Below are 72,089 nucleotides of genomic sequence, written 5' to 3'. Positions count from 1 at the left end.
ATGATGCAGGTTACCACTGTCCCACTGTCTGCCTGGAAGATTATCTATGCTCAATACACCAAACAACACAATACCCAAGTCCCAGCTGAAGGCTTATTTGCTGAGGCTATATTTCTGGTACCAAACTCCAGATCAGTAAGAACTTAGACTGTGAATAGAAGGCAGACTCTGAAAAGATTCTGAAGATAACTATGCAAAGGGATACCATATAACGTAGCTAATTGAATCATAAAGGAACGTTGAGATATCTACAGGGGAACAAGGTTGGAAAAAAGTTATCATCCCCAGGGCAGCAGGGACTGGAGGAAAGTAACATTATCAAATCTTGGCAAGAACTCAAGGCATAAAAAGTGGGCTTCTTTCCTTACTCAGGCTGTGTTGAAACCTCATCCTAGTTAACGGGCTAGAGATGATGAGGAAAGGCAAGTTAGTTTTTGAGGGTAAATATTATCCTGCAAAGGATCTGTGAGATACATGCATGGATTAGACATTTGTAGCTTCCTCTAGTGATATGGAGAGGGCTTGGAAGAAAAAAATGTTCAAGGTTCTCAAGTTTGTCTACTCAAATTCTCTGTACCACTTCTCGTGGTTCTATTGTTTCCACCTTTGGACCTTGCTTTTAACACAGCAGAGCTGTCTGTGTGCATTTGGTCACTTTTGCAGCTACATTGTACTTTCTAGTGAATTCTGAATCTACTTTTGGCTCATTTTCCCTATGGCAACAAGGGATGAAGAACTATGTATATCATGATACACACAGCAAAAAACAGTAAACTCCACAATCCTTCCTACAATTGCCTACATGCCATTCAAGTGATGGGTTTGCAGTTGCTTACAATTCTAACTCTACATCATACTTATTCACTACAGATGAAAATCTAAGTATTGGAATGCTACAGATTACCAAGGATTATGATGAACATGTTTCCTTAGGCAATGGGGCCCTTATTACTCTCTGACCATCAAATGATCAAATGTCCGTACCAGTCCTGAAGGTCTACTTTCTAGAACCACTTCTGGTACCAATTGCTTCAGTATGGATAACTCTCAAGAATGTGGCCTGAAACAGGAACTTGAGTGCAATTATTTTATTTGAGGATGTTGTAAATATAGAAAATTGAGGGAGTAGACAGTATTAAGAAAAAGCCAGTGTAAGAATGTGATCTTGAATGTGATAAATATGAGCAATGAAGGGCTTAATCCCAGCAGGATCATCTGAGAATCATACAAGATATCTTCCAGTATACACATGTTAACAATTGGAGGCTGGAGCATTTGTCCATGACTCCTGTCTCTAATTGGTCAAAAGTTTTCACCAAGGGTGTTAATCGTGCACCTCTCTGCTATGCTTATATGGCTATGCAGCAGGATTACTTGGCATGAAAAGGCCTAGGGAGGACACAGAGTGGATACTTGAGGTAATGTGCTCTCAGCAAGATATGACAGTTTGATAAAATGACCATCACAGCTGAATCAAGTGGGCAGAAGGAGCATGGCAAGTGGTATCAGGCTTATCTGTACAGATGGATGACTGATCAGACAAGACAACCATGAGTGTGGAAGTAATGAAGGAGGGTCTCTTGTCTGTTAAGGGCCTATGAATACCTTGTAAGTTTCCATAAAGACAATTTTTTTCTGAGACTTCTTAGGAGCAACTTTGCCCTTAAATCTGTGGGTAAATCTTTTAATGCTGATGTGGTTTAAGCTTAGCGATAAGGCCCATCATACATGATAAAGAGCGTCAAAACTATCAAGATGAATAAGTCCAATGAGTTAAACAGGTTTTAATTTGTTAAATGTAAGCATATAATTAAAATACTATCTATATGGTGCATAAGGTAGTTGTAGTATTTATAAAAATCAATTCACAATGATCCATTGTCAATGAAAACCAGAAATGGTAGTCAAGTTTGTTTCCTAGTGACCTTTGTCTTTCATATGTCAATAGTCCTGACTACATAATCTCACCTAGTGATAACAGCTCAAATATGTGTTTAGGCCCCTCCTGAATAGCGGTGAGGGCCAAAAGCCCCCAGGATGATAGGTCCTAGCTGAAGATTAGAGTAGATTGCTTCATAAATAAGATTGCCTTTGATAGTCAATAGGAAGATTTTTGGTTACTGCTATGGTTGGGCTTAAGTCATAACCCTGCCCCCCCCCCAAAAAAAAAACACTTATGGTTCTTTCTTGGCTGGGGTACTTTAAGCAGGAGGTGACTTGTCATTATTTCCTATATTTCGTAACAGAAACATTTGGAGAAGTAATCTTTGCCTTGTCATTTTTTTCTTTTCTACCTTAAAGTGATTAAATTTTTCAATGTGCTCATATTAATGGGAGTCTGATGGGAAAATCTTCAACCCAAGTATATTATCTTGGTTCTGCTACTATCCCAGATCTTGGGCCACTTGTCTAATCACCTTGAGCTACTTTCACTACAGCCTATCTTCACTCCACCAATATTGAAGGTGCTAACTTTTGAGAATTCATAATAAGGGTGTAGAGTGTATGCCACTTCTGTGTTAGAAAAGTCGTGTAATTTTAGGTAATTCAGTATTTCTACAGAAAGCTTTCTTTCTTTTCCGTTAAACCTGTGCCAGAGGTGGGAAGTTGCTTGTGTCAAGCTGGGGAGAACTATTCTGCTACTGATTAATAGACTGTAGGAAGCTCTTGACTTTCTCCCCTGGCAGAGGGGATAAAACAGTCCTGAATTTTGTCATCCAAGAAGGGTATAACTAGCAGTGCTGTCTGAGATTCTTAGTGGAATGAGGGCCCTTCTCATGAAGTTTCAGGGAGGTGGGCAAGAAAGCTCATTCACACACATATATGAGCCAACTAAAGCTAGCTGAATATAGTAAGTAGGACCAACCCCAGGACTGAAGAAGACATGTCCCTAAGTTTGGAAAATAGCCTTGGTCTTCCTACCCCAGTGGAGCCTCTTGTGCTTCCATTTTTTGGTGGTCTATTTCTCAGCCATTGTTTGATCAGAGAAGCAGAGTTAGTATAAGTGATATAAAAGAAACTGTTTATTTTAGGGATTAGAATTCGTACAATTACAGCAGTTGTGAGAAAATTCTACTCTGGGCTGTTGCCCCTGAAACCGATGTGCCTGAAGATGCTCCAGGTCAGCTGGTCTGGCAGTTGTGACTGAAAAGTAAATGCACATTGGGAGAATTGTGAGGATAAACTAATCACATCATTTTGTTGCCACTTCCAACCATGATGAAATGGGTGACCTACAGGAGAAGCTGTCATCTTTTTCTATAGAGCTATACGTGAGCCTGGCCCAGAACTTGGAAGTTGAAGAAAGAGATATCATGGACCTGGGAAAGCCACAGGTCTTGATGTGACCCCACACCAAGAGAACCTAGCTGATCATGATGATGGGCATGAACTACCACAAGGCCTTGAACACATTAAAATAGGTTGTTGCTTTATTTCTACCTCCTATAACTCATGCAAAATTCTTTTGTGATCTTCTGTAACCTAGAACTGTAATATATGGGCATCATGCTCAGAAAGTTCATCCTAGTGTTCATAGGGCTGTGACCCTATTTCTTTTTGTGCACTTGTCTCCTGTCAAAGATCTTCCCTTTTGTTTTTTCTGGTTGGTGGCTCCAAAGAAACTGAGGAAGATTTGAGTAGAGAGGATGAAATCTGTAGATAAACTGAGAGTGGATTGAAGAGGTATGAAACACAGATTGAAGGAGGATAGAGGATGTAGCTCAACATTGCCTTACTGCTGAGGATGCCATCATGTAAATTATCCCTTTTGTTTGGGAGAGATGTGAGATAGAAAGATGAATCAGTTACTAGAATGCTTTAAGTGACAAATGTGGCACAAATGCCTGGAATCTGTCCTGTGATACAACACGGAAATGCTTCCTGGTGGCCCTTTCACAGCTGTCTCCTTGTCCTTGCAGGATACTAAAAGCAGCTGCTTCAGAATTGACCTGGGAGGCTGCCCCAAAGGATCATGGGAAAGTGAGAGGGCATAACCTGGGAGGCCATATTGGCAGCCACATTGGGCAGGTTGGTGGCCTTTTTGTGTGTGAGCGTGTGAAGACCAGATGGTAGATTCCCAGAACTCAGGGGACCTTGAGGCAATTTTTTTCCCTCTAGCTTTATTGAAACATAATTCATATACAAGAAACTGCACATAATTACTGTAAACAATTTGCTTAGTTTGGACATATGTATGCACTAATGTCACCATCACCACCACCCAGGTAATAAACATATATATCCATCACCTCCAAAAGTTTCCTTGCATATTTATTTATTTATTTTGGTAAGAACATTTAACATGAAATCTACCCTCTTAACAAATTTTTAAGTACACATACGTTATTTCTAATTATAGGCATTATGTTGTACAGATCTCTGGAACTTACTCATCTTGTATACTATAACTTTATACCCATGGAAACACACCTCCCATCATTCCCCCATTCCCCTCCCCTCATTCCCTGGTAACCACCATTCTATTGTCCCCAGTGACTGACTTATTTCACTTACAATAATGACTTCCAGGTCCATCCATGTGGCAAATGGTAGGAAATCCTTTTTTAAGGTTCACTGATATTACATTGCATGTAAATATAATGATTTCTTCTTCCATTCATCTGTTAAGAGACGTTTGAGTTGTTTCCATATCGTGGCTATTGTGAATAATGCAGCAATAAACATGTGGGTGCATATATCTCTTCAAGATCTTGACATCAAATATTTTAGATATATACCCAGAGTGCAATTGCTGTATCATATGGTAGTTCTATTTTTAATTTGTTGAGGAATCTTCTTACTATTTTCCATAGTGGCTACACTATTTTACATTCCCACCAATAGCGTTTCAGGGTTCCAATTTCTCCACAAACTTGCCAACACTTGTTTTTTAAATTTATTTTTTAATCATAGTCATCCTAACAGGTGTGAGGTGATATTTCATTACGGTTTTGATTTGCATTTCCCTGAAAATTAGTGATATTGAACGTCTTCATGTACTTGGCCATTTTTATATTGTGTTCGAAAAATATCTATTCAAGGTCTTTGCCCATTTTTAATAGGGGTTGTTTGTTTTTGCTATTAAGTTTTATATACATTGGAAATTAATCCCTTATTGGATATGTAGTTTGCAAATATTTTATCCCATTCTATCAGTTGTCTCTTTGGTTGATTGTTTCATTTCTTGTGCAGAAACTTTTTAGTTTGATGTATTCTCGCCTTACCTATTTTGCTTTTGTTGCCTGTACTTTTGGTGTCATATCCAAGTCATTTCTGAAACTAATGTCAAGAAGCTTTCCTCTTATGTTTCTTCTTGGAGTTATATGGTTACATATTTATGTTCAAATCTTCAATCTGTTTTGATTTAATTTTTGTGTATGGTTAAAGATAAAAGTCCAATTTCATTCTTTTGGATGTGGATATCCAGTTTTCCAACACTATTTATTGAAAAGACTATCCCAACCCATTGTGTATTCGTGGAGCCTTTGTTGAAGATCAGTTGACCATACATGTGCAGATTTATTTCTGGGCTCTCTCTTCTGTTTCATTTGGTCTGTATGTCTATTTTTATGCTGGTATCATACTATTTTGATTACTGTAGCTTTGTAACATGTTTTGAAATTAGGAAGTGTAGCCACCATGGAAAATAGTAAGAAGATTCTTCAATAAATTAAAAATAGAACTACTATATGATACAGCAATTGCACTCTGGGTATATATCTAAAATATTTGATGTCAAGATCTTGAAGAGATATATGCACCCACATGCACTCCAGCTTTGTTTTCTTGCTCAAGATTACTTTTGCTATTTGGGGTCTTTTGTGTTTCCACATGAATTTTAGGATTGCTTTTCCTACTTCTGTAAAAAATGTCTTTGAAATTTTGATAGGGATTTCATTGAATGTGTAGATTACTTTGGGTAGTATGGACATTTTAACAATATTAATTCTTCTAACCTATGAACACAGGATTTTCATTTTTTTGTGTCTGCTTTAATTTCTTTCATCAGTGTTTTATAGTTTTCAGTATATAAGTTTTTCACTTCCTTGGTTAGGTTTATTTCTAAGTATTTTATTATTTTTGGTGCTACTGTTAATGAGATTGTTTTCTTAATTTCCTTTTTGGATAGTTCATTGTTGTATAAAAATGCAACTAAATTTTATATGTTGATTTTATGTCCTGTAACTTTACTGAATATGCTTATTAGTGCTAATAGTTTTTGTTGAGTCTTTAGGGTTTTCTACATATAAAATCATATTGTCTGCAAACAGAAATAATTTTACTTCCCTAGAGGGAGTCTAAGCCAGTTTCTGCAGAGCTGCAAGCCCTTACTGGCTTTCCTTAGCTTGTACACTCCCACCCACAAGGTGTTCACTACCTTACATCCTTTCCATGGACAGCTCAACGCCAATGCAGATTTTCTCCTGGTGGACTCTCTGCAGTCTTGGCTTCATCACATCTTGTGCAATGCAGTTTGTCCTTCTCTTCCTCTACACCCTCAGCTTCACAGTCCAAGGTCCTATAACCACTATGTCAGCAAATGCTTCCCTCAAGTATTCCCTTGATTGGCTTCATTTTATTTATTAGTACTATTTTTTTTTTTTTTTGAGACAGGGTCTTGCTCTGTTGTCCAGAGCTGGAGTGCAGTGGCATGATCACAGCTCACTGCAGCCTAATACTCCTGGGCTTAAGTGATCCTCCTGCCTCAGTCTCCCAAGTAGCTAGGACTACAGGTGCATGCCCCCATGTCTGGCTAATTTTTGTATTTTTTTGTAGAGACAGGATTCGCTATGCTTCCCAGACTGGTCTAAAACTCCTGGCCTCAAGCAATTCTCCTGTTTTGGCCTCCCAAAGTGTTGGAAATATGGGCAAAAGCCACCATGTCTGGCCAAATCTTATTTATGATTTTTATTTTATCTGGTTCATGTTGACAGATGCCAATATTTTATTTTAAGGCCACTCAGTTTTGTCCCTTGCTTATAAAGATTTTTCTCACTCTACAGTTATTTTTAATTCACTCCTTCCTTCTACTTATGTTTGGATTCACTTGCAAATATTCTTTTACATTTTAATATTGGTGAGTCATTGAACATTTATTTGGGTACAGTGGGGACTGAACTCTGGTTTTATTTGACTAACATGGTTAACCAGTAGTCAAGGCTTTCCATCAGTTCAAGACTCTATGATCTCTCAGCAGCATGTAAAAGCTTTCTTCATAGAGTTCACTTGGAGGGATTTATCTTTTCTGTTGTCATTGTACATGGGAGCAGAGACTCCCAGAAAGCACTTGCCTAAGTCCTTCTCTGCAGAGTTCTGTTGAACTCCCAGCCCAATGTAGGCAGGATGATCCAGCCCTGAGGAAGGTTCTCACTCTCCTTGTCACCAACCAGGGCACAACAAGAGAGTGAGGAGGGGCATGAGGTGGCACCTGGGAGATCTCAGCCCTGTGCACAGTCAGTCCCCAGCCCTGCCAGAATAGGCAGGACTGGGCTGCTCTGTGGACCCTCAGATAAGAACTAAGGTTATGTCCAAGAGGGCAATAGCTTGTGCAGCCTCAGAGGTGAGAGGGAGTGGAGGTAGGGAGAGACTTGGGCCTGGTCCCGGGATGACTCAGTCTCTAAAATCATCTTTCCCACCTTATCTAGCTGGCGCTAGGTGGGGAGAGGTGTGTGAAGGGTGCAGAGTACATTTGAGAAAAACATCAAACTGGACTTTTGGCTGTCTGGTGCTCAGGTTTGTGGTGGAAGGTCTTACAGGATCTTGGGTTAGTTTTCTCTTCTCATCTCTGTAACGATCATGCCTTTTTATTTTATGATACAGTATTTTCACATCTGAGCCTTTCTGATCCTGAAAAAGACTGTCCCTTTCAGGGCAAGCCAATTCTTGGAGATCTCAAACAACTCATTCAGGAGCTATGCCTTTCATAGGCAAAATAACAAATCCTAAGCCCACACCCCCAAACACCTCCATTATTGGGCTCTCTCAGGCCACTATTCCGCCCACTCCAATCACTGGAGGACAGCTGGAGACAGCTCCTACACCTGGAGCCTGCTGAAATTATTCAGTGTAGCCAATCCTAAATCTGCTAACCCCACTTTGCCTTTCCTTCCTATAGAAACCATAAAAGGCTCTTGCCCAGGTTTTCCCCTTGCTCCCTCTGCCACAAGATGATGGGGTTGCAAACACGGGCTCCACCTGCCCCTGCTTGGAGTTCGCCTCCTTGTTAAAGGTGTTGAACTCCGAGGATTACAGTCACAACTTTGTTCCATATTTATAAGTCTCCTCCATGCTGAGTGACAGGGCATGTTCTGAACTGGGTTTGGAAGTGGCGGCAGACTGGAAACTGCCAGCTGCTTCTTCTGCTTGTCAGGAAGGCGATGAATGGACCCAGTCTGGCTGCACTGCTCCTGCATGGTGGCCTCAGCCAGGGCCTGCATCTCTGCCCCCGCCGCCGCCCCAACTTTCCAGGCTGCTCTCTGACCTCTCGCCACTACTGCTCCTGCCACCGCCGCTGCCCTTATGCTTGTATCACTCCTGTTCCGGGTTACGCTGGGGCTGCGCCTTCCTCCCCGCCACCACCGCCTTAGTGTCGCCATGGAGCTTTGAGGACCTGAAGGAGGCACAAAGGGCCGGAGCCCAGCCCGCAAAGCAGAATGTAAACGTGTTCGAGTTGCCCTGTAGACACGGTGGTGCGGCGGGAAACCAGGAAAGGCTGTGTCCTTTGTTGTGTGGGAGGCTGCCCCAAAAGGCTCTTGGAAAGGCCAGAAAAACGACTGGCTGCACATTCGCAGCGGCCTGCGTTGGGGTCATTCCACTGGGGCCCAATTAGCCATGGACAGCTCCAGAGCCGTGAGCACCTGGCTAGGCAACACCAGGTGGATGACTTGCTCCCCTTACATCTGCAAAGTAGATAAGATTTTCTCTTTTATGGTTTAATTTAATTTGTCATTTATAGAGTTGTTCATTAGTTGCATTAAAGTTAAATTTTGTTAAATTTAGTTCAAATTAAATTGATTCATTTAATTCATTTTAATTCTTTTCATTCATTTCACTTCATTTTGCTTAATTTTGCATAGTTCTTAGGTTATCATATAAGTTCATTGTACGATTTATTATTTATTTTGTTCTTTAACTTCAATTTAACTTAATTCTTTTTATGTTCTTTAATACCTATTTTTTATTTTAAGTCACCTTAAGTTTTTCATTTGATTAATAGAGTCTTGATCAAAGTCCATATTGCAGTGAATTCAATGAACTATAGGAGTGGTTATACTTAGATTTGACAGAATCTACACATTGGTTTGCTGACCCGGGAGTGAGGGCTGTTATGGTAGGAGGGATCTAGTTGCCTAATTTATTTTATGAAGTCAGTGATGTCCTCATATTAAAGTCAGTTAAGAACATTGTAAAAGGAGATAGTTATCGAATGTTAGGAACATAGTAAATCTTAATACTGTATACAGAAAAATCTTAATACATATAATTCAATTATATATTTTATATAAGTTGGCATTATATAATTTGATTAGGTATATATGATTATATAATTTAATTATATAATCAATTATTTCAATTCTGATCAGATTGTATATATACTTGGAATAATCGAATTGTATAATTAAAGTATATAATCTCATTATATGCCTAATCAAATTATATATGAAATCTGATCAGATTATGTGAATATAATCTAATTGGATTGTGTGTATATAATCTGATCATGGTGTGTGTGTGTGTGTGTGTGTGTGTGTGTATTTTCAAATAAAATTCAACTTAGTCATAGAAACATAACTTTTTACTTCCATAGTACTTGGATCTTTGGAACATGGATACCTATTTAATTATACAGAATATCTGTACTCTCAGAATGCGGCATTTGGGAAAATTGTTATTTAAGACATAAATCTGTCTTCTACCAATTGAAAAAGGTGGGAACAGAGCTTTTGATAAAAGGCCTCATCCTGACAGCCCTGGTTCTGGAAAAGATATTTTTTTCCCTCTCTGGGCAAGAAATCAAGAATTAATGGGGGCTCAAACAAGGCTTGAGTGTGAGCATCTGCTTCCCAATCCTATTTCAGAAAGAAGTTGCCATGGTTTTTCCACATCTGTGATCTTAAGACAATGATCAACTAATAAATGTTCTTTCCTAATTTTATCACTTCTCTAGTTTGAGGGCACAGGGAAGACATAGGTCTCATATATCAGGGACCCTGGAAACTTTTGGTTATATAAGAATAGAATTGCTGAGAAATCAATGAGTCTCGCCTTAGCTTCTGAAGTGCTACTACCAGCATGTCCAAAACCATCTAAAACTCTAGAAGGGCCTCAGATCTGCTCAGTAGAAAATGCAAAAGGAATACCCACCAATTTAAGGGATTCTTTCATCTAAGGTAAATCCTGGACATGTCTTTTTGTGAATAAATGTTCCAGGTTGAATGAAGCTGAGTATCAGCAAAATAGACCATTTGAATTTCAATATTCTTCTTTTGAAATTCAGTGCTTCATAAGTATTTGGCTCATAATAGAATTGGATTCTGGTCCTGGTACATCATCTAGCATCTGGAGGACTGTACAAGTACAATTGCAATTTTTATTGTGTTTTATTTGTTAATCATGCTTAGATCCCTGAACTAGCTGAAGGTGGTTTGGGTGATGTCAAGGAAGAGGGAAGGCAGAATATGACTATTCCTGGAGTGACATAGTTCTTCTCTGGCAAAGTGTGTGATAAGTCACTGGACTACAGAGAGAGTGAGGCTGGCCTCCTTGTTGCTTGGGGGATGGTAGTAAAGGCATTGGAAATAGTCATCATCCATACTTGCAGGCGCACAGCTGCAACTAAAGTATGCCTTGTTATTGTTATTGCCAATTAAAGATATGGATATTTTATGACACTTTTGTAATAATGAAAATGAAATCCTACAAGTTAAAACATCATTAAGAAACATTTAACAGGCCTTTAATGCAAGTATAGGATGTCAGATTTTATGTGCTGAGGCAAGAGAATGAGTAATTATTTTGTTTAAGCAGCCAAAAAAGTGGCAAGAAATAAAAATATGAATTGAGTTTGTTGGATTGGCAGTTTGCCCACAGCTCCTTATTTGTCAAGAAGTTTGCATAAAGTCTCAGAAGCTTTTGCACCATTTTCAATTAAGGCACAACATTCTGGCAGGCCATTTGACTCTTTCCAGGCAAAAGAATAATATTTTCTAGCGTGAAATTACTGAATGTTGTCGTGAGAGGTAGAAAATCTGAAACCAGAGGCTCTTACATACACCCTGCATAGGAAAAACAAGTGGAGGTTTCCACTGCTGAGAACCTTGTAAGCTCAGTAGCAAGTAAATGGTAAATATTTATGCTCAGAGAGAAATCAAAATAAGGTACTAACACAACGTCTGTTATCAATAGTAAAGTAAGTGAATAAGTAACATTTGTTCTTTTGGATATGTCTTTATAGTGGGGCAAAACCCACTGAGGTCTAGAGCACAAGTTAGCTATCAGCAAGCTTCATGGGAGTGGCGGAGGGGGAAGAAATTGTCAACAATTTCTGTTTATTACTGAAAAGCCATGACATATAAAAAGAATTATGATTTCTTTTTGCTATGCTGTTTGCACCATTGTGAGCCCACCAATGTAGAATTGGAAAGGTGTATAGGGATCAGTACTGTGCTTTAGCCAGGTCTGTAGCATTCAGCAGGATTGCTAGATGGGCAAGAGGTTGCAACTGCAAGCCAATGCCCATTACTTTGTTCACAGAGAACAGTCATTAACTAGCAATGGCTCCAGATCTTGATTAAGTATTGAATGAAACTAAAAGTTGGAAATACATCTACTGAATGACTTGAAATATGTACAACAACTTGCATGGTGTGAACTAGACTATCTGAACCAAAGTTTCAGGCCATCCAAGATAAAAATCTATTCAAAATGTTTTTTTTTTTTTTTAAATGAGACATGAGAAACAATAATTCATGATATCAAATATTTTAAAAAGTCGTTTTTCTTCAAGTGACTTTTCAATGATAATTAGTATCTGAGAAAACTCAAGCTCACTACTCTAAGGTTAAAATCATGACATTTAATTCAGTATGATCAGAATTTCCTAAGTGAATTTTTGGCAAAAGTTGCTCTAGCACCAAAATTTTTATACTTTATTTAGAAAGTAACTGACATTTAGCATATTTCAAAGCAATATCCAAGTACTGTTAGGAAACAAATAATTTCTTCCCAGAGCTTCATGCAACCAAAGAGTGATTCAAAATTCTATTTACCGATAACTCTCTTGTTGAAATAACAAAACCTTCCAGGTTCAGAATGGTAAGTCCATCATTATTGTCTAAACATGTACTGGAAGTGGAGTGGTGTCTTAGTCCATTTTCTGTTGATGCAACAGAATGTGCAATTTATAAAGAACAGAGATTCATTTGGCTCATGGTTCTGGAGGATGGGAAGCCCAAGATTGAGGGGCCAAATCTGGTGAAGGCCTCTTGCTTTGTTATTCTATGGCAGAAGGCAAGTGAAAATATGAAACTGAGAGAAATTAGGCTGAACTTATCCTTTCATCAGAAGTCTATTCCCATAACTAACCCACTTCTAAAATAACAATATTAATTCCATCATGAGGGTGCAACCTTCATGGCCTAATTACATCTTAAAGGCTCCACCTCTTAATATTGTTACAAAGACAATTAAGTTTCCAACACGTGAACTTGTGTGGATATATTCAAGCCATAGCAGGAGGAATCAGCGGCTCTATGTTAAAATTAAGGAACAGTTATTATAACATCTCCCTGGCTGACAAGGACAAAACAGCATATCGAGAGAATCTGCCCGGTTTAATCTCTGAGATAGTAGGTGATGCTTTTGGTTAAGAATCAACCGCACCCTGTATGATTGAGTCAGTGAATGTTCTAAAGGGCTGTACAAATTGACCTCCCTGCTAGTAGGTGGTGCTTGCCTGAAAGAACTAGCTGCAGTGTTGTTTTGGGGACCAGTGACAGGCTTTAGCCCCTCAGGATAAGCACTCAAATGCCCCAGGTGGTGGGAGGGGCCCTGGAATTTCCTGGTGAGTCCTGATGCTCCGTCATAGCAGAGGTGGTTGGGAGAGTGATGCTAGGCAGGTCTGAGTTGGGTGAGCTTGCCCTCAGGTTCCACAAAAGCTGATAAGGTATCTGTCTCAGCAGGGGCTGAAAACCTTCAGCCCCTGCTGCTGGGAATAGACACCAGGGAGGGGCTGAAGTGCCCCACCAAGCCAGAAAGTCTGCTTATGGGGGCAGGACTGTCAGAGATTCACAATCTGGTTGTTAGGAGTGGGTTTTGCACTTCTCCCCGCTTCCATTCTCTGTGGTCTCCTTCTGGCATCTGCTGGCAGGTAGGAGCCCAAACCAGCCGAGCTCCCCAGCCATGGTGATGCAAGCTGAAAGCTTCCCTGTCCAAGATCCCACCTCAGGCCATGCTCCATGAGTGCTGTGTGGCTCAGATCCACACTGCACTCTCTTCTCAGTTCTGCCCAGGTGGGCTCCCTTACCTCCTGAGATCAGTTCACAGATCTCCCCCCGAGCAACATGATCGAGTCCTAGGGCTATGGGATCTGGTCTGCGGGCCTGTCCCCAGGTCCCCGAAGATTAATCCCTGACAGTGCCAGGGAGAAATGTGCTGGTCCCAAGTTGCCCATGCAGTGCTCAAGCAGGTTTTATGTCCCTCCAAGTTGTGCCCTGCTTTGATAGAGCAGCTGGGTGAACAGCTCGGGAGGGCCAGTGAACAGGGCTCACAGTCCAAGTACCCCTTAGTCTGCTACAGGTTTTTAAGAGGAAAGGTTTGAGCCCCACTCTCCGTGGAAGCCTCAGTGTGGTGTATGTGTCAACAGAGGGGAAGCAGCTGTTCCTGAGAAACTCAGCTCAATTGTCTCTATTGGCAGCCGTGGGTGGGAGAGGGGCATGGCAGGAAAAGAATCTGAATGGAGGAAAACTAACATTCTCGTCTTCATCTCTGACCCTCTCTAGCAGGCAGCCTGCCTGGAATGTCCAGGCTCTGGGGTCACACAGATCCCTGGGACCCACTGGTTCCCTGTTGCTCCCACAGTCTGGGCCAGAGTTGGGGAATGTTTGTGTGGGAACAAGCACGATGAAAAACGAGGGTCTGAAGTTCCCTGGGGAGGAAGGACAAAGGCGCATGGGGTGGAGAAGCAATATGGCGTCTGCCATCTCAGCTCAGGTCTGTGGCAATTGGAAGTGACCCCATGGGGGCTGGCAGTCTGGTGCTTTGTCCTCAAAAAGCTCCCAGTTCACTGGCAGCAGCTGCTTTTGGGTTCTTGAGGGTAGAAATGCTCTCCAGCAGCTCAGGAGCCTGCTGATGCCAGAGATGCGACGAAGGGAGAACCCCCCGACCCCTACACACACACCCCTATCTTTTGCACTGGGTTCCAAGCCTCTCATGCATTGATCTCTGCTGATATCTTGCTCCTTCTTGTTCTGCTTCACAACTTCTTCCCATGGAATCTATGGTATGTTCTAGCACTTTTCCCTTGGAATTATACCCGATCTATGTTTTTTTTTTTTTTTTCCTCTTCATCTAAAACTTTTCCTTCTTTCTGAGATGGTCTGGCAGCTGATGTCTCTGGTCAGCCATATTGTCTCTCTCCCCCTGCTCGTGCTATTGTAAAGGCCCCTTAACCACACTCAAGTGTACCTGCACCCCACCCACTGCCTGCACCGCCGCTCCAGACCCCTCTCTCCTGCTGCGGAAAAGTGAGGATAAAATGCTGTGAGGAGCAGAAACTGGATTTCAAATCTAGAAGCTTATTATAGAAAACAAATGTATATATACTTAACATTACCTAATGTCGGCCCTGACAGACGAAGATGAAGAACATTGTTCATTGTTCTAAGTGGTAAATAGTGCTTTTAAATTTTTGTTTGACCGTTTCATTATTCTTCTCCACTTGTTACACTTAACTCAAGAGTTTTGTCTGCCAGTCCCTATCTTTAGTACCACCACCCCTGAATAGAGACAGATAAATTGTGTATGTCATGCTCAAGTTTCAGGGAAATATGAAACATGTTATGGACAAAGTCTTGTGATCAGTTCAGTCAGCATGAACTTTTTCTCTGAAAGAAATAGCTTGGGAGGCTAACATGTAAAAGTCATAAAGAAGCCTGTACTGTGTCTATTGGAAACTAGAGCCTTTCTCTTGGACACATGAAGAGTCAATATATCCCATTCTGACCTTCTTTCAATCAGTCTGCATTTTCTTCGTAATAGGGGGCTCAACCTCATTAATTTTCATAAAATAGTATCTAGCATGACACTCAGGCCACAGTTGAAGATATTGTTACTTATTTGAAGCGATGGCCACAAAAGCTATTGGGGAGTCTTGAAAGCTGTGGGCCCTTTGCCCAGGAGAAAGTGTATATGCACAAGCTTGTGTTAATATACACACATTTTCTATGATTTATAGAATGCTCTGAAACTCCTCTAGTTGGGATTAGGATAAGACATCTGCTTCCTGGAGATATAAGTCTTTAGTAGTGTTGTAAGAGGCAGATAGATATAACTAGTATAAAGAACTATTGATCTTTGACATGTTGGTGACAGGAGGTACCTGTCAGGGTAATGGAAAAGGAGGTGGCCAAAGCTAGGAGGAAATAAGGTTGAATCCTAGCTCAAATGGTTTCCATTTCTGAGTATGCAAAGGAAAGACTCAGGAAATTCCCTTTAAAAAAGGCTAATCAAGGCTAAAAATGGCCATTTCCTCCTACTTCTGCATAACTTCATATTACATTAAGCTACCTACAAACTTGCAGATTTGTAAGAAAATTCCAGGATCATGAAAGCCCTTTCTTGAAAAGCAGTTTCCGCAGCTGTGGGATAAGCATCTTCTCTAAAAATAGAGCCAATGAATCATTAGTCCTTCTCCCAATTTTTCCATATTCATAAGGACCAGCTTGTAGGAGAAACCTGAACTCTTTGAGGAACTGCCAACGACACATTTATCTCTGAACTAAATTAGAAGCTTGAGAATGCTACTTCTTTGGGCTTGGACAAGGCTCTCTCAAGCCTTTTACTTTTAAAAAGTCTTTAAAATCATCACCCTTCCTCCTCTGTCAGTGTCCAGAGCAGCTGGCACTTCTAGACCATCTGTCTTTTTTTATCAGGTGCTCTTCACATGGGTAACTCAGTAGGCGTTATTCCTTAGTTATTTCCTTGGCGTCAGGTTCTTGGTTCCTGAGGATACATTTTAATCTGTACCTTCCCCTTTAACAAGCCTCTCAACTCCCTGGCTTACCTTCAAGGCAGTCTGTTAGCCTTCCTCTCCTGAGGTCTCTGGGAAGCACTCAGTTTTACAACAGCTTTTACTCCCGCCACTGGCTTCAGGCCCAGGCAAGGCTAATCTTTAGTCTTTACTCCAACTTCACCTGTCTTCTCATTTAACATTTGATACCTGGCTCTTTCCGTGGTAATGCTGCTGTCTACTTTCCTCTCATTTTCCCCTCTCTCCAAATTCTTCTCTCCTTCCTTTGCCATCGTCTAATAAAGCAGTTTCTTCACAACAGATTTTTATTATCCTGCCAAGGACTCTTTTCTATCTTATTTTTTGATGTTCTTTTGTATAACTCCCTACTATCCCCCCAATAACCTTCCCCATCCATCAACAAAATCAGCACTTGTTGCATTTTCTTCCTCCCACAGACACTCCCGCCCACATCTTTCGGCATCATTCTCTGCCACTAGTCTCCCAGCAGGTCTCCTGCTCTTTTATGCAAAACACTAAAGCCAGCCAGCTGCCACTGCTTTCCTTGGTTATGCAAACTTGCACTTGCACGATTTCTAGCCCCCACAAACAGGTTACCCTACAAAGGTTCTCATTTGATTGGTCTAGGGTGGGACCCATGCTTGTGTATTTTTTAAAGTTCTCTGGGTGATTCTGATTTGCAGCCGCAATTGAGAATCACTACCTGTACCTCTTTTACTTGTGGACTAAGTGTGCTCAAGTTCTTTGCATCCAGACAAACTTAATGAACTCCACAGAAATATCAGCCTGCGGTGAGCTGCCTTTGCAGTTAGGTTTTAGATTGATCTTGCATCAAACATGAGCTATTTCTGTCCTCCATCAGTTTCTTAAAAGTTATTGACCTCTTTCATCATGTGGCCAGGGTGCACTTCTCAAGGTAATTGACTCCACAGCTGAAGAAAAATTTCCTGATTCTTCCAGGCTGATGATTACTTACTCCATTTTTCTTGTTCATCATTGTGATGGTCAAAAGTCTTTGCCTTAGATTCAAATGGAAACATCCCTTTTTAAATCTAAGCTTATTTCTTTCATGTTGGCCCCCTGCGGACTTGAAAAGGCCAATAAGCTTTCCTTTCATGAAACAGCTCACATGATTGAATACATCAATCAAGTCACATTTTAGCCTTCTGTTCTCTGGTTAAACAGTCTCCAATTAATTGATAGAATTAAAGAATACCAACATTGGAAGGAACCTTAGGGATCTTCTAGTCCAATATTTTCAAACTTTATTTTTAATCATCGGGATCATCTTATCGAATGCAGTCTTATTCCTAACAGGTAAAAATTTATACAAGCAGAGCTGCTTTGGGTGAGGTGTCCTGGGAGCCTCTCTATGTGTTGTGGTGATTGAAGCACCTAAAAAGGAACCTTGGTACTTTGCAAAATGGAGTTTAAAAATCTCTTTTGCTCTTCAACATTTCAATTTTATGAACAAGAAAGCTGAAGTTCAGCTTTACGTGGATTTTCAATTTTCTGGTAATAGTAGACACACTACTTTTGGGTAACACTGTTAAAGAGGCTCAATGACTAGCCACCACAGGGAAGTTTGTTTTTGGCTTTGGTTTGATAAACAACCAAGTTTTGCTTTGTTGAGTAATTGATTATAAGCACAGACATAGATTATATTCCCACTAACAAAAAAGTATCAAAACCAGGAGAATGACTAATATTAAGGGGTATAAATAAAGCTCAAATGCAAAGGATCTTTGAACCTCTGTTCCAAAGCAGCCTCAAAAGACCCCAACCCCTATCATATTACCCTGGTGACGCAGCAGCTACATGCTTCAGGAGAAGTTTACCTCCCTGTTCCTGCATTCCGAATGGTGGCTGGAAGACCACTACTTTTTCCCTATTCAGATGGTTCTATGACTTAGAGCACTGAAGATAAAAAATTAACCATCAAGACACCCTTCCAACCTCTGGATCTTGATTTTCAGGAAGCAAGAGTACAATAGGAGTAAAGAGCCTGGAAATGCCAAATATAGACATAGGGTCCCTAAAGACTTGAATTATTTATTTTTTTTCTCCTCTCACCACATTTCTTTTAAGGGAGGCAATTTTTAAATATTATGATCTATTTTCTGTGTGTTTGCATTCCTACCTTTCATCTCCCAGAATGTTCTCCAGTTCATAAGGGATGAACAAGCCTGGAAGCAGCAGGAGACCTAGGTAATATGACAGGGTGACAACCAGCTCCCAGGAAAATTTACTATATGGTCAGGGACAGAGCAAGAGATAAGGTTATCCTGGAAACTGTAATAATTGGGAATTTTATCAAACAAATATTCTTTACAACTTTAAATAGCATTTGGTAAGTGAAGAGGCCAAATACCTGTGAGGGAATAGGGGAAAAAGATGGTGCACTTGGTGGATCTAAATCTTTCTCCTCTCTATCATTTTGAGTGATTCTGCTCCAAATAGGAGCAGACTCTACTAAAATAGCAGCTTGATGGATGAATAGGCTTGCCAGTCCCATCCTTTTGAAGGCAGGTGACTGGGCATCTACCATCTGTAGTTCCTTGGGCATGCACTTTGTTCCAGGTGGGGGTTGGGGTCCATGAAGTACCTAAAGTATTTCTTCCATGGATATGTATGTATTTGTGTGTGTTTGTATATGTGTATATATGTGTGTGTGTGTGTGTATTTTTTGTAAAAGTACTACCTGTAAAGTGGCCATATCTTCCTGATTAGACTTCTTAATGCATTTTTGTCAGGTATATTAGGCATCATAGGGGCATATGTAGAATTCCCTGGAGCCACAGATTATGATTCCCTGTCTCTAATACCCATGGGAGTAAGATTCCTCACCTGCCTGTCCCTCAGCCTCTGGTCTTAGTCCAGCTTCATAGCCTTCCTTTTCCTGGAGATTTTCCTCTACCATAGCTTTTTCTACATGGCAGGTGATGTCCTAAGCTCTTTACAGTCATTATTCCACGTGTTACCTTATAACAGTGCTATGATGTGGGCAGATTTGTTACCACCATTTTATGGATAAGGAAACTAAAGCTTCAAGAAATTAAGTAATCCTTCTGAGTGAGACAGCAGTGCATGTGGAAATGTGATTTGAATTAAGACAGATTCCAGACTATGTAAGTCTTTCTGCTTCTCTGAACTTACTCCCTGCAGTAATTCCTAAAAATCCTGCTTATTTCCATCTGAAGGTTTTCTAGAAACTTCCCTGATAATTTTTCCAGTTGCCTTTCCTCTAATCAACAATCTTTTTCTTCTTAATACTGATTCTCCATATGCTTTATAAAAAGTGTCAACCAATATATGAGTAAATCTGTAACACATTGTACACCTTCAACTGTACCCAGACTATGTGTCACAGGAAAGATAGAAGTTGAGCCCTTGGAAATATGTGTTATGGTATATATTTATATTCAGATCCAAGTAGACAATCCTCTATTGGCTATTATTGGACTTCAGCTTTTTCAAGATGTTTTTACCCAATTTTTTTCAAGGTTTATTTCAAGTCTATTTAAGTCTTCAGGAACATGAGTGATTCTTGATTTAAGAACATTAACAAATTTGATGAATATATTTTTCAAAGTACTTACTGAGTCATTGATAAAGACATAAATCATTTTGATCCTAGTAGACCACCTTGTGATACTTCCTCTAAGATTAGTCTCAAGCTTTTAGGTATCCTGGAGGGAGATAAACTATTTTACCACCTAACAGTACTTAAATGAGGACCATATATTCCAAACCTTTTCTATGATGTTGTCATGTAAGGCTAAAAGTTTATAGGAATTGGAAGGCTGAGGTGGAAGGATCGCTTGAGGCCAGGAGTTCAAGACCATTCTGGGCAATAGAGTGAGACTCCATCTCTATTAAAAAAAAAAAAAAATTAGCCAGATGTGGTGGTGTGTGCCAGTAGTTCTAGCTACTCAAGAGGCTGAGGCAGGGAATCGCTTGAGCCAGGAGTTTGAGACTACAGTGAGCTATGATAGTACTGCAGCCCGAGCTGACAGTGCAAGACATTGTCTCTCTGGAGAGGGGTAAGGGGGATGAGAAGGAAACTCAATTGTTAATGTCATGATTTAATTTTCATACCACCAAATGACTGCCACCTATGATCTTTGAATCTTTCAGGGGATAGAACATTGTGTGATGAGTTGTATTAGTCTCTTCTCAAAATTTTAATATTAAATCGATCAGTTCTTAACTTTATGGGTTGACTTCCAGAGAAATCCTGCTATGACTTTTAGGAGGCCTTCAGTTTTTCTTGATAGGTCTCTTTCTCTCTCTCTCTTTTTTTTTTTTTTTTTTTTTGTTGGGGGTGACAGAGTCTTGCTCCTGTGCTCCAGGAATCCTCCTATATCAGCCTCCCAAGTAGCTGAGACTACAGGTACGTGCCACCACACCTGGCTAATTTTTTTTTCTTCTTTTTGTAGAGATGGAGTCTTGCTTGTGTTTAGGCTTATCGCAAACTCCTGGCCTGAAGTGGTTCTCCTGCTTAGGCCTCAAAAAGTGCCAGGATTACAGGCACGAGCCACTATGCCCAGCTGATAGTTCTCTTAGTACCTAAAGATATGTGATGTCAGATTCAGTTGACTTAAATACATTTGGGAAGTTTTTCAGTAAATATATATGTACATAAATGTGTCTATGTATATATGTGTGTGTGTGTATTTCATATTGGCTGGCATTTTTTCCTCCTATCAAAACTTGGGCATCTCATACAACCTAATAGCAAAAAAACACAAGTAACTTCGTTAAATAATGGGCAAAGGACCTGAATAGAGTGGCTAACAGGTATATGAAAAGGTGCTCAATATCACTCATCATCAGGGAAATGAAAATCAAAACAGTGTCCATTTTTTTTAAGTTCTCCTCAATTACCCAGTTTTAGGGTGTCATCTACTTCCTACTGTGACAATGACTAATGCACAAATTACAGGAGTATATACTTAGAAAATCTAAAGGGAGCTACCAATGAGATAACATAGCAAGATTGTTTTCAAATGTTTGTTATGCAAAAATAAGTTGCATTTCTATACCAAAAACAGACATAGAAAATCATAATCTTATAAAAGATATAATTTGCAAAAAGCATCAACTCATTTAATGTAGTTTAGAGTAAACCTAAAAAAAATTCTAAGTCTTTATGGAGAAATTATAAATCTTTATTGACATTTTAGAAAATCTAAATATGAGATATATTATGTCCATGGATTGGCAAAACACAATGTGGTGGGTTTAAAATATGTTCAGAAATATTTTGATACTCTTCTCTTCAAAAGATGGAAATTAATTCTCCCCCTCCCCACTTGAGTGTGAGCTAGGCTTCATGACTTGCTTTTGAGAAATAGAATATGGTAGAAGTGATAGTTTATGACTAGGTTATAAAAGGCATCAGAGCTTCCCCCTTACTCCCTCTTTATCCTGATAACTCACTCTGAGGGAAACCAGCTGTCATGTCATGACAGCACTGCAGCCACCCTGTGGAGGGCCCACATGGTGAGGAACTGAGGCCTTTGGCCAGCATCTATGTGTATGAGCCATCTTGGAAGCAGATCCTTTAGCTCCAATCAAATCTTCAGAAAACAGAAGCCCTGGCTACATATTGCAATGAAAACTCATGAGACACCCTGAGCCAGAATCACTCAGCTAAGCTGCTTCCAAATTCCTGACCCACGGAAATTATGAGAGATAATAAATGTCTGTTGCTGTTTAAAGCTACTCCAGTTTTGATTAATTTGTTACATAGTAATATATTGGTAACTAATACATCCAATACCATAAAGGTATCAATTCTTCCCAAATTGATCTCTAGACCAAATGCCATTCCAATAGAAACCCCAAATGGACTTTTGTATAACTTGACAAACTTATTGTAAAATTTATATGTAAATGTGAACATTCACTTATTCCCCTTGAATAAGAATAGAGAGATGAGAGGTTGGCCATAATAGACAGAAAAGCTTAATATAGGGGCACCGATAGATAAATAGATCAATGGAATAGAATAGATACCCCAGAGATTTATTTATAAGTAGCTACTTTATCTGTAATAGATGGTGGTACTGGTCAGAGTAGAGATAATGGGTTTTCAATAAATGACATAGAGGACAGTTATGGTCCATTTAGAAACAAACCAGAAAAGAACAAAACAAATTGGATCCACCCTTCAGTTTGGGTTCCTGCAAAAGTAGACCTTGAGACAAAGATTTATGCACAAGTAGTTTATTTGAGAGGTGCATCTGAGAAAGCAGACTCAGAGATTTGGAAAGTAAGACAGAGGACAGAGGAAAGCAAATAAAGCGTATATTTTGAATCAGTTACCTCTATGGACAAGGGAGGCTTAATCCTTTTGGAAACCCCCTGAGACACTCTATTGGACACATCTCAAAATTTAAAGGTTAAAGGATCTGGGATTTTAATTGACCATTTCCCATCCGTCATCAGTTAAATGTTGTTCCTAGAGGTAGACTCTGGTTGTTGATTGCTTGAAACAAGGCACCCTGAGATTTAGTATCATTTCTAAAAAGACCACTTTTATATCCATGGGTTCTGTGGGCATCAGTTTGGACAGGGCATAGTGAAGATGTCTTGTCTCCACTTCACAATGCATGGAGACTAAACTAAGAAGACTCAAATGAGTGAGCATGACTTGAACAAAATGGACCAGAAACAAGTGGAGACTGCTTTCATCATATCTTATACTTGATCTGGGATGAAACAAAGGCTGGAGTCAGTGGAGACAACATATAGAACACCTATTTGTGGTCTTTCTATATGGCTTGAGCTTCCTCATATCCTGGCGGTCTAATAGTGAGCAAAAAGATGGAAGCTTCAGAGCCAATTCTAACCTAGCCTCAGAAGTCATGCATCACCACTTCTATTTCATGCAAGTCACCAAAGTCAGCTCAAATACAAGGTGAGGGGATTAGATTCTACCTCTTGATGGGCGGAATGTCATAGAATTAGTGGCCATCTTTAGAACCACAACAGGTCATTACCTTTCTGAAATTTCTGTCCTGCCTGTGTGCACAAGTTGAATATACTCACACAGCCAGAGAAAAATCTTCGGCCATTGTTGGTATGTACAGAAATTGTCCAACAAAGCTGAGTATGACCTGTTAGGTAGGAAAAGTGGGTATGAGCAGAGCCCTAACAATATTGTAGTCCATCATGTTTATCACTCAGATCCACTTGTGCCCCACTTTAAGTCCAGTGTGTCCTATCTCTGACTCTTCAAGGTGTTGGCCTTTTACAACCTCAAAAAAAAAAAAAAAAAAAAAAAATCCCCGGGAGTGCAATGAGACAAGGTACAGTTACTATTTTTGAGTGAATCCTGTGGATAAAATTAATATTCATCATCTTCCCTCTCATCTTCCCTCCCTTACCCTCATCTGGTGTTTCTGCTTTTATAGGTTGCTTGTCCAGTGGAGTGGAAGAGATCTTCATCCCTTCAGGGCCTGACCTCTGGCTACCATGTCCTTGTCAGGCCCATTTACTGCAGTTTCTCATTTACTATTATCACCAGACATGCAAGGCATGTAAGGAACAACGGGCACACAGAGAATCCTCAGGGTTTCAGACATATTTTTCTTTGCCTCTAATATAAAGCAGAAATCCCAGCTCCTCATCATATTTACTTCCTATTCACTGGCTAGATTACTCTGTCCAATATAATAAGTTCTTTTTTTTTTTTTTTTTTTTGCCTATTGGTCCACTGGTGTAAGGAGCCCAAAATGATCAGGCGGCAGTCATAGTTTTGGGTTCATTTGATTACTTACTATCATGCTGGTAGAAATGCTACAACTTTGGGAACCACGGCCTCTAATCTAGCAGAGCCTAAAGTTTTGAGTATAGAAATGACAAAATCCCCAAGTAGATTACTTGGAGTGATTGTAAGAGATGAATCCTATTCCCATCCATGTTTTCCAGACATATAGTCTACATATTTGGGACACAGAAAATAAAATGGCCTACGGTTTATCATATATATTGCACTTTGAAGGATAAAACTCTAAATTTACATGCTGTTACTCCTTAGATAGTACTTCAACTGAGTCTTAAAAAGACTGCTTTCAAGCTTTATCAGGCCAGCATCTTCTGGGTGATGTGATATATAATAGGACTAGTGAAAATACTATGATAGTGTACTTAATGTTATATCTCCTTTGACATAAAACAAGTCCTTTCTTTGCAGCAATCTTGTATATGATTCCATATTAATAAACTATGTGAGCTCCCAGATAGTTCTGTTGACAGAGATACTGTGGCAAGGAATACAAACTCATACCCAAAATGCATATCAATTCCAGGTAGAGTAAGTTGCTGCACCCCCTAGTGTGAAAGGAGTCAGGTATAATCAACATCTCAATCAAAAGATGCCACCATATTGAGAGTTTAGCATAGGTCTTGTTCCTTATGGGTTGGACATTGAGTGGTGATAATGTCCAGGTTAGCTTTGGTGAGAGAGCTCACATTGATGAATCCATGTATAACCTTTATTATTACCACCTTGGCGACTCCATTCATGGTCCCATTGTGTAAGCACTGGGGTGAGTGGCCAAAGACAGAGAGGTTTGCTTACCTCTACTGGATGGTTCACATTTTCTACCTAATTGTTCAGTTCTTCTTCTGCAACATCTGGTGGCTACTAACCTAAGAAAGATCCTCACATTGTGTGCTTACTTTGCCCACATCCTTCTCCCCCAGAACTTCTTGTCTTTGATCTTCCAATCTTGCCCTTTCTAGACTCTGATCATCTAGCTAAGCCACTTGTTACTGTCTAACAGTTCATGTATATCCTTAGATATTACAGCTTATCCCTTCACAGAAAGTGAAAACCAAGTCTAGTATTTATGTCTCTGCCAACTAGGATGATTTCCCTTCACAACTGTTTTATAGAGCCACACCCTGAGTGGATCTACAATATGGCAGCAGTACAGTTTTGACAAGAATCAATAGATAGAGTCAGCCAATTTGTGAACCTGATCTTAGTGTTAATATTTTCTTTGTATATCATCAGGCCATAAGGAAACCCTAACAAGACCATAGTGTGAGCTGAAGGAAAGGCACGAGTACAACAAAAGTAACTGACACTGGTGTTTGTTTCACCTCTTTGTGTTACTTATTTGTCCCCGTAGGACTCCAAATGTCCTTTTGTCAATATATAGTAGATTGCTATTGCTCAATCTCAACACTTACTGGACATACAATACTCAGCTTATGATACATAGCTCTGGTGGATGGTCACTCAATGCTTACTTTGGGCTCAACTCAAAACTGGCAGCTTTCTAGTTCACTTGACATGAATGAAAGAGCATTCCTATGTGTGGTAAATACTCTCTCAAAATCTAAAGAACCCTACAAAATATATGCTTCTTTATTAGTGGTAGGAGGTTCAAGTTTCAATAAATTGTCCATTATGTTGGAGAGAATGTCCTAGCATGCCCCCGACCTTTAGATCCTGGGACAGCTTAGGCCCTCTGAGAAACAGATACTCAGGATGGGATTAAATGTGCAAGAAATTGTGGAGGGAAATACCAGTGAAGGATTAAAGGGGAATAGCAGGGGCAGGCAGGGTGGGCCTTCAGACCATAATGCAAATCTGAAACCTATGATAAGTGAAGACAAATGAAGGAGGGTTGGGCAAGAAAACCCATCAGACTGCAGCATAGGTCCAAGAAAGTTTTGGCCAGGCTTATAGGAGTTATGAGTCAAAGTTACCCACTAGAGCAGTCAGCCCCTATCCCATAGTAATGGGTTAGCATTTGTACCTCCATAGTGCTCGGTTATTGACTAGAAATAACCTAATGGAAACATGGTCTTGGAACAAAAGCATGGGTGGATCCAAGGGATGGCAGCTGGGCTGTGAGTTGATAATGCTCCCTGCAGCCAGCTCTCCTAAAGGAGATTTGAATGGTACATTCTTGTGGCTGTCACAAGATCTTTAAAGTCTTCACCAATCTTCCTGACTCTTTTGGGGATTATTTTCCTCCTTCTGGCATACATGGGCTTTGGCAGACCATATAGAGTACATGCCATTTTCATGTTTCCTAGGTCTAATATTAAGGGCCTGTGTAAATAACCTGTAGGGTATTGAGATGATGATCTAGGTTCCCTTATTCTATGTTGCGGGAGATAGCAGGAGGGTTAACAGAACCATGGGGCAAGACAGTGAAAATGTATTGTCATGTATCCCAGGTATACACAAACTTTTTGACTTCTCTTTCTGATGGGTATTGAAAAGAACAGATTGAGGAAATCAATAGCTTCTATAAACCAGACTCTGTCCTTCTCTGATCTAGTAAAGATACTATCTTCAGCACAACATCTATGATTGGGACTACCATTTGTTAAGTTTACTGTAGTCTGTCACCATATGCCAAATCCATCTGTTTTTTGAAGTAACATACTAGTGAATTAAACAGGAATATGTTGGAGACCATCATTTCTATATCCTTTATAACTTTAAGGATTTCACTATTCTCTGAAATTCCATCTGGGTTATAATATTGCTTACAATTTAGTAAGCTAAATCTTGGCTAGGGTAATGCAGTTTCAATTGTTTCAATTTTTCTTGTTCTACTACAAAGGCTCTTACTCCACAGATGGGAAGGAAGTGGAGGGTTTTGTTAGCTTCTAAATATAGTTATCTCATTCAGTGACTAGAGAAGTGAACACAGAGTGGCCTGCAGACCCATTGGGCCCAATGTGAGATGGACTTAGATATATTTGGTTCAGGACTCCATTAATCACATTTTATCGATTGTACCTCTCTCTAATTAGAGAGAGGCTTGGCATTTTTGGATCTCTGATATTCCTATCATATCAGACCTTGTATTCAATAGCCCTCAAAAGATCTGAGCGTTCGCATTTCTTCAGTGTTACCTGAGTAAATAGATGTAGATCATTTTGAGTAAGGATTTGGGGAATATTTTGTACATGCTACTGTGGTGATGCAAGGTACTTCCTTAAGAGCATCTGCCTGCTCCTTCAATTGATAGACTCTGTGTCTGAGAACTGGCTCAAGTCTGGAAACTGAGGGTTTGTGATTTTTACATTGCGTCAGCTGACATCATCCTTCTGCTTTCCATCTCAAAATATTTTTTAATTACCTAAGTCAAGGAATGCTCTCATAGTCTTCCCATCTGTTTCACTCATGTAAATTTCATGGTTTCTAAGCCACAGTGAGGATCCTAGTGAGTCAAGGGCCCTGGTTGCCATTCCATTCTTACTGTCCATTACCATAATTATCTCCACCTTTCACATGGTAGTTCTATTTTTAGTTTTTTGAGGAACCTTCATTCTGTTCTCCATAGCAGTTGCACTAATTTACAATCCCACCAATAGTGTATGAGGGTTTCCCTTTCTCCACCTCCTTGCCAGCATTCATTATTGCCTCTTTTTCTGGATAAAAGTCATTTTAACTGGGGTAAGATGATATCTCATTGTAGTGTTGATTTGCATTTCTCTGATGACTAATGAAGTTGAGTAGTTTTTCACATACCTGGGCATTTGTATGTCTTCTTTTGAAATGTCTATGCAGATCTTTTGCCCGTTTTTTTTAACTGGGTTATTTGATTTTATTCCTATTCAGTTGTTTGAGTTCCTTATATATTCTAGTTATTAATCCTTTGTCAGAAGGTGATAAATACCTACCCCATGAGGCTGTCAAGAGAATTAAGTGAGATAAGGTACATAATGCACTTAGAAAAGCTTCTGTGCCTGATGGTAGTAGCACAAGGTGTGTAGCTACTACGTTATTTTTTTTTTTCTATTTTGTAGGATTATTTTCTTTGTTTTAAAACTCTATGAAAATTGAATTAGTCCAATTTGTTTCTTATTATTTTTCTTGGCCTCTGTCCTCATATATTTAATTTTGAGTATTTTTTATCTTAAAGCATTAACCTTCTAAACATTTGGATTTTATTTGCTACTTAGACTTCTTTTTCAATAGTTTTTTTCTTTAGATTGATCGAGATCTGGTTTATATTTCCCAAGGTTTATTTTTATCTTGTTGAATTCTCTTTTCCTTTATGGTATTGTATATTATTATTTTTTTTATAATTTCCTCCTAAGTTTCTATATTTAATTAGGACTTTTCCCAAAACATTGCTAAGATTGGTTATTAATTATTTGTCATTTTAAGTCTAGGGAGGCCACCTCTGTGGCTCACAGGTCAGAAACTTGGGCTTGGTACCAAAAAATAACAATGTAAAATAACATAAAACAATAAAAAATGAAAATTCCTAAAGTTATTATGAGAAAAAAACCCTCCAATATTCAGAACTTTGTTTAATCATGAAAAATACTTGATCATCAAACAATGAGTAAAAAATTTAACTTAAATCCACTTAGATGCTAATACAGGGTGGCAGAAACTCTCCGTATAGTTAAGTGCACAGGAATAAATACTTTGGCATTCAGTTCCCTGCAAGCCACCTGCTCTGCACGGAGTTGAGATGGTTTCCGTCCTAACCAATGAAAGTGAGGCCTAAAGGCCAGCAGCATCAGCATTGCCAGGGAGTTTGCTAAATTCACAAAGTCTCAAATACTGCTCTAGAACTTTTAAATCAGAATCACCATTTTTATAGGATCCCCAGGCTGTATCTATGCATAATGGTGTTTGTGAGGCTAGGAGCCTACAGTCAGATCTGGTAGTGCAAGACACTTCTTTCTCTTGGAATGTACCTAGATAAATGGCCAAGTTCTCTAAACCATCATATAGGTAGGGAGAAGTGGCATTTTGGATGATAGCTACTATTAAGTGAAATGTTAAACACATGCAATTATATTGTGTAGCTCACGTGTGCAAATCTCCTACTCTGCAATTTAATTCTTAGTGGCATTTTATCCCACAAACATTAGCCATGTGTGAGTGTGTGGTTTATTTACACCTGCCTCACTTGAATGTTTGTTAAAAAAATTGCTTTTACCGTAATACTGTGGAAATAATAGAAGAAAACGTATTTTCATTTACTCATTGAACAAGCATTTAACGAGCACCTGTTCTGTCCTATCCTAGATGATGGGGACACAGAGATGATAAGATATTGGAACCTGTTCTCAAGGAACTCACCATCTAATGGGGAATGAACACATAAACAGATACTTGTAATGACATGGTAGAAATACTTTGGTAGAGTACTTATGGGGTTGTATGGGAGCATAGATGAAGGGCAACTCAACTGGATAGGAGGAGGGAGGGTGGGTGGAAGAGAGAAGAAAATTCTTGGGGAAGAGAGAGGAAAATAACATTTTTTGTTTGCTTTGTTTTGTAGAGATCAGGTCTCACTATGTTGCCCAGACTGATTTTGAACTCTTGGCCTCAAGTGATGCTTCAACCTCAGCCTCCTGAGTAGTTGGGACTATAGGCATGAGCCATCACACCCAGCTTAAGAACATTCTTTAGAGATAGGATGACAAATTCAGAGGGAACAAATGTAATTTCATCAAAGACTTTCCAGCAGTCCAGTGCTACTGAAGCACAGTATTCCAGAAAAGGAGCGGAGGCTGAGGCTGCGGAGCCAGCCAGGGCACTTAAAGGCCATGAGGAGGATCTTGGAGTTTATATCGTAGGGTGGCATTGAAACGTTTTTAAACAGGGACAAGAAGTTCTTGAGCTGTAAGATGGTGCGATGGCAACTCCATGACCAGGTAGAAGGGCAAAAGTACAGAGAATCCTAAGTCTGAAGGCCCCTGCATGCTTTCTCTACAATGTTATTCATGTCATACTCCACTTTTCCGAACAATATTGTAATCACTGCTTTAAATGAACAAATTCTTAAGATAGTCTCCTCCTTCATCCACCCACTGTAAATAAATGAAACAATTAAATCCTTTATTATACAAGCATCTTGAACACAGATCAAATGTAATTCATCCCACCTGCTGTCAGCTAATTAACGTATTTGTACCACAGATTCCTCAGCCTTTCACACAACCTTGGAGGAGTACTGGGGTCTTATTCCAGAAGAAAAACAAATCACTCTCCATTTTCCCCTCATTTAATTTATGCCGTAATAACAGTAGCTTCAGTACAGAGCTGTAGTTTCAAGCTTCATATTTACCCTGAAAGTTAAATGTGCACCTTTATAAAACTACCTGCAGGTAAGAAGAAGGAAATTACACATTAAGGAAATCTTTAAGCCAGGATAAACTGGTTTCTCCTCCTCCCCCTACATCCATATTTCTGTCTTAAGCATCATTTCCCCTCACATTGCTGTTCACTTTTCTCTCTGATCTCAGCCTAGTGGGAACTGAGACACTGGCGGAAGAAGTGTATTTTTTCCACCTAGTTTTATAGTGTGACAGAAGAAGGTTTAAGTGATAGGTAAATGAGGAAAATGCAAGTCCTCAATATGCAGAACTAATTTCCCAGGTTCTAGGCATGCTGAGAAACTCACTAGATTTGTGGTCTATCTTTATCTGAATAATAGCACATTTTTACCTAGAACTGGCAGGGGGTCAGAACTCAGCAGGAGAGATTCCCATGGGACAGCTCATTCTGCTGCTATGTAATTTAAGTGCGTGTGTGTTTTTTTTTCCTGAAAGTCCCAGTGCTATACCCCATATAGAACGTTTGAGCCCCATGCAGGGAACTTTCACATTTTGACTTTTAACAAATATTTATCAAGCACCTACCGTGTGCAGGATGCTGCTAAGTAATTGGCAATGAATACACATACTTTCAGCATTTTTTCCAGCCCTATGCTGGGAAGAATTCCTGCCACAAGAAATTATAAAGTTGGTAAAGCCATAAAAAGCTGTAGAAACTCAGCACTGAAAGGGACATCTATAGCTTATTTAGCGCAACCACCTTCTGATGCTGGAATTCCCTTCTGCAATGGTGTGGTTGAATGCTAGTCTAGTCCAAACCTGACTGACTGTGGGCATGAGAAGCGCTCTACTTAATGACGGATCTTTCAACCTTTTGGATACTTTTAAATTTTTGTGCTATTCTTACCCCATTATTTCATGTTATACCCTTTGGTATAACATAGGAGAACAAGTCTATTCCTTCTCCCACATTAGACCCTTTTACATACTTTAAGCTACTTATTTTTCATTGTCATGACATGTTTCTTCTAGCTTAAAAATCTCCCAGGCTATGATTTATTATTATATTATTTTTCTCGTGCATAACATGGTTTCCAAGTTTGAACTCACCTGGTCATGTTTACTGGATTATAAATTCTCTCTCTCTCTTACAGAGTGGGTCTTAGCACTGAATATCATCCTCAGGCAAGGCCACACCTGTAGGGAACAAGGCAGAACTAACTCCCTCATTCTAAATATTCTACTTTTATTGATGTAGCCCAACTGTCTATTAATTATTGGATCTAGTTGGGTTTTCCCATACGACCTTCTCTTACTACTTTGCAATCCTCCAGACACACTTGTGTGGAACCTGAACAGTAATACTTCTGATCAGGGCTGAAGGGTCAGGGCATGAAGGTAATCACTCTTTAATTACCAGCTAAGTCTTAATTTGAATCTGAAACTTATCCAGACTTTTTGCATGTCACTTTAATTTTCAAAAGTGGAGCTTGGGTGAAGTGAGGAGTGAAAACAAGAAAGAAAGAGAGGAAGGTCATACTGAGTATAAAAATGGTGGCAATATAGTACAGGAAAAAAAAATGTTGACTATAGAAAGTTGCGGAAGAAAACAAACGAGTTCTATTCCCTGTGCTATTATTTATTAATCCTCTGACCTTGGGAAAAATGCTGAATTTATCTAAGCTTTAATTTTGTCATGTTTGAAGTGAGAAATACTATAATATTGCATACTTACACATATATAGTGAAAAGAATTAAATGAAATATGCAAAAGCATTTACCTTATATGCATATGTATTGCCTTCTTTCCTCCTTTTTTTCATCCTCTTAGTCCCTTTCATTACATTTAGGTGCCTTTTAACTCCTTAATTCCATTTAGGTGCCACGTAAAACTCAAAGTCTGGGAAAGGAACAATGTGAGAGAGGGGAGATGCCTGCTGAGGTGGGCACGTCGGGGGCTACTGGTGGGACAGGGACTGCAGCAGAAGAGCCACTCCTTGGAGAAGTTTTTCATCAACCCTGCTCTGCCTTATCTAAATAAATTCCAACAGCAAAGTAATGACACATCCACACATTTAAACTAAATGCTCCCTCTCTCCCTGGAAGTTAATATATTGAAATACTGTATTGTATTTATCAAGGAAAGAAAATGCCACCAAAGACTCGATCTTTACTCTTGGCAGATGTCACTGCCCAGAATGGCACTCTTCCCACTGACCTGGATGGGCTTCTGGTCCTCAGTTCCACCTTCCAGGTAGCTACTAAGAACTATGCCAAGTTGGCATTTATCACTGCTATTAGAGATGATATTACATTGTTAAAATTGGTCCTGCCTAAAACAAGAGCCCTGGGTAATACCCAGTTACAATTACTTATGGCTGTTTCCTCCCATGTGTGATTTTTTTCCTGATGGCTGGTTATCCAGACACTTGTAGCTGGTATCCAGATTTTCTTTGTTTTTCCACAGCAAGGGTGCAGAGCATCTCTATGCCAGCCCTTTGCCTATAATCCACTCATGAGTCTCAAGTATTAAGGGTCCTCAGCCAATTCATAAGGCCCTATTCTATTCTCTTTGTTACCATAATCACAGAACTTCTGTTTCTGAATGCCCCTGCTCCTCTCCCATATCTGATTTGTCTTATAGAAGGCAATCCTTGAACTAAGATTAGTTTTCTTGTTTTTGCTTTTGTTTTTTCCCTAAATTGTTTGTACAATCTTCCTTGACCTTAATGTTTTTATTCCATGTTATTATATATACACTGTTGAGTTCTCAGTAGTCTTTTTATTATAAGATTGCTAAAGGTTACCTAAAAATAAATTTTCATTTGATTGCAAATGAAAATAAGTATCTCCAGAGTATATAAGTGTGGCATGTATCTTAGTTTTTAAAAAGGCTTTTAATAGTGTATTTAACGTTGAGCAGTGTTCCCTCAACAAGTTTATTGAAACCTTCCAGCAGAACTTGGTATAAGGAAGAGCTTCCTTCAGTTTCCCTCCTGGAACTTAAGCTCATCACGGTGGTACACTCAGAATAGATGGAAAGTTGGCACTGTTCATCGATTGATTGGCCTCTCCTTCATCTGTCCTTATGCAGGGTACAGTCTCTCTGTTCTTAGCTTTAAAAATTTCACAAGCTATTGCAGCACAAATATCTAGCATCCAAGTAGGACACACTGGAGAATATCAGCAAGGGGTTTTCTTCTTCCCCTGAAGCAGCCTGTGACCTTCTCTCCTCCCTCACATACACTGTTCTTACCTCAGTTATCCACAGGTGAGAACGCAGACTCTTTGACTCTTTCCTATTTCCTGCTGATGTGCTCCATTAGCCAGACCCACATAGAAGCCAAAGCAGCATAGGAGGAGCCTGGGATATAATCCAAATAAGCATCTCTCTGGGACAGAGAGCATTTTGGAGAAGGGTGAAGTGTGGATATCGAGGATCAAATGGAAGATATCGAACACACTCTTCATCTGCTTATTTATCTGTATTGAGTACCACACACACACACACACACACACACACTACTTTGCTATTAAAACACACAAACACATGTATCAGAAAAAATTGAAGCCAAAGTCAAACAATTTCAAACTTGGCATAATAAAATCATTTGGATACCAATTAATTCAGCTATGTGCAAGGCACTTAGTAGGCACCACAAGCAGCAAAGATGTCTATAAGGAAAAGTAGCCTTTTTTAAAAAAAGTTCATAGTTAAGTCATGAAAGCAAATAGAATATTTTTCCCTAGAAAGCAAAGTGTCAAGAGTAGGTGAAACTTGGATAGTAGGATCCAGGATTGAATGGAAATGGGAGTTCCTAAAATCAGAAATGCATCTTTATTAGCACTAAAGATGTGCCTATTTGAAAACAGATGAAGCCAATGAGGAGGTGAGCATTCTCTTTTGGGAAAATTGTGGACCATAACAAATCCAGCAATGGTGTGACTACCTGGACCCAGAAATATTCCTAAGCTCTGCTTGGTGACTACCTAGAAGGCTTATGGCTCCTGTGAAGTGAAGCCTGCTCATCCTTAATCCATTTCTTTATTTTCTCCCTTATTTATCCTTTTCTTAAATTAGCAAAATGAAAAGATAGCTCCCGAGTTTTTCAATATTTTTCCAAGCCTGGGTGTTAATTTTTTTTCATGACATCACATGAGATAAGATTCAAGGGTAAAATCAATCTATTTACTTTGCTTGGAAATCATCCTTGAAGTGAAAAATCACCCCTGCTGTCCTTCAGGTTTCAGCCTCTCTGTGTGTTACTGAGTATTAAGGAAAACAAAAAGTAACCACCTCTTCATAAAACATGCACCTGTTAATCACATCACTACATAAAATAAATAAGGCTATTTATACAATTAAAGAATCCCTTTATATTCAATTCACTATTCTCCAAGCATCTCATTTAAGAGAGATGCTAACTAATTCCATTCCCCTTAGCACCATTCGCCATCCAGAATCGATGAGTAATCTACTGGCACTGGTTTCACATCTTTAAATGTAAATCCCACATTATCCAGGTGGCTTACCCAGGACTAAGGAAAGTTTTCCGCCCAAGATGGTAGAGAAAGTGCTAGAATTCTTACATGAGAGGACCTCATGGTTAATCTCTTGTTGAAGTGTTGGATGTTGGGGAAGGAGTAGAGGCAGGACAGTGGGAAGGGTAGTACTTTCCTGAGAACTGCTTCTAGATGGTTATTTAAATAAGATTGAGAATAAATTAATTGTCCATATCAAAAAGTGGTGGTCAGATTCTAATGAAGGTGGGATGGGAAAATAGCTCCCCAACTCAAGTACTTGTGTATCTATCCATTACTAGGCTGTAGAAGTATATTGGGATAGAGAGATACACAGATGAGATATTTTTACTGTGTCTTTGTTGAATGTCTCCCCTGCTGCCTGAAGAAAAATGAGATAAAAAGTTTCATAACATAGTGTGACCCTTACTTTATGAATAAAGAGAAGTGTGCTGGGTCAAAGTGGAGTAAGAGGGACCATATTCAGACATTGGACATTAAGCAGCCCAGGGTAGTGGCTACTGAGAGGGAAAACAGTAGTATAAGTCCTAAAATTGTCCTTAAATTACTTGAGTTTCCAGGCTGCAATGCAAGAAAGAAAAATATAGGCAAAATCTAACTATCTTCCAAAGTGAGACGATAGAGCTGGGATTTGCAGGAGGCCAAAGCAGCTACATTTAAAAGGGGTAGAATAAGGAAGAGAAAATAGCTACATGGAGAGGGCACCATAAATCTTCAAAGGGTACCTGTTGAGTCATTAACTGAGTACTAGTCAGCATGTGCATATGAGGAACTTACCTGAGGCCAAGGAAAACACTGTGTCAGAGAAACAGAGGAAAAAATTCTTGGAGCTTGCATAAGGTCAGGAAAATTTTACGTTCTCATAGGCAGAGAGAAAAATATTATAATTATTGAGGCATCAGGCAGAGTTTTAATCTCTGGTTACACCCAAACAAAGCTTAAAAGAAAGCTTTGAAAGGAAAAGAAACACTTCCAGGTAATTTAACTGCATCTCAGAGCAAAGTTTAAGAATATTTATAGGAATAAAAAAATATACAGCACTCAATAAAGTAAAACTTATAATGTCTAGCATTCATTTTAAAATTACCAGGTATGCAAAGAAGGAGAGAGAGAGAAGGAGAGAGAGAGAGAAATGAGAATAAGAAAGAGAAAGAGAAGGAGAGAAAGAAGAAGAACTGTAAGCTGGTGAGTTATGGAATAACTTCAGGCAGCTTATTATGAATGTAACTGGAACCCCAAAAGAGAAGAAAAAGAGGAAAAGAATGGAAAATATTAGAAGACACAATGGTCTACAATCTTCCAAATTTGATGAGAACTGTAAGTCTATAGATCCAAGAACATTAACAAACCCCAGGCACAAGACACTTGTAGAAAACTACATGAAAAAAAACCATGATTAAATTGTCTAAAATAATGATAAGGAGAGAGTTTTAAAATCAGGCAGATAGGAAAGGCACAGTAGGTATAAAGAATGAGCAAAGGCTTCTTGTCAGAAATAAAGCAAATCAGGAGACAAAGGATCAATGTTTTAAAACTATTGGGAGGAAGAAATGATCATCTTAGAATTCTATACCCAGAAAATACATATTTCAGACAGGAAGATGAAATAGAGATTTTTTCCCATACATCAACAAGCTAAAAGACTCTATCACCAGTCAATATGCAGTACAATAAATAGTAAAATAGTAAAGGAAGTTCTCCAGCCAGAAGGAAAATGATTCCAAATGAAATCTAGATCTACATAAAGAAATGAACAGCACTGGAAATGCTAAATATGTGGATAAATATTAATATAAAATAAACTTTAAAGATTTTTAAATTTTGAAACCTCTTTACTACATAATTAGCTATTTAAAGCAAACCAATAGTATTGTATTATGGTGCCTATAACATATGTAGAAATTAAATGTATTTCAACTGTTAAATAAATTTATAGGAGGCCATTGTTTTGGACTGAGCTCCTGTATTAGGCTCCAACAGACCAGACCAAACCAGAATGGAGTCACTCATTCCTGCTAGGTGCCCTGTAATCAAACTGAACTTAAGCTAGTTAAAAAAACAACAAAACAAAACCAAACACCCCAAACCAGGAGATTCATAGCAACCAATCAAAATGGGCCCAGGCAACCTAAATCACTATGATAAGGAAGCCCCCTCTGTTTTAACCCTTACAAGGAAAGTAACCAGAAGTTACCTGAGGTTAATCCATCTGCCTTTTGCATTATGCTCTTTCCTTGTTCGTGCTTGAGCTGCTTCACAAAAATGGATTGTTCTGCCATACCTGTCAGAGCCCATGTCTGTTTTCTAGATTGGATGCTGTTTGGTTCATGAATCACTAATAAAAGCCAATAGATCTTTAAAACTCAATTTATTGAAATTTTATTCTTTGACACAGTAGCCCAAATTCCAGGAAGAGAGAAATGATAGTATACTGCTATATGTAAAGTAGTATATTATTTGAGAGTAGACTATAATAAAGTAAATTTATATATGATAACCTTAAAGCATTGACTCAAACAAAAACCAAAAGTGAAAAAAAACAAAAAAACCAAACAAAACCGAAAGTGCAGTTATAGCTACTAAAACAATAAAGGCAGAAATACTAAATGAAGATTAAAACAAAGAAAAAGGAAACAAAGAGCAAATTAAAAAAGTAGAAAACAAACAGATATAAACACTGTCATTAAAATAATCACAGTAAATAAATAGCCTTAACTACCCAAGTGAAGGATAGGGATTATCAGATTGGCTAAAAAAAGCAAGACCTAAATACATGTTGCCAATGAGAAGCTGACTTTAGATATAAAGACAGAAATAGGTTAAAAGTAAAAGCATTGACAAATACACACCATGCTAACTCTAATAAAAAGAAAGCTTGAGTGGCTATATTCATATTAGACTAAGTAGATTTCAGAGAAAATAATATCACCAAGGATAAAGAAATCAATATATCAGGAAGACACAATAATTCTAAATGTATGTTCACCCAATAATAGAGCTTAAAAATACATGAAACAAAACCTGGTAGTATTATAAGGAGAAATAGGCAAATTCACAATTATAGTAAAACATAATAACAACATATCTCTCAATAATTGATAGAACAAGTAGACAGAAAATCATTAAGGATATAGAAGGTTTAAGCAACGCTATTAACCAGCTAGACTTAATTAAAATTGATAGAACACTCCACTCACTACACCAAAATAAATGTTTTTCACTTTCTTTTCCAGTGTACTTGGAAACTTTACCTAGATAAGTCTTGTTTGGGGCCGTAAAACAAATATCAATAAATCTAAAAAAATTCCAATCCTACAAACTCTGTTCTCTGACTACAAAGGAATTAGAAATCAATATCAAAGATGTATGGGTAATATATGGCTATTTGGAAATGAAATAAAATACTTTTATATATCTCCTACTTCAAATAAGACATCAAAAGAGCAATTAGAAAGTATTCTGAAGAAAACATTGGGGAAATGCTCCAGGACATTGGTCTAGCAATGATTTCTTGAGTAATATCTCAAAAGCATAGGAAACCAAAGCAAAATTGGACAAACGGGATCACATCAAGCCAAAAAGCTTCTGCACAGCAAAGGAAACGATCAACAAAGTGAAGAGACAACTCACAGAATGGGAGAAAATATTTGCAAACCACCCATCTAAAAAGGGATTAATAATTAGAATATATAAGGAGCTCAAATACGAATAAGTTCCTTAAATAAGAAAAAAAAATTCAGTTAAAAATGGACAAAAGATGTGAATTTATATTTCTCAAAAGAAGACCTACAAATGGCTAACAGGTATATGAAAAACCGCTCAACATCATTAGTCATCAGAGAAATGCAAATCAACACTACAGTGAGGTATCATCTCACCTCAGTTTAAAATGGCTTTTATCCAAAAGACAGGCAATAATGAATGCTGGCAAGGATGTGAAGAAAGGGGAACCCTCATACACTGTTGGTGGGAATGTAAATTAGTGCAATCACAATGGAGAACAGTATTCAGCTTCCTCCAAAAACTAAAAATAGAACTACCATATGACCCAGCAATCCCACTGCTAGATATATGTGCAAAAGAAACGAAATCAGTATGTTGACAAGATACCTGCACTCCCATATTTATTGCAGCACTGTTCACAATAGCCAAAATTTGGAATCAACCTAAGTATCTATCAACAGATGAATGGATAAAGAAAATGTGTATACATAGTATACAGCCATAAAAAAGAAGAAATCCTATCATTTACAACAAAATGGATAGAACTGGAGAACATTATGTTAAGTGAAATAAGTCAAGCACAGAAAGACAAATGTTGGATGTTCTCATTCATATGTGGGAGGTAAATATTAAAACAATCGATCTCATGAAGACAGAGTAGATTGATGGTTAACAGTGGCTGGGAAGCGTACTGAAGAGGGAGGGATAAAGGGGGATAGTTAATGCATGCAAAAATATAGTTAGATAGTTAGAATGAACAATATTCGATAACACAACAAAGTGACTATTGTCAACAAGTTATAGTGTACTTTAAAATAACTAAAAGAGTAGAATCAGAGTGTTCCTAACACAAAGAAATAAATGCTTGAGGTGATGAATACCCCAATTACCTTGATTTGATTATTATACACCGTATGCTTGTATCAAAACATCCCATGTAATCCATATATATACATATGCACACACAACTAGTAAGTACCCATAATAATTAAAAATAAAAAAAATTTAAAAAGTATTTTGAACTGAAAGACAGTGACAACATATATCAAAATGTGCACAAAACACCTAAATCAGTACAGAAATTTATGGCACTAAATACCTATATAGAAAAGGAGAAAGTTCTTTAATCAATGACTTCAGCTTTCAACAAAAATTAAATTCAATGTATGCAAAAGGCAAAAAAGTAATAAGATAAGAGAAGAAATAAAAAACAGATAAACAAACATAAAAGAACAGTATATAAAAATGAATAAAACCAAAAGCTAGTTCTTTGAGAATTTTAATAAAATGATAAATCTCTAGCCACATATATCAGGAAACGAGAGAGAAAGAGAGAGAGAGGGAGAAAATTATAATATTAGGAATGAAAGAGTATCATCTTTAAAGATTCTACAGAGGTTATAGGGATAATAAAGGAAGACTATGAACAACTTCATGCCAATAAATTCAACAACCTTAATGAAATGGACTTCATTGAAAGATATAAGCTACCAAAGCATATTCATGAAGAAATAGATTACTTGGATAGCCTTGTATGGATGAAAGTAATTGAATTTATAGCTAAATACTCCCTACAAAGAAAACTCAGACCCAGGTGGCTTTACTGGTGAATTCTACAAAACATTTCAGGAAGAAATAGTACCAATTCCACATAACGCTTCTAGAATATTGAAGAGGAGATCATATTTTCCAAATAATTCTGTGAAGCTAACATTACCATGATACTAAAACAAGAGGAAAACACTACAAGAAAAGGGAACTGCAAACTAACATACCTTATAAGATAAATGCAAAAGTTATTAACAAAATCTTAGCAAATTCAATCCTACGACATATAAAAATTATAATAATGCATCATAATCAAATGGGCTTTATCTCTGAAATGAAAGATTATTTTAACATTCAAAACTAAATCAAGAGGACTTTTATTTTTAGCTCTAGCACATAAAGAGTTTGGAAGTCTCATTCCTATTTTTTCAACAAGAAAAAGCTGAACAAAATGAAAAATCAGTGTATTTTCTCGGACCCATCAGAGAATTGAGGCCTCAGGGCAAACTGCCACCCTGAAATCTGGAGAGACAGGTGAATACAGAGAATTGCCGCCGAGATCAGCCTAAATGGAGCAGAAGCTGCTGGAACCACAAACCGATAGGAACACTAAAAATAGTAACTTTGATGAATTGCTAAAGGCCGAATGTGGTCTAGTATGAGAGTGAGAAACTTCTGGGAGCCCACACTTTTGTGGATTTTACCTGGAAATTCTCATGTACTCAGGATTGAAGAGGCACGAAAAACCTTCCTGTTCCAGGCAGGAAAGGAAAAAGGTAAAACTTTTCAAATATGACCAGAACATTATGTCACAAAGTTCTGCTCAGCAACAGAGAAGACTTTACCAGAGCCTTATCTGAGGGGTAGAGGGGAATAGAAATTACTCAACTCCAGCCTCCTGTACAACTTTCTATCTTATTTAAGGGGTAAAAAGAAAAGCTGAGAAACACCTGTAAAGGTCACAGCCAGTGACACAAGCCCACTTAAAGATGGAAACTTAATTATGGGGTTATAGACTGCTTCCCCTTCCGCCACACCTTGCCATCACATCAACAGGCCTCCAGTGTAATCACAGCGGATTACCCTGAAAGAGACTCAGGCTCAGGTTCTATTTAACAAAGAGCTTCCAGAAAGAAGGGGAGCCAGTAACAAGAACCCCGGAGAAAACTGAAGGCTGTGGCATCCACAGCTGCAGCAAACATTAGACAAGGCCTATCTCCTAGCCAGACTAACGTGAGACCTTATGCTACAGCCCTATTTACCTCATATCCTATTACATGATAAATAGTATTTGGTTTTCAATAAAAAAATTACAAAGCACGCTACACGGCAAGCAAAAACATAGTATAAAGAGACAAATTAAGCATCACTGTTGGACTCAAATATGGCATGCATTGTGGATTTATCAGGTAGAATTTAAAATAGCTATGATGAATATATTTGGAATTATAATAGATGAAATAGACAACATACAAGAGCAGATGAGTAATGTGAGGAGAGAGATAAAAATACTAAAAACAGGCCAGGCGCGGTGGCTCACGCCTGTAATCCTAGCACTCTGGGAGGCCGAGGCGGGTGGATCGCTCGAGGTCAGGAGTTCAAGACCAGCCTGAGCAAGAGTGAGACCCCGTCTCTACTAAAAATAGAAAGAAATTATATGGACAACTAAAATATAATATACAAAAAATTAGCCGGGCATCGTGGCGCATGCCTATAGTCCCAGCTACTCGGGAGGCTGAGGCAGTAGGATCGCTTAAGCCCAGGAGTTTGAGGTTGCTGTGAGCTAGGCTGACGCCACGGCACTCACTCTAGCCCGGGCAACAGAGTGAGACTCTGTCTCAAAAAAAAAAAATACTAAAAACAAATCAAAAGGAAATGCTAGAAACCAAAAAGAAAACAACAGCAACAACAAAACCCACCACACTGTAAGAGAAATGAAGAATGCTTTCAGTGGGATCATCAGTAAATTGGATATGGTCAAAGAAAGAATCAGGGAATTTAGAAATGTCAGTAGACTCTTAAAGTCCAGCAAACACAAAGCAGAATAAAAACTGAAAATTTCTATACTTTGTTATATCATACTAAACTACAGAAAACTAAAGAAAAAGAGAAAACCTTGAAATCAGTGAGGGGCGTGCCTCTTAACTTTAGAAGAACAAGGAAGAGAATTATATCAGATTTCTTAGGAACATCTAAGAAGAAATAAATTAAGGTAAAATAAAATCTTTTATTTTTCTTATTCTTAATTGGTCTAATAGATAATGGTTCAAAGTAATAATAACATATTGGGTGATTATAGTATATGGATAAGTGGAATGAATGACAGTAATGTTATCAATATAAACATAGGGGATTCAATTGACATGGGGGGTGATCTACGAAAAAGTTATTACCATGAGGGCAGCAGCACACACAAGCTTTAATGGGTGACAGGTTTGCATGTGGTGGGGAGTCTCTTACAGAAGGAGTCTATCCAGACACTACAACATGGGAGTTGCTACTCAGAAGGGGAGGAGAACAAGAGAAATTGGTGATGTTGCTCAGCAGCAAGGCAAGGAGTCTCTAGGTCAGAAAACTCCAAAGGGCCTAGCAGCTTAGGGTCTTATAACCACAGGTTCTCTTTTGTTGATGGCTAGCAAATGTGAGGTGAGGTTCTGTGGGATATGCAAAGCAAGCAGTCTGTAAATGGCTAAAAATCTGCTTGTTTGGGCTATTTTTAAAATAATTGGTTATGTAAAAATTTGAGTTTGGTCTCAGCATGCAGTGAAGAAATAAACATTCTGGGGCTCAATGCACAGACACTATTTTTGACACATTTATATAACAATAAGGGATGGAAGGGAGGAATTGGGCATATGCTGGTATAAGATACCTGCATTACCTGTGAAGCTGTATAATGTTTTTGAGAGTGAACATAAATGATTTGAAAATGTATATAGCAAACTTCAGGACAACCACTAATAACAAATACACACACACATATACATACACACACACACACACATATGATTGATATGCCAACAGAGGAGAGAAAATGGATTCACATAATATGCTAAATTAAAACCAGAAAAGGTGAAAAAGGAGGATAAGTAAAAAAAAAAGAAAGATCAAGTGCAACAAATAGAAAACAGTTACAAACGTGGTAGATAAACCAACTATATCAATAACCACTGCAAATTTGAAGGTCTAAAACATCCATTAAAAGACAGAAGTTATCAGAGTAGATTAAAAAAATAACAACTAAGTATATGTTCTTTATAAGAAATCTATTTTAAGTATAAAGACACATTAAAAGTAAAGTGATGGAGAATACTGCTGGAGTAGCTATATTAATTTCAGACAAAGCAGACTTCAGAACAAGGAAATTTATCAAAGATAAAGAGGATAATATATAGAGAATAATGTAATTATAAAGGAGTAAATTATCTAAGGAGACATAGCATTCCTCAATATTTTTGCACTAAACGACCATGCATCAAAATATGTGAGGCAAAAACTGATAGAACTACAAAGAGAAATAAACAAATCCACTATTATCCTTGCAGACTTTTACAACCCTATTTAAATAATTGACAGAGCATGTCTAACTTCTACTTTAGGAAACTAGATAAAGAAAAGAAATTTAGGCCTAAAGCAAGCAGAAGAAAATAACTAATAGAAATTAGAGAAATTGAAAACAGAAAATATTAGAGTAAATCAATAAAACCAAATGTTGGTTCTTTGAAGAGAAAAATAAAATTAGTTAAATTCTAGCCAGATTAACCAAACTAAACCAAAACAAACAAAAAGCAAAAAAAAAAAAAAAAAAAAAAAAAATGGAGAAGACACAAAATATCAATATTAGAAATGAAAGGGGGGGTCATTCCAGTTGATGCCATAGACATCAGAAAGATAATAAAAGGATGTTATGAAAAATTCTGTTCCCACAAATTTGATAAATGAAATATACTAACTCCTTAAAAGACACAAACTATCAAAAGTCACAGAAGAAGAAATAGGTAATCTGAATAAGTCTGTATATATTGAAGAAATTGAATCATTAATTAACAAGCTCACAAAAAATAAAACACCAGGCCCAGATGGTATTACTGGTGAATTCTACCAGAGGTTTAAGGAAGAATTGATACCAATTCTCCTCAAGAAAATAGAAGCAGGAGCACCTTCTACCTCATTGCTTAGGCAAGCATTACGTTAAAACCAAAACCAGATGAAGACATTACAAGAAAGAAAAACTACAGACCAGTTTCTCTCATGATCACTGAAGGAAAACTCCTCAGCAAACCAAATCCAACAATGTATAATTATATACCAGGACCAAGTGGGCTTTATTCCAGGTATGCAAGGCTGGTATGATATTTGAAAATCAATTAATATAATCACATCAGCATGAATCAATCATGATAATACAAATTGGAATCCTAGCACCACAATGTTTTATGGATATTGAAAACTTGATTCTACAATTTTATCAAAGGCAAAAGATTTGAAATGACCAACATAATACTGAAGAAAAACAAAGTAGAGGGCTGGTACTTCAAGTCTTACTATAAAGCTACAGTTATCAAGACAGAGTGGTAGTTTCAAAAAAGTAGACTCACGAATCAATGGAATATGATAGCCTGTACAGAAATAGATCAACACAAATATAGTCAACTGATATTTGACAAAGGAACAAAGGCAGATCATTGGAGAAAAAATAGTCTGTTCAACAAATGCTGTTGGGTAATTTCATGTCTATATGCAAAAGAGAGAGAGAAAGCAAGAGAAAAGAATCTATCAGAGACTTAGAACCTTCATGAAATAACTCAAAATATCTTAATAGGTCTAAATATAAAATGCAATACTATAAAACTTTTAGAATAAATTATAAAAGAAAATCTATTTAACCTTGGATTTAGCAATGATTTTTTAAAGATACAACACCAAAAGTATAATCCATGAAAGAAAAACTTGATAAATTAGACTTTATGAAAATTTAGAATTTCTCTTTTACAAAAGTTACTGTTAAAAGAATCAAAAGACAAGACACAGACTAGGGGAAAATATTTGTACAGTATAGATCTAATAACGAGCTTGTATCCAAAATATACAAAGAATTATTAAAGCTCAACAATAGGAAAGCAAACTAACAAACAGAAAACCCAATTAAAAATGGGCAAAAGATCCGAACAGACACCTTACCAAAAAAAATTATACACATGGCAAATAAGCACATGAAAAGTTATTCATCATCATTTGTCATTAAGCAATTGAAAATTAAAACCAGATATCACTACATGTCTATTAAAATGGCTAAAAACCAACCAACCAGCCAACCAACCAACAACCAACAACAAAACAGACAATATCCAATGTGAATGAGAATGTGAAACAACAGCAACATTCATTGCTGGTGTGAATGCAAAAATGTTAGCCATTTGGAAGACAGTTTGGCAGTTTCTTGCAAAATTAGCATACTTTTACTACATTGTGCAGCAATCACGCTTCTAGGTATTTATCCGATTGATTTGAATACTTATATTCATACAAAAATCTGCACACTGATGTCGATAGCAGCTTTGTTCATAGTAACCAGGATGTCCTTCAATGGGTGAAAGGACAAACAAACTGTGGTATATTTATATGATGAAGTATTATTCAGTGATTTAAAAAGTGAGCTATCACGTCATAAAGACTTACAGGAACCTTAAACGTATATTGCTAAGTGAAATAATCCAGTCTGAAAGGGTATATACGGTATGATGTGAATTATGTGACATTCTGGAAAAGCCAAAACTCTTTAGAAAGTAAAATGATGAGTGGCTGGTGGGGAATGTGGGGAGGGGAAATGATGAATAGGTGAGGCACAGGAGATTTTTAGGACATAAAAATATTCTGTAAGATATTGCAACAAGAGTTAAAAACCATTATGCATTTTCAAAACCCATAGAACTTCACAACACAAAGTATTTATCCTCATGGATGCAGTTAAAAAAATTTAAGAACTTGTGGATCCAAGAAAGGATTGCAGACTGTGAGAAGGGAATCTAACTGTATTATAAATGTATGAAACAACTTAACTGGAGGAGGTGGGGAAGAAAGTGCTGACTTATACAACTTTGGAAATGAGTGGAGTCTGTAAAATTAAATGCAAATGATAAAAAAAAACCTGCGTGTGAGCACTGTACTTAGTCTATAAAATTGTCTCCCATGGTGATAACAATTCTAACACTGTCAAACATGGGTATTGGAACTAGGCATTAAGTACATGGCCAGTGGAAAGTGAAGACCAGTTTTCTCACCGTTGGAGTGAAAGTTTACAGATAAGCGAGAGGAGAAAACTAGAATGATCTATGTGATAGTGGATTAGAATTGGAGACATCAGTGTGAACTCATGGTTAGCTTAACATAGGTATAGATAGTTGCACACACACAGTATAGATATGGGTACAACAGGTTAGTATACCTAATATATGTTTCTTTCTCTGTCAGTTGAGAGAGACTAGAAGCAGTGATTCTCTAGCAGGAACATGCACACCTAGCACCCAGACCTTGCTTTCTAATACCAGCGTCCAATACAAAGCATTAGCACTCCTTGGAGAAATAGCTTATTCCAGGACTTGGGTAGGAAATATACAAGATGATCCTGGAGTATTTTGTGGTGCCAGAGTAAAGAAGTCCTCAAAAAAACCTAAAAACCCCAAACCCCAAAAACACAGTGACAGGGGTATGTCAAAGTGAGATAGGAGCCAAATAAAAGTGTCCCTGATGGCCAAAGATGGAACAATCTAAGCAACAAAATAAAAGAAGTAGTGTGGAATTATAACTCAAAGTATGAAATAAATAACCATGAGTTGATACTGACAAAAATAAATGATTAAGTAAATGAACAAATAGAGAAGAGCATACAAATCTCCTTTTCAGAAACATTACAAATAATTTATGTAAATAGTCTTCTCTCAAGGAGGTGAAATGTAACTCCCCACTACTTACGTGTGGGCTGTGCACTGTGACTTATTTCCACAAAGTACAGTAAGAAAAGGGGGGAAAAAGGAGAAACTTTACAGCAAAGAAACCTAAAAGACTCTTTCTGAGTCAAATGGTCAAGTTTAGCACCAACAGTATGAAGTTATATTGATATATACATATCTGTTATTTGACATGATGAAAAATGGTACTTTACTACTGTGTTCTTCCTCTTCATAACCCATAAACCAGGTCTTATCATGAGAAAAATTAGCAGATAAATTCCAAATAGGGGGCATTCTACAAAACACCTGACCTAAGTACTTCTCAATATTGTCAGGGTGATCAAAACAAGGAAAGTCTGAGAAACTGCCATGACCAAGAGAAGCTTAAAGAGTCATAACAACTACCTATAAGATGGCATCCTAAATAGGATCCTGGACCAGAAAAAAGGACATTAGGTAAAAATTAAGAAATTCTAGGCTGGGCGCGGTGGCTCACACCTGTAATCCTAGCACTCTGGGAGGCCGAGGCGGGTGGATAGCTCAAGGTCAGGAGTTCGAGACCAGCCTGAGCAAGAGCGAGACCCCATCTCTACTAAAAATAGAAAGAAATTATCTGGCCAACTAACTAAAATATATATAGAAAAAATTAGCCGGGCATGGTGGTGCATGCCTGTAGTCCCAGCTACTTGGGAGGCTGAGGCAGGAGGATTGCTTAAGCCCAGGAGTTTGAGGTTGTTGTGAGCTAGGCTGATGCCACGGCACTCACTCTAGCCCGGGCAACAGAGCGAGACTGTGTCTCAAAAAAAAAAAAAAAAAAAAAAAAAATTAAGAAATTCTAAATAAAATATGGCCTGTAGCATATAATTTTTAGTTTATTAATTGTAACAAATCATACCAATGTAAGTTATTAATAATAGTAAACTGAACGTGGGGTATATGGAAACCTCACTACCTTCTCAGGTTTTCTACAACTCTGATACTGTTCTAAAAATAAAGTCTACTAAAACAAATCAATGTAATTTACCATGTTAATGGACTAAAAAAATTAAAAAATAAGTAAGATGTAAAAAAATATTTGACAAAATCCAATACCCTCCCATATAGAACAAAAGCTCTTAGGAAAGTAGAAATAGAAGAACATTTCCTCAACCTCATAAACAGCATCTGGAAAAAACCTACTTCTAACATCATACTTAATGGTAAGACAAAATATTTTTTCCTAAGATCAGGAATGAGGCAAAGTTGTCTGCCCTCACCACTCTGTTCAACCCTTTTTTCAAGTTCTAGCTAGTTCAATAAGGCAAGAAAAGAAAAGAAAAGAAATAAAAAGGCATCTAGATAGAACAAAATTCACAAATTTGTCTTTATTCATAGATCACCTGATTACCCATATAGAAAATCCTAGGGACTCTAGAACTAGTAAGTGCATTTAGAATGGTTGTAAGATACAAGGTTAATATACATAAACTAATTATTCTTCTATATTCTGGCAATGGCCAATTGGAAATTAAAATAAAAAATTGTAATACTGTTTATGACAGCATAAAAGGTATGAAATATTTAGGGATAAATTTATCAAGTTATGGGCAAGATTTATATACTATAAACTACCAAAAACTTCTGAAAGGAATTTAAAAAGACCTAAATAAATAGACAGATATACTGTATTCATGAATAGGAATCATCAATATTGTTGAAATGACAATTTTCTCAAAATTATTCTACTTTCTCAATGTAATTTCAATAAAAATCCATTCAGGCTTTTTTTTTTTTTTTGGTAGAATTTGACAAATTAAATCTAATTGTATCAAAAGGAAAAGGGCCTAAATAGCCAAAACAACTTTGAAAGAGAAGACCAAATTTGGGGGAGTTACACTACCTGATTTCAATACTTATTATAAAACTACAGTGATCAAGACTACAGTGTAAAAATAGATGATAGTTCTTTTGAACAGAATAGAATGTTCAAATATAGACACATAATGACATTAACAAGAAAATGAAAAGCATTTCACAGACTGGAAAAACATATTTGCAAAACATGTATCCAACGAAGGATCTATATCTAGAATATATGAAAAACTTTTACAACTCACTAGGAACACAAACAAGAAGCCAATTTTAAAATGGGCAGATTTGCTCAGACACTTCGCCAGAAAAGATGTACAGATGGCAAATAAGCACATGAAAAGTTGCTCAGCCTTATTATTCATTAGAGGAATTCAAATTAAAAGTAAAAGAAGCTACCAGTATAGTCTTATTAGAATGGCTAAAATTAGAAACACTAACCAACTAGAGTATCTACAACTGTCAGACACTGCTGATAGGTTTGTAAAATGGTACAACCATTTTTAAGAAGAGTTTCGTAGTTCTAAAAAGTGAATCATGTAACCTAGCCATTCTATTTCTAGGTATTTATTCAAGAGAAATTAAAGCATATTTCCGTACAGAAAATGAGTTCATAAATGTTAATGGCCTTATTTGTAATAGTCAAAAACTGAAAATTACCCAAATGTTTATCAAAAAGTAAATAAATAATTAAATTAAGGTATATCCAAACAATAGAATATTACTTCTCAATAAGAAGTGAGCTGATATACTATAACATTGATGAATCCCAAAATTATTATGCTGAGTGAAAGATGCCAGGATACACACTGCATAATTGCATTTATTTAAAATTTTGGAAAATAGAAAATAATCTGTAGGGTTAGAAATCAAATCATTGGTTGCCTATGGAGTGGATGGGGTTTGAAAGGGTGGGAGGAAGGGCTTACAAAAAGGCAGGAGGAAACTACTGGGGATATGGATGTGTCATCTTGACTGTGGTGATAGTTTCATGGATGTGTACACATACATCAAAACTTATCAAATTGTATAATTTAAATATGTGCAGTTTTTATGTCAATTATTCTTGACAAAGGTTTAAAGAAAAAAATAGAAGGGAGATTTATCTTTTTAAAGATTTATTACCAGTTTGAATTGCTATTACTTATTTACTCACCTCTTTTTTAGACTCCAATCTCTTGAAGTCAGTAACTTATTCTATTTTTGCACTGATTACTGAATGCATATGTAACATGAAAAATAGCATAAATCAATAAATGACTACACATTATGGAGCACGTACTATGTGTCTTTGGGTCTTTGGGAAATTTCTTCCAGTCTTATGTGAGGTTATTGTGTCTTGGGAAATGAGAAAAGAAAAAAAAAAAAGCCAGGTTTATGTATAAATTTAGAAATGTACATCAGAATAAAATTAGCAAAATAGCCATATTGTATTAATCTGAAAAACCTGATCAGAGTTATATTTTTAATTCCTAATGTTAGCAAGAGTGTTTCTCAACACAGTTTACTCCTGCTTGATATGAATGTGCCTTAGATTAAATAAGTATTAATTAAGTATTAAGTAAGACCCTACTTCTGATGCAGTCAGGCTGAATGGGGTTGGACAAGATTAAGGGACCCCTAGGAGACTTAATATGAGCAATATGAATATTTTCCTTTGAATCCAGGAGTTGTTCCTCTTTTTTCAGTGGACCTAAATAATAGGCATTTTTATTTATTTTTTTAAGATCCTTGAGTTTAGCACCTGATATGATTGATGGATACAGATACAATTAATAAAACTTAGAATAAGCCCCCCTTTCCATATCCATCCCCTCACACACATTAATTTCTCTAGGCACCTCTCAGAAGCACAAATGTGCTTTGTGTTATGGGGGATATGAAGTGGGGCTGTCATAAGTAGTTTATAGTCTAATGAGGGAGAAAAAATATCAAAATATGACAAAAGTAGCCAAACCACCAGGATGTGGTAAATACCAAAACAGAAAGGAAAACAGAGTTCATGAGAAGTATCTGCGTTTTGGCCAGAGAAACTTGAGAAAAAAGATGGTATTTTAGATAAGTCAAATAGAATTACAACAGGCTAAGGGGTGGGCAAAGGGCATTGAGAGATGAGGGAATGAGGGTGAGATGAGGAAATAGGATGGGACAGAAAAAAATAATTTAACAAAAGTAAGCAAAGGAATGAAATAAAGCTAAATGTAACATTCAGCCAAGCATCAAAACATAATCTGGTATTTTGAAGAGGGAAAAACAATTTTAAAAACTGACTTAATGATTTCCTCTTTTTCAAACCAGCCTTATAATTATAGTATTTTTTAATTTCATAGGTTATATTTAAAATACTAATGTCACATTTCTGTAAAATTTAATTTGTGATGCATAATCCAGAGGGTGGAGATGATGATACTTTAAAACTCTGTTCAAAAATTGAATTCTGTTTGAGATGACTTTCAGTAAATTTATTTGGGGAATGGGTTATGTCAGATGATTTAAAATTATTCTTTATATTATTTTTGTGTGTATGTATATGTATGTGTATATATATACATATGTATGCATATATATATATATATATGTACTAGGACTGGATTTTTCAACTATTTACAGACATAGGGCCATTAATCAGATTGACTAGTTGAGTTTTGGTCCATGCTATGACTGAATCATATACAATAACCCAATTCAAAGAAGAACCCTGGCATGGGTATAAAATAAATTATAAAAAATTAGCTACTTAAGATGTCTACATCAGATCATTGTAAACTTTCCTGTGGGCAGTTGAAGAAGTCTAAGCCTATCCAACAATGCACAGTTCCCAGGGAACTTCCTCAGCTGAAGGGAAGGGACGATGTGAGATAATTTGACTACCAAGGAAGGACAGACTGCTTCTGTGAAACTTGGAATCGTATTTGCATCATTTGTCTGAAATTATCTTCCTGTAACCATTACTCTTTGAAACACGATGCCACAACAGCAAGATTTTGGGGTATTCTGTCACTACAGTATCCTTAAAAATGGAAACAAAATGGAACAGTGTTCACCTTTCACAAGGAATTCTACATTTCCCATGGGTCCACTAAGCTCAGAAACAGCTTCAGAGAAACACACTTCTCTCTTCTCGTACAAAGGATGTAAAGTATAACAAATCAAATGGAGTGGGGATGACAAGGTCACTTCAAAGTACTTCTGTGATTAAATAGTCTATATTGAAATTGTATCGTGCCAGATTTTAGTAACTGACACCTTGAGAAGAAAAGCATTTTATTTCTGTAAAACTTTTCTGCAAAGAAAGCATGCTAAAAGATTGTAGTTTGGTGCCTCACTCTTTAGAGAATACTAGAATAAGATGCACACTTATACATGAAAGGAATTTATATAATTTTAGAGCAAAGGGATCTTAGAGATCATCTAGTTCAGCCATCTTATTTTACAAATGAGGAGATGGGCCTAGAGGTCAAGATGAGATTGATGTTTAAGAAAGATGAGTCTGGCAGCACGGACATAACACTGTAGGCATAGTCTCAGGGGTGGGTCTGGGGAGGCCTGGGTCAGACTGGGTTGTTTTCTCCAGTGGCTGGAAGTGCATGTCATAAAAGGATAGCTGTGAATTGGAGCTCAGGTTAAGACAAAGCGGGCAGAGTCTGGCATCAGTTCCCTAAAAAAAGCAATGAAAAAATATGCCACAGATGAGATAAGCAACATTGTGGGAAATAGACTCTAAGACAGGAAGAGGTTGCAGGATGAAGCCAATGCCTATGAAGTAAGAATGCCAAGGATTCACTGGTTTTGCCTATGATGTAGCAGAGGGCTTGGCATTCAGTCTGGATGCTCAGTCAGAATGCAAAAGATCAGTGCAAAGAAGATTGAATAAACTTGAGTGATACTGAGGCCTTGGAAAAAACCTGATAAACTCTCACTGGTTCATTTAGCTCTTCTTTTTCTGGATTCATAGAAACCACTCCCTGTTGTCACTTTCCTTTTGGGGGCATTTTTAGCTATAGCTTTCTGAGACGTCTTGTAACAACCAGAAAGGGATGTGTGAGCTTAGAAGTAAACAAAGTGAAATTTGATTGCTGGTTTGATGCTGACCAGACAAATGACCTTGGACAAATGAAAATCCTCTTTGAGCTTAAATTTTCTCATCTTCAAAATGGAGATGACAGTGCCCTCTAATTCAAAGTGTTGTTTTGAGAATAATATATCTAACATTCTAAGCACAGCATATGCCTCCAATAAATAGTGTTTACTATAATGCTAGATTTGTTTCACAAAATTATATCTTTTATAGAATATATCCTAGTTTTGCTCTTCCTGAGAATAGCCTGACTCATCTGCTAAGTGTTGAACTTATAATTTGACTCTCAGAGTGATATCATTGTCTACAAGTTCTGGAGGCATTTTATTATATTATTTTACTAAGTACGTGGCTATAAATTATAGAGTGAACAGTTTAATCCTAGGGTTTGGCAAATGTATGATTCTTTCATCAGCACGGCTCTTAGTTTTTGCAATCCAATAACTGATGTGCACTTGATGACCAGATACTTACAGAATGTAAGAAACCAGCCAAAAAGAAAGAGTCAAAGAGCCACGTCCCTATGAAAAACACTAGTGATGGTTAAATCCCCATATAACCAACCAGCTCCAGAATCAGGAGAATTTACTCCTGGACAACAAAAGAAAAGGATTATAATTGTATCTGCACGTTGCCCTATAGCATTTTGAAAATAAAGGAAAATTATGAAGAATATTATTCGATGAGTAGCCTAAAATTTTAGTATTTCTTTCAATGGATTCACAATCTTTCAGTTTTGCTGTCTCTTTTTCCTTTGTCTTAAGTTTCTAGACCTGCTATATGAACAGATATTGATAATCCAAATGGTAATCAATGTCTTTGTGAACACAATAGAATAAAATCATTGGACAAGAGCCAAGAGGGATTATTTAATCCACCATTTCAATTAATAAAGAAGAAATAAAGCCTGTAAAGTTATTTACTATAATATGCTGTGACTCCTAGATTTTTAGATTTCATAGGCCAATACATTTTAAACAGTTTGAGAAGTGGGTATAAAACTATTTTATTATTGGTGTTTGTTCTTTGGGTTTATCATCTAATATCATTATATATTCATCTTAGGTGGCCACTCACTGTTGTTTAGGTGTTTGGGAACTACTATTGTAGTCCCTGAATAAACTTTGAATTAAGCTTCACTAATGAAAGGAAGCATCTTTCATACAGTTGGACCTCATTGGGACATGTTTAAGCTTTATTCTCACATACGCTGAAACTGAGAAGGGCCACTCACAGTGGGCTGCATTGACTGAGAACATAGTCATCTGGGGTAAAAGAAGTCCTGGATTAGAATCAGGAAAGATAATATCTGCATGACGCTATTTGTTTATATGGTCATGACTAGAGGAAAAAACTCAGCTCTATGGCCTTAAATAAGTCATATTACCTTTTTGAACCTAAATTCCATCATGTATAATATAAAAGAAAACCACCTGCAGATAAAAACTATCAACTCTGGAAAATTCAAGGCTCTGTATAGTGAACAAAAGTAGGCAGAGTCTGAAGAGATGTATACCCAGATTGTATACACAGATTGTATTCTGTGTATACAATCTGTGCAAAGCTCTAACTGATCCTTGAGTCATATATTCATAGGGAAGATTGCAAACGGCCCAGCTGCCAATAAAAGAACTGACTAATATTTGAGTTGCTGCCTAAGAGAGTTTTAGTTTGAGACAAGTCAAATTACTCACTAAAGCAGCAACAACAAAAATCAATAATCTATGCAAGAACATAACATAATCCAGAGTCTCCACAAAAGCACTCATAATATCTAGAACACAATTCAAAATTTAAAAATCTGGAAAATATGATTCGTTTTTCGTAAAGAAGACAATTAATGGAAATTTATACCATGATAATGAATGATCCAGCTGTAGGGATTTATAGGCAGGGATTTAAAAGCAGCTATTACAGTTAGTGCTCAATGATATAAAGGAATATAAGCTCATAAATAATGAAAAGATATAAAATAAAGGTGTTAATTCATTTGTTCAATCTATAGCTATTTTTTCAATGATATCTGTGTAGAGGCAAAATTCTTGCCTTCTTAGAGTTTATAGTCTAATAGTAGAATAATTGTTGGGGAATAATGCCACTTTAGCTGCACTGCTTGTTCTATAAATGGATGATTGTACAAATATGGAATGGAGGATAATTCTTAATAAATACACGTATACCCAGACATTCCTGCTTTGAACAACAAGGACCCAATTGAATTAAGGACAGAAATATTATTTTGACTTCAAAATTTCTTCAGGCATGACCCACAAAGGCAACTAAGTGATAAAGTCAGATTATGACACACATTGACAGATAATAAGAGTCATAGCAATGATAACTGATAATAGTAATAGCTCATGTTTGTATGTCGTTTATTTTACAAAATGGTTTGCAAATATTGTCATAAAATTTGAGCCTCCCAACCACACTGTAAAATAGAGTGGCCAATATTTACATTCTGAGGGTCCATTCAGAACTGAAAATAGGGAGAGTATATTCATATGGATTTTTTTCTTTTCAAAGACAGAACTATATTAAATAAATTGCAGGCATTCACTCCAATCTCTATTTCTAGTGAGCTCTCCGTAGCAATCTAAATTTTATAGGAGGGAAACCAGCTTTACCTGCCACAAAAGCAACAATGGACATTTGGGATTATCGAATCATTCTGGCAACTGTCTTTTTCAGCAACCTATCTTAAGAATGAGTAGCTCAGTGATAATTAGAGAATGAAACACATACTCAGCTTCACATTTCAATGCTCCTTCCCAATTAGAATGGCATTAGAGTGAAAGTGTAGCCATATAATTATATAAAGAATAGATCTAATTTTCTCAATGTCACTGCAATATCACCTTTTGGGACTAACAGCACTGAATGATTATGCATATCATTTGGTAATTGTATTTTTATTCATTCCACACTGGGAGCTGATTTTTAAAAGTGGACATGCAATTAGATTATAAATGAACACACATCAACCAATCCTCAGAAGATAGCAAAGTGTCAGCATTAACCCAGCTGCATTTTCACTACTGTCAGTAGCAGTGTTTGTGGCTTGTCAACACTCAGCAGTGATGGACATAGTGAGGGATTCTGAGCTTGGCCTTTAACAGTAAAAAAGAAAGAAAATGACTGAGAAACTCTGAACTCAGGGAGAGTGGCCTTCACAAACCAGGAGCTTGACTAGCTGTTACATGTAACTTAAAAACAAGCTGTGTTAGAGGATCAAGACTAAATGCCCACCATTGCTGTGAGATACTACTCTTTGAGAGCTGCAGAGAATGTGTATTGCTAGGGAAGAGCCTATCATTCTGTCTCATAGGCTGCAAAACAGATAATCCCTGGGGGAAAAAAGAGCTCTGAAGTGCCAATTAATCATAGTATATATTGCTGGAAATATTTCAGGTCAGGAGTGGAAATTTATACAGCCATCTGCATTTAAATAGCAGTTTCTAAAAGTAAAATGTATAGAAGAACGTGAAGTTGAGACTGTAAGTTATGGCTTCAAGATCTTCTGAATACTACTGAACTCTCTAATGCACAATCATAAATTTTAATAAATACAATTATTTGGTGTGCAGTTGAAGTCTCATTATCATACCAACCAAAAGCGAATTTGTGGACCAGTTCTGATCCTTGGACTTGGTTGGGAGCAATCTTAGGACATTTAAATGAGGGCATTTTTCACATGGGACAAATGATGAAAAATAATTTTGATTCTCCTGTGCTAATAACATAGCAGTTAACAACCACACTCCTCCTCATTATGATGGAGTATTCCCTTCATGGAATGGAAATGTCTGTCAAAAATTCCATTCTCATTTCCAGAGTTGTTGATGCAGGCTAATGAAATGCATCATTCCTAGATAAGACCTCGGCCAGAAATGAAAGTCTACAATATTTTCTGTAGGTTTTTGTGAAGGCTTACTGGACTCTCTGTAAAGTTCCAAACATCAACATGTGGATGGGCTATGACTGTGTCTGTACATGCAAAATTGATGCTTTGAGTCATTGCTTTAGAGTCTTTCCCTTTCCAGAGGAACATGGCCTGTGGTACTGGATACAGTACTGGGGTGTGTAGGACTGGGATCTCCTACTGCTCTGACTGTAATGGGTGGGGTCAATAGAAGCTAGTCAAATGGCTGTATATCAGGAGAATTGCAAATTAGCTCCATAGAAATCATCCACCCAGATCAACACTCCACAGACCCCAGGTAGGACAGACAAATACGAAATACGTGTATGAAATACGAAATAATGGTGTACAACAATGGCAAAAACCAATGACTGTCAGAGAATTTGAAGCGTAAGTTGGGAGAGAGAGGCTGAGAAATTCCTGATGTGGAAAGAATAGGTCAAGCCATTTATTCTCTTATGAAATCCCCTTTCTCACTGTTCACCCACTTTAGCACTCCACCCAATGTATTACAGTTGGTTATGTCAAGCATGGTCTTATCTGATGTACTATGTATGTCTTAAAGAAAGGATTATCATTAATGCTTCTGTACCCATAAGTTAGGCAAAAAATAGGAGCTCAATAAATATTTAGAAAGTCTTTTTAAATTAGTTAATGGTTTCCTATTGCACTTAGAATATGACTCAAACTTCTTACCAGGGACTATGATGTGAGTCATTCTTTCCTCTCTAATTTTATCTTAACTTGCCACCTATCTTGATCAATCAATACACTTTAGTTAAAATAGCTTTTTTCAGTTTCCTGAAAGTCTCAAAGTCTTTGCAGACAAACTATTCCTTCTGCCTGGAATTGCCTTGCCTTCCTTTCTTCATATAGCTGTGCTTTTTTTGTTTGTTTTAAGTTTTTATTTTTCCTTATTTTTCAGTTCCCAGCTTAAATAATACTGCTATAGAAAGGTTTCCAGGCCATGAAGTATAACATGTAACCTCTGTGTTATTTTATTTCCTACCACTGCATTTTTACTGCTTTAGAGTGATCAGCCATCCCTGTTTGCCCAGGACAGAGGGGTTTTCTGGTATACAGGTCTTTTAGTACTAAAAGTAGGATAGTAATAGGCAAACCAGGATAGTGGTTTACTCTAATCATAGAACTTACTTAATGTGAACTATATTGATCTGTATTTTGGTTTATTTATGGAGTATCTATGTCCTCCATTAAGCATTAAGGTCCAGGAATGGGGGGCCATGTCTATTTTGCTCATAATGTGTACCCTATACCTCTCATGCAACCAGACACTTGGTACTCAATAAATATTGAATGAATGAATAATAAATAAATGAATCAACAAACTAGATGCTGGGAGTTCAGAACAAGAAATTTACATTTGGAGTCAGCTATATGAAGTTGCAATTGTGAGATACAGAGAGCTGTTTAAGTTCTACAAGGAAGTAGAGAAGAGAGCTATAGACACTTTGTTCCTGTATACAGGTGGTGGGAAGAGGAGACATGGTCAGGAGAAAGAATGGTGATCAGACTATAGGATAATCAAAACAGATTATGCTACAGAAACCAAAGAAGTCATTTTAAGAATGAGATTGCTTCTAGGTTTCTTTAATTCTTATCCAAACGTTCAGGGACCATGCATTTTAAATGCATTTTTTTCTGGGCAAAGATTGATGGTTTAAAAAGAAACCATAATGGCCATATAGGATATCTAGTTGGGTACAATTACTTTCCTTCAGAAACAGTGATTTGACAATTGTGTTAAATCAGGCAGTGATTTACAAAAGAAGATGAAGACATCATCATCCATCCATCGATATATCCAACCTAGCTATTAATATAATATATGAGAGGCATTAGGAGGGTCATAACTATGAACATCTTGACATTTGCTCCATGAAAAACATATCCTCAAATATGCATAAGTTATCATACATGGTAAAATTTTGAGTTAGAGTAGAAAAATAGAAAGCAGGGGATATAATGCAGCCCTTAGATTTATAGTAATATCAGCCCACATCTAATCTGTAATTTTTTCTTCCTGCAGGGGTTGGGTCTTAGTGAGAGTAGTAGGGATGGTTATAAGGAACCTTAAATGCCCTCTGGACCCATTATTTCCCAAAGTGTAGACATTATAAAACTCTACCGTAAAATGTCCTGAAAAAAAGATTGCATTGTCAAAACCATTTGGAAAATTTTGCATTGCATTTGTGGATTTTTAATATGCATGTGATGAGGATGACATTCTAAGAGATTTATCTACTTTTTATCCTGTAGCTTAACATTTTTCATTAAATCAGGGCCTATACTCAGAGTCTGAGGGAGAATTGTGAAGGGTAGAAAGCAGAAATAACCCAGAAACAAGGAGAGGCTTGGAGTTATTGTCAAAATGTGGAAGGAGACTAATTTCCCTGTGAAGTCACTGAAACTCTAGAAGGTGGTGAAAGGTAATGGTGTTGGTGGACACATTTAGAGACGTCTAGAGGTCCTAGAAGAAAGAAAGCCTGTACCCTCTTTCCTGAATAGAGATGTTGTTATGGTAAGAGAAGAAGAAATGGATGTGGATATGTCCAGGTAGATAGAACCATACATAGTCTTGCAAATGTTTTCCTGCTGCAAGCATGGTGCATAGAAACATGGAGCTAGACATGTAGGCCAGAGGTTGGCAAACTGTCGCCTGCAGCCCAAATCCACTCCTTGTCAATAACTATATTAAGATAGTATTTTCTAAAGCACTTAATCATGAATTTTTTTTGTTATACCTATTAATGACCTATGAAAGTACTTTTTAAAGAACACACTCTGGAAAATGATGCTATAGTCCACTCTTCTCATTTTATAGGGAAAAAAAGACTGGTAACTTGGACACTATCATACAACTGATAAATAGCAGAACCTGAACTTAATACTTCTAATACCAATGCTTCCCCTAGTATATTTTTAAGCCTGTACAAACTAATTTGGTTTAATCAATCAAAAATCTGTCAGGGCGTGGGGTGGGGAGAGGTTGATCAGCAGGTACAAAGCTAGAGTTAGATGGGAGTAATAAGTTCTGAGCCTATCTCTTAACAGGCACAGTAGGGTGACTTTGTTGACAGTAATGTATATTTCAAAATAGCTGAAAGGGAGGGTTTTGAATGTTCTTACTGTAAGAAATTACAAATGTTTGAGATGATGGATTTGCTAATTATCCTAATTTGATCATTACACAATCTATACATGTATCAAAATGTCACACTGTACCCTGTAAGTACATATAATTAGTATGTGCCAATTAATAATAAAAATTAAAATCTGTCAAAATCATTTGAAAGATGCAATAGAATTTCTGGGGTGATTTGACCAGGTTTTTGACTGGCAAATCAAAGCTTTGTGGTTTTCATGGACTACATCAAAACTGACAAGCCATAGGATTTAGAGTCCACATTTTACAACTTTTTAAAACAATTTTGAATAAATTGATCAGTCAATCCAATCTAAAACAAAGTTCTGCTAAACAATACATTGGATTGAATTTTGATGGCATTGACCATCTGTTTATTCTGTCAGGCCAATTCATGTTGTGTCTAGAGAACAGTCCAAAACAATTTTTGAGAGTAAACACAAAACTTTTTGAAAGTGAGGTAAAAATTAAATTTTCTGATCGAGTAGAAAAGTATAGACTTAGTCAATCTCTGTCTCCAAAGCCATCCCTTTGCTGAATTTGGCAAATTGGTTATTTTCATCAGTTTCAGCCTCTGTCAAGTTCAGCAGCCTGGAATAGTCACACAAGCACATCAATTTTAGCCCTCAAAGCGTGTCTCTTTCGAAACTGACAGAACTAAAATGAAGGAAAGCCAAAGTGTCAGGTTCTCCAGAGGCTTTGGGAAGCAGTTGATATTGAGTGACCTCTTTAGCGGGCCTGGCATTCCAGGGCCCTGCTCCTGCTGGCTTGATGCCGTTGGCTGTGTACCAAGTTGCTGTCCCCAGGATCCTGTAATGAAGGGTGTTCCACAGGGGCCACACATCCTCAAATCCAGGGCTTAAAGTCAAGTAGAGTTCAGAGTCAAACTGGCATAGTACAAAGTGAGACGGTTTCAGAATTTGAAATGCGAGTTCTGAGGCTCTCACTTAACAGTCAGTGAAGTCATTTGACTTTTTGATACTCTTTTATGATCCACAATGAGTAGTTGGTAATATCTGGGGGTTGCTACTTAGTAATAATGACAATAATATTGGTTAAAATATATTAAGCATAGTCTTTCCCATGCATTATCCTATTTAATTTTTGGTCAACCTTAAATGATAATTAAGAGAAACTAAGGGACAGAGAGGTTAAGTAATTTTACCTATGTGACATAGTAAATGTTCACTCACAGATTTGTTAAGGATTAAATACAATATTAAATCATTCTGAAAATTCTAAGGTGCTGTGAACTTTAGGTGTTATTATCATTAGTTATGATAATTCCCACAGGATTCCCTGTAGCCATTGTTTCACTTCAACATTAAAAGTATATCACTGCTAGTCTGTAAATAGCCACTGTACTCCAGCCTGGGAAGCATAACAAGACCCTGTCTCTCAAGAAAATATGGTCTTGTATAATCCTATTTCGTCAATATACTCATACTTGACTTAGTAGGGATGTGAATAAAAGAGTGATCTGATCCAAGTTAAATGTTCTGCATTATAAAAATGTAAATCTTTATTCCAAGCACCAGGGATAAGAACCACAAGGTATCCAAGGATAATTTTAATCTTTATGGGTATGGCCTGTGAAAAGGCTAAAACCCACTCTAGTCTGTTTGAAATGTTTTCATTTCCATCTTTTTATGAAATTGACTTCAAGACCAAGGGTGTAAATACCTGCCTATTGTCTGTCCTTGGATGCCAAGTGTCCTTAGATGCCATTCGTTGATATCCATCATATCACTTCAACATGGATATATGCCACTTCTCCTCCCCCTCCTCCTCTTCCTCTTCTTCCTCCTTCCTTTTATTTCACGTAGAATTTGTTTAGGCATCTCAAGAAGTTTAAGGATGTTATAGAGGGTGCTAAAGAAGACACACAAGAATAGAGAGGTGCTAAAGACTATTTCTTGTCTTTTGGGTCCTCTCTTGGCCTCCTTCCTTCCTTTCTTCCCACTTTATTTATCTCCTTCCTTTCTTCTTCTTTTTTTCTTTCTACAAATATTTGCTATGACTAGTATTTTACTAAATGCTGAGTATACAATAGTAAGCAAGATACACCCATCTCTTTCCTTGTGTTAGTTAGAATTTAGTGAGGTTTGACAGATATTAAATGAAAAGCATTTACACATGGCAATGTGATCAGCGCTATGCAGAAAAAATATAGAATTTTGTGAGATAAAATAGCATGTCCCTTACCAAGATTAGGAAATGAGAAAGGCTAGAACTGAATCCTTAGATTATTGATACTTCTTTGATGTGTACATAGTTTCCAACATTTTAACATAAATGCCAGCCCATGCTCATCTTCCTTCCTTTGATGACTATACATAATGAGTGGGATAGCCAGCTGTGGCTTTCCAATTCAGATGTAAAAATGGAAAGAAAAAAATAATAAACTCTACCATTTATCAATCCCATTGTCTTGATTGTGTGACCAGCCGAGGCTAATAAACAACCTGGCGATTCAATTAGTTTATTGGACAAGGATCTGAAAAGAGCTAATCTTACTGACTGTACAAATTTCATTTAAAAACGCTTGTTTCTATTTTAGTTTCATTTTGAGGTTTCACAAATGACCATGTACAGAATTAGAACACAAACTCACTCAAGATTAAAAAGAAAGGAAAAGAGAAGAAAAAGAAAAAAAGGAAATGAAAGGAAAGGAAGAGAGAGATAGAGAGAAAAAGAAAAGAAGAAAACAAAAAAGAAAAGAAAAAAAAAGAAAAGAAAAAAAAAAAAGGAAAAAGAAAAGAGAGAGAAACCAGCCTGACACATGACGAAGCACCAGAGTATCAGGGTTTACCAAACCTAAAGTGCTATGTCTGTATAAACTGACCCACCAATTCAGGTGGCCACTTCATAATTTGGTGGTTTTTTTCTCTGAAAGCAGAGAGGTGAATGTACTCTCAACCTTTCTGAGACTCTCATTTGTTTGAGAGCTAATTTGTTACCTTGAGATTTTTTTTCATCAGTGTCCCTTCCATCCCCCACACTGAGAGCCTGTGGCCCTTGGTCATCTTAATGTATTCATAGCATCTGTAGTCAAATAATTTATTCATGGACTGAAATCACTAATCCCAGTTTGGGGTGGAGAAATGTTTACTTGGTCACTCACACTCTGTTAAGCTGAGGCATTGAAGGGAGAGTCACTCACAGCTGTCCTTCCTCATACAACTTTTGGAGCCGTGCACTGTAAGCCATTTTATCAAAGAGCCACGGGTAGCAGTCTGTGAGGGAGTACTGGGAATCAGCTAATGGACAGAAAGTACCTGCTCCGACACATTAATTCCCTTCCCTGTCAGCCTGCATCATTGTAGAGCATGCATGATGGGAAGCAAGGTCCCGTCACACCCTGGCACCTGCTGCTTCTCCATCTGCCGAGCGCAATAGCTCCTTTGATTGCCCATTTTTCAGCCTAATGGCTTATTCCTTTTCTCTTTGTAAAGTTTTTACATTTTTTATTGTGATTTTAATAGTCATTTAAAAAATGTTCTCATCTCTGTCGGGTATACCAAAGATGTTGATAAAAGAATAACATAAATAATATTCTAAACCATGCCCAAATTGAGATCTCTCCAAGAGCCGCATTTCACTGTTTAGTCTGATAAAGTTGTCATGGCGATAATGTCCCCTGAGAATAAAAGTGCCATGTGCGTGGCTGATGAAAGGAAATAGCTCAGATGGTACACAAACTGGTAAATATTGAACGTACACACTATTCTACTGGCCATATTTTTGTTTTGCTTTTGTTTTCTGCTGGCTTTTTTTTTTTTTTTAAGGTATCCTATGCTCTATTATTGGAAATAATCTCATGATTCACATTTCTCCCTCCCTCTCTCTCTTTTACTAAGATTTATATTGTTAAAATCCCTTGGAATAAATATTGGCAGTGCTCCCAAACTGGCCTTTGGATTCTGTCTAAAGCCGTTGATTTGGCTGGATTAGTCAAAACAGCAGATCATTATTACATATTGAACATCTGTCATAAATGGCACTAACAATTATCAGATACATTTTCTATCACGAATATTTGGAGTTGAGTTACTAAGAAGAACTTCCTACAAATCTTAGTCAATAGTACTATCTATTTTTCCTCCAGACAAGAAACAAAATGAGAGCCCTTTCTTTTTTATTTCAGCATATTACAGGGGTACAAATGTTTAGGTTACATGTATTGTCTTTGCCCCACTCGAGTCAGAGCTTCAAGCGTGTCCATCCTCCAGACAGTATGCACCGCACCATTTAGGTATGTATATATCATCCTCTCCTCCCTTCCCTCACCTGTCCAACACCCAGTGAATGTTACTACTATATGTGCACATAAGTGTTCCTCGATTAATACGAATTTGATGGTGAGTGCATGTGGTGCTTGTTTTTCCATTGTTGGGATACTTCACTTAGTAGAATGGGCTCCAGCTCTATACAGGATAATACAAGAGGTGCTGGATGACCATTGTCTTTTGTGGCTGAGTAGAACTCCATGGTATACATATACCACATTTTATTAACTCACTTACATATTGATGGACACTTGGGTTGTTTCCACATCTTTGCAATTGTGAATTGTGCTGCTATAAACATTCAAATACAGATGTCTTTTTTATAGAATATCTTTTGTTCTTTTGGGTAGATGCCCAATGATGGGATTGCTGGATCAAATGGTAGTTCTACTTTTAGCTCTTTGAGGTGACTCCATATTGCTTTCCATAGAGGTTGCACTAGTTTGCAGTCCTACCAGCAGTGTATGAATGTTCTTATCTCTTTGCATTCATGCCAGCATCTATTGTTTTGGGACTTTCTCACTGGAATTAAGTGATATCTCACTGTAGTTTTGATTTGCATTTCCCTGATGACTAGAGATGTTGAGCATTTTTTCATATGTTTGTTGGCCATTAGTCTATCTTCTTTAGAAAACTTTGTGTTCATGTCCTTTGTACACTTTTTGATAGAGTTGTTTGATTTTTGTTGTTGTGATTGCCTTTGGGGTCTTCTTCATAAATTCTTTTCCTAGGCCAATATCTCTAAGAGTTTTTTCAACATTTTCTTCTAGAATTCTTATAGTTTAATGCCCTAGGTTTACATGTGTTATCCACCGTGAGTTGATTTTTGTGAGAGGTGAAACATGCGGATCCTGTTTCAGTCTTCTACATGTGGCTATCCAGTTTTCCCAGCACCATTTATTGAACAAGGATTCTTTTCCCCAGTGTATGTTTCTGTCTGCTTTGTCGAAGAGTAGATGGCTATAGGAAGATGGTTTTATATCTGGGCTCTCAGTTCTGTTCTATCTCTCTGTTCTTATGCCAGTACCATGCTGTTTTAATTACTATAGCCTTGTAGTATATCTTGAAGTCTTGTATATTGATGCATCCCAATTTGTTCTTTTTGCTTAAGATTGCTTTTGCTATACAGGGTCTTCTCTGGTTCTATACAAAGTGTAGAATTATTTTTTCTAGATCTGCAAAAAATGATGTTGGTATTTTAATAGGGATTGCATTGAATCTGTAGATCACTTTGGGTAGTATAGACATTTTAACAATGTTGATTCTGCTGACCCATGAGCATGGTATGGTTTTCTACCTGTTTACGTCCTCCGCTATTTCCTTCCTCAGTGTTTTGTAGTTCTCCCTGTAGAAGTCTTTTGCCTCCTTAGTTAAGTATATTCCTAGGTACTTTGTTTTCTTTGTTGCTATTGTGAAGGGTATTGAGTCTTTGATTTGGTTCTCAGTTGACTGTTATTGGTGTTTTGGTGAATGCTACTGATTTCTGTACATTGATTTTGTAACCTGAGACTTTGCTGAATTTGTTTATAAAAACCTCTATGCACATAAACTTGAAAATGTGGAGGAAATGGACAAATTCTTAGAAACACATAGCTTCCCTAGGCTCAATCAGGAAGAAATAGAATTCCTGAACAGACCAATATCAAGTACCAAAATTGAAACAGCAATAAAAAACCTTCCTAAAAAGAAAAGTACTGGACCAGATGGTTTCATGTCTGAATTTTACCATATCTACAAAGAAGAACTGGTGCCTAACCTGGAGAAATTATTCCACAACATCAAGAAGGAAAGAATCCTCCCCAACACGTTTTATGAAGCCAACATCACCTTGATACCAAAACCAGGAAAAGACACAACAAGAAAAGAAAACTACAGGTCAATATCCCTCATGAATATAGATGCAAAAATACTCAACAAAATCGTAGCAAACCAAATTCAGGTGCTTATCAAAAAAAATAATCCATCATGACCAAGCGGGCTTCATCCCAGAGATGCAGGGATGGTTCAACATAAGCAAATCTATAAATGTAATTCACTACATAAATAGAAGCAAAAACAAAGACCAAATGATCTTCTGGATAGATGCAGAAAAAGTTTTCAACAAAATTCAGCATCTTTTTATGATAAGAATGCTTTAACAAAGTTGGCACAGATGGGACTTACCTAAAAATGTTAAAAGCCATATATGACAAACCCACAGCCAACATGATACTGAAAGGGAAAAATTGAAAGCATTCCTGCTTAGAACTAGAACCAGACAAGGTTGCCCAGTATCACCACTTCTACTCAGCATAGTGCTGGAAGTCCTAGCCAGAGCAGTCAGAAAGGAGAATGAAATCAAGGACATCTAAATGGGGGCAGAAAAGGTCAAACTATTATTCTTTGGTGACGTTATGATCTTATATCCAGAAAACCTCAAAGATTCTGCTGTGAGACTACTGGAATTGAGAATCCTTTTTAATTAACATGAGGATAAAATGATAGGCATGCTGTATTTGGATAATTTAAATTAGGACAGGTTGAAGTTATTGTTTACTTTTTAAGTCTCAGGCAAATGGGAGAGACAAATGGATGCTTTAGTGGGAAATGTGAGCCCTGGTGTTAACTGGAATCTGAAATTTTTCTTTGTTAACAGTGTTATAAATTATCTGTAGAAGGCAATGCCTTGTGATCTATATGTTTATATGTGACACTAGATTTATTGATGAAGTGAAAAAGTAGGATGCTGAAATACATAATAAAAAGATCTCATAGGCTGTGAGAATGAGAAGAAAAATAGCATTCAAACTTCTGGGAAAGTATGGGAACACCCCTCAGAAAATACTTATTTGTTTAGTTATAAGTTAAAGACCAAAAATTTCTGAACTATTAACCATAGCCCAGGGAAGTAATCCTGTAACTGTGAGACTGTCTAAGCCATGTGGCCATAAAGACCAGTAAGATGACAGATATTGTCATTCAGGGCTTGGAGATAAGCTGGAATATAGCACCCATACCTGTAGACAAAATATTTAATAATAGCAACCTGCAGCTAAGAGGATTTCTAAAGCTCCAGACCCTGAAACAGGAGATTGTCTGGAGAAAATATGTTAAAATGGCCAAAAGATGGAGGAACCTAATACAAGCGATGGGATAATTCTTCATCATGCAAATATTTACTCTTTAACTGCTCAGTTTTTAGACACTGGGCTAGGTGCTATAAGAAGAGGCAGAAAGGAATACAACTTTATCCTTACCCAAAAGGAGATTACACTTAAACAGAGAAAGGCCATATGCATACCTAAATAATCTATGAGAGTCAATGAAGAAGAAGACAAGTAGAAGTGCTGTGTGCATTCAGTCTGTTGTGAGCTAATTCCAAGCTTCCTGGAGTAGAGAGGGCAATGATAACGAACTGCCATTAGATTTTGTCAATCTAAGCAATGTCTGGACTAGAAGTGACAAGGCATCATTTTAACAGTGTGAAAAGTTAAAGGCCAAGAAAGGTTGTGATCAAAATTCATAAAAACAAGTGGAATGGGTGAGCACAAACTTCTTTCTCAAGTGGAGAAAGGGAGAAGTACCAAAAATAGAAATATTTCCTTTGATCAATATATTAGCATCCTCCTCAAATAAGAAGAAGGAAAGAAGGAAGGAGGGAAGGAGAAACGGAGGAAGGAGAAAATTTTTACTTTCCTATTGAAAAGTGATCTTATGGAATTGTTTACTCTAAGTTGGTCTGAGTTTATTATGTTGTAGGTCCCAATACTATAAATAAGTTTGTATAAATTCATGGATGGCAGGTACACATTATTGAGAGAATCCAAGGTAGAGAGAGGCAGGATACTCTAGTGCAAAAATCACTGGTTTGAGAGTCAAAACATTTAGGACTGAATCTGCCTTCATCAAGAACTTATTTGTATGACTTTGGGCAAGTTACTTTACCTCAGTTTTCTCATCTACGCAGAAGGAGATATACCCATTTCACAGGACGGTTAAAGTAAAGGAGACAATAGATGTGAAAGACTTAATAAACTTATTAATAGTAAACACATCCATTTAGACTGAGTTAGAAAAGACGACTTTATCTTTCCACTAAACAACTCTCGTCCTCCTGCCTGTTAAATCTCACTCTTAAATTTATAAATAGTGCTTTGGTGAGGTATAGAGGGCATGCAAAATGGACACCAAGGTGGTTGTCATAGCTAATCATACCTAATCACTACACTCCTGCCCCTTATGTGACTTTATGCTTCAGTGTAAATTCATGCCCTATGCGGTGGCTCAGGTACAAACCCAGCACAAGTCAGAGCATCCAAGCCCAGGTACTTTACATGCAGGAGGCAGGCAAGCTTTGTGAGTTACAAGGAGGCCTGGATAGATTAGCAAGGCTATACAAAGATTTTTCTTCTAGTTTTCTTCATTTTTAAAGACAACTTGCCTATGTATAGCAATTTCACAAGGTTATATATTATATCAAAATTTTATAGATTTAAAAATTCTGAACTACAGATAAGGACTAAATTCATCTCTAATGGACAGAGACAGCGGAGTCCCCACTGCAGTACTGTGATGGAGAGTTGCTGATCCGACAGCTCCAGGCTGTTTCAGATGCATGACGGCAAATGACTTTTCAGCCCCACCTTTCTCAGGTGTCAGAACAGTAAAAGGAGGTGACTGAGGTGCTTCTGACTGGGTACAGGATTATCCAGAAATAGCAGACGCATTTATGCCATTAATTATTTTAAAAAGAATGGCAAAGGACTTTTCCCCCCAAAAGGCTACTTTTACATGTTCTTTGAAGAATGAAAAAAGGGAGGGATCTATTTTTTTCCCCTAAAAATCTATGTATTCCCTTGGTGTGCAGCTGTATATGAAGGTGGCATTAAATCAGTACAGGTGCAGCACCCTGGAGAACCCTGGGATTTTGTCCCAGATGGGTTATTCTACCACCAAATGTTCCATTAAATCACTGAGTTAAAAGTTTTGCTTGGTTGCCTAAAAAGATTTTATGGCAATTCATTGATTTCTCCTGTTTCAGATGATAGACACGTGGAGTTTTGTTAGCTGGCTACTGCTGAAGTCCAGGGTCTGGTGAAAGTTCAGGGTCTTGGCTCTCAGTAGTTTAAAGGGCCACGCCCTTTAAGTCTATTTGGCTATAATTGAACTCAAAATTGAGCTACCAGTAGATTTGTGGAAAGTATTTTTGTTTCTCCTTAACAACTTTGACAATAATTAATAGGTTAAGAAGATACACTAAATTTATTCTTCCAAGGGCACCTGGGCCAGTTCCTCTATCAAGTAGGCAAAAGGGGCTGCTGCTCAGGGCTGCCTCAGGCTGCTCAGGAAGGCCACTGTTCATGCCTTTTGCCAAGGAGGGGAAGCAGCTCAGTGAATGGGCACATTTGTACGAATATGAATAAGGGACTATCTCCCCATCCTGAAACCTAAGCCTTATTCTCCTGCATTCTTTTTCTGCAGCACTATTTTTGGGGTATGTTCTCCTGTGGTTTCACTCCCTAAATGAGTCAAGACTATGTCTCCTATGCTTGTCTTCATTCTATGCCAAGTAATAGAGCAAATAGTTTATAACCAACTCTTAAGGGCTAACCTGGAATTGACCTACATCATAGAGGAAATCTCAGAATCTCAAAAATTCTCCTGTAAGTTTCGAAACACTGTTCCAAAGCATGAAAAGTAGGTGCCTATGGGTTAGCTGGCCTGGGAATTCTGAGTAGAAGGATGGAATTGAATGCTTAGAGCTTGAGAGTTAAAATTAGGTACAAAAATACTTTAAAAAATAGGTTAGAGCAAATATTGGTACTTTTTAATACAAAGCACGAAAGCATTAAGGCCATAAGTGAAAGCTGCAAGGAGGGAGAAAGCAGTCGCATCTAGGTTGGTCAAAGAAGGATTTACAGAGAAGGTTGAGTTTGAGCCGTCCTGGAAGGACAGAGGAGAAGAGCTGGTAGGAAAAGCGCCGCACAGGCCTGAGGTGGAGAGGAGCCAGGTGTGCTTTTGGAATCAGTGAATAAGCCAAACTATTTTCAGAGTTAAGAAGGATCAGACTCACTCAGAGGCCCGGTTGCTGGGCTCAAGGAGCAGGGACTCTCAAAGGCAAACTTCATGGCGTAAAATAACTGAGAGAGTTTTTTGTCCCGTAGTTATGGGGAGGGGGTATGCAGTGTCTTTGTGGATGATCGCGAGGGCTACTCACAGGTGCTACTCAGAGAGAAATTTCTTATTCTTTTGAATATTTTTTGGTGGTTAAAATATCAGTGCTTTTTTTCTAAATATTAGATTTAGTGACATCACATAATATGACTATAGAATGAACTAAAATAATCTTTTGCCTTTTAACCATAAAATTAGTGTATGCCTATTAAATAAAATTTCTAAAATATAGAAAAAGTAAAAAAAGGGACAATTTCCATTTGGCCTTACCCCATAAATGATTTTTTTCCTTTTTAGCATTTTGGCGTATCTTCTTTAGTCTTCCCTCTATACAAATTTTTTTGGTTATATAACCGTATTCATATTGCGTATAAAATAGTCCATAGAGCTTTTAAACTGTACTTTCTTATTTGCATTAAATATTGAATACCCATAAAGTTATGTTTATGGTATTTCTGAAGGTTATAAAATATAGTGATAATCCAAAGAATGTGTACCCACTATCCAGACTAAAAGATACTGTGGAGTCACTGATGATCCTGGAAGATTCTCTGTGTTCCTCTTGAACACAGCCCTACTTATCTCCTCCAGAGGGACCCACAGTCCTGATCTTTGTGTTTAACATTCCCTTGCCTTAAAAATAGTTTTATCACATAAATACATTTATATTTGTAGGTATGAATGTGTATTCTTAACTATATTAGGTTGTTTTGTGTGATTAAATTTCTTTTTGTTTTGCCTTCTATCAGTTTGAAGGTTATATTTTTCATATGCATTCTTTTAGTAGTTACCCAAGATATTTTAACATGGATATTTTAATAAAAAATCTAAGGTTAATCAATACTTTTACCCTCTTCCCAAACACAAAGGGCATTAAAATGCTTCAGATCTAATCAATCTTCTCTCAAATTGTATGCTGTTGTTGTCAGTATTTGGTTTTATTTTTCTTTAATTTGACAAAGTAGATATTATTATTTTATACAATCAATAATTTTGATTTACCTACATATTTACAAAAATCTTTGCTCACCATTTCTTTCTACATTAGAGACTTTTTATTTGGTATTACTTTAACCTGAAGCTCATCTTTGAGAATTATGTTTAATAAGAACCTATTGGTGTTAAATTCTGTTTTCTTTTAGCCTGGATATATTACCCACCACCATTTCTGAAAGATAATTTTACCACATATTCCTTTGTAGGTTGACTTGTTTTCACTCAGTACTTTGAGGATCTCATTTGTCTTCTGGTTTTTATTTTTGATGTAGAAAAATCACACAGTGAGGCTATTTGCAATGCCTTTGTAGAAATGTCCTCGCTTTCTAGTTGCTTTAAGATCTTCTCTTTGCCTTTGAAGTTTTGCAGTTTCACTATAATTTATATCTAGATAAGGATTTCTTTTTGTTTATTTTTCCTGGGATTCTTTTGGATTTCCCAAATCTGAGGATCAGTGGTAATTTAAAAGTTCTGAAAACTTTTGGTCCTTATTTCTGGAACTATTGCTTGTTCCAAATTCTTTTTATTATTTCCTTTTGAAACTCCAATTAGACATATGTT

The sequence above is a fragment of the Eulemur rufifrons genome, chromosome 2 (assembly GCF_041146395.1).
Source record: "Eulemur rufifrons isolate Redbay chromosome 2, OSU_ERuf_1, whole genome shotgun sequence".
In the NCBI taxonomy this organism is placed as follows: Eukaryota; Metazoa; Chordata; class Mammalia; order Primates; family Lemuridae; genus Eulemur; species Eulemur rufifrons.
Note: the sequence above shows the minus strand (reverse complement) of the source record.